Source organism: Coptis chinensis, chromosome 8 (genome assembly GCF_015680905.1).
Source record: "Coptis chinensis isolate HL-2020 chromosome 8, ASM1568090v1, whole genome shotgun sequence".
Taxonomy (NCBI): Eukaryota; Viridiplantae; Streptophyta; class Magnoliopsida; order Ranunculales; family Ranunculaceae; genus Coptis; species Coptis chinensis.
In genome coordinates, this window is record NC_141463.1 from 72,142,385 (window position 1) to 72,214,473 (window position 72,089).

The 72,089-nt window shown below is 39.4% G+C and overlaps 4 protein-coding genes across 8 annotated transcripts; 2 read left to right on the top strand and 2 right to left on the bottom strand.

Moving 5' to 3' along the window:
* Window positions 1–15,257: 15,257 nt before the first annotated feature.
* On the top strand, window positions 15,258–25,321 carry PRORP2 (proteinaceous RNase P 2). Of its 5 annotated transcripts, none has more exons than XM_086575557.1 (7): window positions 15,258–16,362; window positions 16,830–16,931; window positions 17,047–17,222; window positions 17,529–17,649; window positions 18,905–18,973; window positions 20,064–20,334; window positions 24,947–25,321. In XM_086575557.1, exons 1-7 carry the CDS (start codon window positions 15,400–15,402, stop codon window positions 24,961–24,963), a joined length of 1,719 nt encoding a protein of 572 aa, XP_086431683.1. In that variant the 5' UTR covers window positions 15,258–15,399; the 3' UTR covers window positions 24,964–25,321. The 5 variants fall into 5 exon arrangements, with proteins under 5 accessions (XP_086431683.1, XP_086431680.1, XP_086431684.1 ...); XM_086575554.1 differs by lacking the exon at window positions 24,947–25,321 and adding an exon at window positions 21,110–21,328; XM_086575558.1 differs by lacking the exon at window positions 24,947–25,321 and adding an exon at window positions 21,036–21,067.
* On the bottom strand, window positions 22,240–27,045 carry CER4 (Jojoba acyl CoA reductase-related male sterility protein). The gene is made up of 10 exons (XM_086575559.1): window positions 26,891–27,045; window positions 26,693–26,796; window positions 24,968–25,170; window positions 24,768–24,868; window positions 24,484–24,676; window positions 23,801–23,962; window positions 23,590–23,671; window positions 23,213–23,479; window positions 22,959–23,086; window positions 22,240–22,572 (listed from the first exon to the last, which is right to left on the bottom strand). The coding sequence occupies exons 1-10, from the start codon at window positions 26,967–26,969 to the stop codon at window positions 22,419–22,421; spliced, it is 1,473 nt and encodes a 490-aa protein (XP_086431685.1). The 5' UTR covers window positions 26,970–27,045; the 3' UTR covers window positions 22,240–22,418.
* Window positions 27,046–33,367: 6,322 nt separating this feature from the next.
* On the top strand, window positions 33,368–34,610 carry LOC147482834 (putative LRR receptor-like serine/threonine-protein kinase At1g06840). The gene is made up of 2 exons (XM_086581449.1): window positions 33,368–33,785; window positions 34,431–34,610. Exons 1-2 carry the CDS (start codon window positions 33,555–33,557, stop codon window positions 34,548–34,550), a joined length of 351 nt encoding a protein of 116 aa, XP_086437575.1. The 5' UTR covers window positions 33,368–33,554; the 3' UTR covers window positions 34,551–34,610.
* Window positions 34,611–63,969: 29,359 nt separating this feature from the next.
* On the bottom strand, window positions 63,970–66,187 carry LOC147482835 (omega-amidase, chloroplastic-like). Its single transcript, XM_086579436.1, has 6 exons — window positions 65,960–66,187; window positions 65,743–65,836; window positions 65,011–65,132; window positions 64,686–64,773; window positions 64,495–64,592; window positions 63,970–64,280 (listed from the first exon to the last, which is right to left on the bottom strand). Exons 1-6 carry the CDS (start codon window positions 66,185–66,187, stop codon window positions 64,143–64,145), a joined length of 768 nt encoding a protein of 255 aa, XP_086435562.1. The 3' UTR covers window positions 63,970–64,142.
* Between the last annotated feature and the right edge of the window lie 5,902 nt (window positions 66,188–72,089).

The window sequence follows — 72,089 nt, forward strand, 5'->3', positions numbered from 1 at the left end:
TCAAATTCCAAACCCTTCCCGTTCTTCCTTATTGTAATTAGGAGAAAACCAAAACGCTCCTTTACATTGGCGCCGTGTGTGGTTTCGATTTCTGGAGAGCCACTTGAGATCATCTCTAATTCTCCATTACGAAGCATGGTTAGCATAGAAGCTCAAGTTGAACCTTGCTCACCGGTTGGGAGTAACGAATGAGAGCATTTCCTTGCTCGAGGAGGAAAATGCTACCTTACGTTATTTCGGTGGATAGTTATCGGCAACAACAAAACGAGCAATTTGAACCGCGACATCAATGGCGTTAATCGGCGGCTTAACGAGTTGTCCCAAAGGATTGGCGGACCTCTGCGAAGAAGACTTCGACCACAGATTGTACACAAGATGCTTAAGGCGTATCGGCGCATCTCCGTTCACCCGAGAGGTCCTCAGCAAATCCTCTCCACCGCGACTTTATCGATACGCTTTCCATGTATGCGGCGGCGCACGCATGCGGTCGAAGATGTGGCTCGCTATATTCAAAGTCGGCACTTTACAAAATTTCCCGAAGTTCGATTATCTCCAGCGCAGATTATTTCCGGCCAGCCTCAAGGATGGCGCTCGATGGTTCTTTTCATCGAGTCCGATTCTATCAACACCTTCGGCGGCTTCATCGATTTGTTCGCCACCCGATGCATTACCAACAGGCGGAAGAAGGCAGATCTTGATTCTCTGTTTCAATTATCATTCAAGGAGGGCGAAACTATTCGAGAATTCCTAGGACGGTTCAAGGCCGAACTGCTGTGCATGGAAAGTGGCTTGAAAGAATCTTTCGCCACACTGGCCTTTTCTAATGCTTAGAGTGCGAAGCGGTGACCTCGCTAGGTGGTTTGATGAAGGAAGAACGAGAAGAGAGTCCGAGCTCAGAGCTACTTCGTGTCGATAAAGTACATCAAGTTGCGGAAACCTTAAAACTCCATGGTTTAGCGAGAGAGAGCCGCGAGGTCGCCCGAAGTCTCGGATCGTTCCCCCGGGGGCAAAAAAGCCCGAATTAACGCTTATTTCGTGCCGTCGGATAAATGTGAGAGAGTTTCTTTGTCCTCCTTCGCTCCCCGTCCACATCTTGGATAAGATCAAAGCGCGCCTCATTTTTCGGCCAAACATCGAGGCCAGCCATGGATCGACTGGCAAACCTTTTGTGCATTTCATAAAGCAAAGTGCCATGAAGCCCGATGCATCTTTGGGGGCTCAAGCATTATCTCCAGACACGGTGGAAGGCGGTTATATCAAACACTACATTAGCATTCGATGGCGACCTGCGTCACAAGTTGCCGGGCTCGTCGTAATGCGTGATCGATCTCCACCCCACCGTCACCGCCAAAGGGATACGGGGCTCGTCCTCGCGGTCGAGGGCGTTCCGTGGCGTTTCGCCGCGGCGAAAGCGAAAGATTTCGTCCGATCGTGACAATGCCTCGACTATTCATGTGATTACCTTTCCGGACGATTCCGTGACTTCTTCCAGAGAAAAGGCGTCGGGTCGGCTCTTCGCCGGAAGTCTATCATTTTACTTCCAGGCAGCTCCGCCCAGCGTGCTCAGTCTTGGCCATGGCGATATCACTTTCGCGGAGGCCGACTTAAGCAAAGTTTGCCTTCCTCATAATGACGCATTGGTGCGTTCATGTCAAAATCAGCGGCCCGGGCCGATCAAAGCGGCGTCTGATCGACCACTGGCGGTTCTGTGACATCTTATTTTACCACACCATGCAAGAGATGAACCTCCCCAAGTCCATTTCGTTGACCCCTAATCGCCCCTTTACGGGTTCAATGGCTCGAGCCGCCCCATTGGTGACATTATCTTACCGATATCGGTGGGATCTCGAGAGGATAAGATTACTGTAATACTCGGTTCTGCGTTTCGACAGCAAGTGCCATACAATGCCATCCTCGGACGTGATTTGGATTAAATGGATGCTGGTATTGTACCGTCCACTTTACATCAAGTTCTCCGTTTCCACGGACCTCGAGGCATGATGGAGCTTGAAGCAATCAACTTGAAGCGTACCATTGCAGCAGGTCCAATCAGCGAATGCACTGCTTTCGTGAATTGCTTCCCACCATCACGGGAGCCCTCCAATTTACCGATGGCGCGGGACTTAGTCGCGAGAAGTCCAACCCGAACTGCCAAAGCGTAAGCGGCTAGGGGGCTCTTCCGGGCGAAGTTCTCTCCAACTGGCGATACACTTTTCGCCCCGAGTCCTCGATGCGCCCGGTGCAGACCTCCAGCATCGAACCCGCGTCGGTACCTTTGTCGATTACCTTTGTCGGTTAAAGTTTGAGAGATCGTCGACTCATATCAAGCCGCCGCCAATTGTCGGCGCGGCCGCTCCATCAATGTGCTTGCAGCCGGGACCCCCCCCGGTCGTGGATACCCTGGCGGCGTTGCCGCCGAAGGTCGGCTCCACATTCGGCGACGGTCGGTCGTCCCACGGTGTTGGATCTCCTCCGATGGCGAGTTGCTAAGCGGTCTTAGGCCATCGGTTGTAAAGCCTCGGTGGCGAAAAGAAAGAGTGAATCTTGGCACGAAGGCGACCCCAAGTTTGTGTATGTAGGGGCTAACCTCGACCCCACACTCGGATCACAACTTGTAAATTTCTTATCTATGAATAAAGATGTTTTTGCTTGGTGGTATATCGATGTGCGAAGGAATCGATCCTAACCCGCGATGCCACAAATTAAATGTGAACCCCAATGCCGGACCGGTTCGAATAGCGACCTCGTCGACTATCCTGCGTTTTCAAAAAGCCATCAATGGCGGTCGAAAAACTTCAAGCAAGTCGGTTTCATCGGAAAGGTAGACTACCCGAGTGGATTGCCAACATTGTCGCCGTCCCCAAAAGAATGGAATGGCGGATTAAGCTTATCGTCGTCGACTTCACAAATGTCAATCGGCCACGCGCCAAAGAGTTTTCCCTTGCCCTCGCATTGACCCGACTTGTCGACCAAACCTGTGGTCATGAGCTCCTCTCCTTTATGGATGCGTCACGATTGGGTACAACCAAATCCCACTCGCCGAGGAAGATCAAGAGAAGACTTCGTTCATCGCGGAACAAAGGGATCTATTGTTTACTGGCGTCCTCCGTTCGATCACGAAGAACGGCTGGAGCCATGCAGCAACCCTAGTCGCGGACATGTTCAAAGACATGTTAGGCGACACCATGGAGGTCTACATTGGCGACATGGTGGTCAAAAGCAAAAAGCGGTGATCACCTCACCCCGCTTAGAACAAAGCGTTCTCCGGACTACGCCGTCACGGGCATGAAGTTGAACCGAAAAAAATGCCCTCTTTGGGGCGTCCTCGGCAAGTTTTTAGGGTATCGGTGTCGCGGCGTGGGATCGAAGCCAATCGACCAGATCGGCGTTCTTGGATATGCCGATCCCGCACAAAGAAAGGAATCTGAAGTTGTCGAGGGAATGGTGCGGCGGCTTAACCGGTTCATATCAAGGGCCTCAGATAAGTGTAGACCGTTCCTACAGCTCCTCAAAAAAGGCGAGCCGTTCTCATGGAGCGATCAATGTCATCATGCATTCGCTACTCTCAAAGAGTATCTCACCACGCCTCCCGTCTTAGCCAAGCCAGTACATGGAGAGACACTGGGGCTTTATCTGGCCATATCCGATTTCGCCATCAGCTCAGTTCTCTTTAAAGAGGAGAACAATTCAGAGAAGCCGATCTACTTCACGAGTAAGACCTCCGCGCCCGGCCGAAAGAATTACTCCTTCCGGAGCGAGGCGTACTCGCTTTGTTGTATTCCGCCGCGGAAATTCGGACCCGTACTTCGGGCACATCAATCAAAGTTCTCACCGACCTTCCATTGAAGAAAGTCCTTCATAAAGAAAACAAGACTACTCGAATGGCGGTTTGGGCGAAGAACTTCGGAGAACACCACATAGAGTTCGTCCCGTGACTTCTCGAAAGGTCGGTCGTCGCTGATTTCCTCATGATTTCCGGTCGAGGGACCCTTGGGAACAAGAAACTGAGCTCCCAAACCGCCAAATGCGAGTCAAATCCCCTGGTCTCTCTTTGTGGATGGTTCGGTAACCTCGGTGGAAGCGGCATCGAGTCGTCTTAGTTTCCCCGACGGAAATATGATTGAAAAGTCGGTTAAGCATTGACTTTGCCACTTCAACAATGAAGCCGGAGTCTGAAGCACTAATTAGGGGACTAAGGATGGCTGGCAATATTTCTTCGGTGTCGAAGAGCTCAAGTCTTTAGTGACTTCATGGTGGTCATTCGCCCGGTTGCAAAAGTACACTACCCACGGAAGGTAATCTTTCAAAGTATCTTGGTCGTTCATCGGTTATTGCCTTCCTTTAAGCGGTACATATACATCATTTCTTGCGTGAGGAGGAGAACCGCCCTTGAGATAGTTTAGCTTATTTGGCTACCGGACCTTTTTGCGTTCCCGACAAGTTCTCATTGAGGTAGTCGATCGACGCATACCAAGTCGACCACACCTTGATGATAAAGCGACCTATTTCCTCTCTCCCGGTCGGTTGAGCCAAACATGGATGCAGCCCGTCATCGATTATATCCGAAGACGGGCGGCTCCACGAGGGGCGTACCAAGGCGGCAGGTCTCTTATCAAGCTTCGGCGTTATTGTTTAGTCCAAAACAAGTTATTCAGAAATCGTGGTGGCCCACACCTACGATGCATTACCCGGAAGCAGGGTCAATTAATTTTGCAGAAATCCACGAAGGAGAATGTGGAAATCGCGGCCGTGACGCTCGTTAGCTCTCAAGGCCATCTACCAAGGATATTTCGGCCCCCGGATGCGGTCGATGCTAAAGCATCGCCCTCAAATGTCTCAAATGCCAAGCGTTCGCCACAATATCATCCAACCTCGCGAAGCTGATCGGCATAAGCGAGCAGTAGCCATTTCACATGTGGGGCATGGACATTATGGGACCATTCATCCCACGAGAAATCTTGGCTTCGCTTTGTCCTAGCTGCCACCGACTACTTCACCAAGTGGGTCGAGGCCATTCCCTCGCGACACGTCAAAGAGTCCCCGTCCCAACTTCATCGGACTCACATTATCACCAGATTTGGGTTACCACATACACGGTAATGGACAATGGGCCTCAATTCAAAGGCGAGCGATCAAAAGAGTTCTAGCCAAGTGGAAGATCATTCATCGTTCTCTACTCCAGCGATGCGCTTCGAGTAATGGTCAAAAGCGAAGCCGGTAACAAAGCTATCTTGGAAAATTTGAAGAAAAGATTGAGAAGAATAAGAGCCAATGGCCAAATCGGTTGGAAAACATTCTATGGGCTCACCGCACTACGCATTTCGCTCCGATCGGGCGAGTCCCCATTCTCCTTATGTTATGGCGAAGCCGTAATTCCCACCGAAATGACCGATCACTACAACTTCGATCAGAACTTGTTGAGTCGAGGGGTATAACGACTCGTGTTATCGAGGCGTCAACTTTGTTGGAAGAAAAGCGGGCTTAGCTGCCGTCGAGTAAGCCTCTTATCGACAAACTCACGAAGAACTCCTACAACAAAGCGAGTTCATCCTAGGTCTTTTCAACTGGCGACCTAGTGCTCAAAAGGCGCAGGGGCGACTCCAAGTTAGCACCCACATGGGAAGGCCCCTACATCATTGGGCGCGTCGTTGGCAATGGAGCATCTTGGATAAGAACCCAAGAGGGGAAGATGTTGCCTCGACCTTGGAATACTTATCTACTGAAAAAATTTTATCAGTAGCGCCATTCATGTTGTAAATCTTTTGTTTTCATTAATGTAAGACAAGTTTTTGTGCTGACTGATACTATCTACTCCAGTTAGTTGTATTGGTACAGCTCACAGGCTACTTAGCCTCTCCAATTCTTGTAACGTCGAGGACCTATATTTCTAGGATCGACTAAAGCGAAGCTTCTCTCGAAAGCGGGGACATAGGATTCTCGAGGGAGCTCACAGGCTACTTAGCCTCTCCAATTCTTGTAACGTCGAGGACCTATATTTCTAGGATCGACTAAAGCGAGAACGCTCTCAGCGAGCAGACAGCTCTCAGGAGCTCACAGGCTACTTAGCCTCTCCAATTCTTGTAACGTCGAGAACCTATATTTCTAGGATCGACTAAAGCGAAACGCCTCTCGGCAGACAACCTCTTTCTACTCGGGAGCTCACGGGCTACTTAGCCTCTCCAATTCTTGTAACGCCGTCGACCTATATTTCTAGGATCGACTAAAGCGAGAACGCCTCAAATGACGAAAGCGGCTCTCGAGGAGCTCACGGGCTACTTAGCCTCTCCAATTCTTGTAGCGTCGAGGACCTATATTTCTAGGATCGACTAAAGCGAGAACGCTTCGGTGGCCGGACTGACTCTCGGGGAGCTCAGCGGCTACATAGCCTTTGCAAAGTCTTGTTACGCCGCGGCCCTACATTTTTAGGGACCGACCTCTCGCGAGAGCGGCTCTCTCAAGCAAAACGCCTCATAGGTGCTCCGCGGGAACCGTAACCCATCCGGTTCTGTCATCAACGTAAGCGACTATATTTCTAGGGTTGACTACCGTTTCGGGGCGATATTTATAAGATCAAGATGCTAGTTACACACAAATACGGTAGCATGCATACACATCCAAAACAACGTTACATGACGATGCGTCATCACAACTACGATCCACCGATCTGCTTTGGGATTACCGGAAATCGGATCGATGCTCATTACAAAAATTCACCAAGTCTTGAACCGCCACTTTCGTGGAAACCGGTCCTCCGAACAAAAAGCTGCGCTTTCGGGCAAGCACGAAAACCTGCTCTATTGTTTGCTCCCGTGATAAAGAGAGGAATGTAGACTATATATTCACAACTTACGGTACCGAGGAGACGGATGATGATCACCTTATCAATTTTTCGGTAATGACATGCTTGTCTTCGAGGTGCGCTTAATCGGCAGCGATGTCGAAGGTGACCTCGCGTGTCATACTTTTTCGTCGAGGCGGCATAAAGCGTCTGGGGCTTCAAGATATATCGCCTTCTTCGCCTTCAGCGCCACAACGACATTTCTTAGCATAAGCGTCACAACCGCCCGGTTCCCCTTTCCATTTCGGTCACATCCGACACGATGGCGTTCTCGCTAGATTCACGTTACGGTACTTGGTGGACATATCATCCGATTTCTTCTTGTCCACCCCCGCATTTCGCATCAACCCCGACTCCCACGTGCGGGTTACCACTAGTCTCGAGCGGCTGCCGCGGCATCTTCAAACTTATCATACCCCCGCAAGAAGCGCATGAACATCATTAGAACACCGGCCCCACGAAGGTCGGTCAAGCGGTTTTAAGCTCGGGAACTCACCAAACAAGCGGCCATATCCATCGTCCCCAGTAGGGTCCCCATGTCCTCGTCCTCAACTTCTGCTTTATCTCCATCTAGCACAATCCGCCCGAGCGCTTAGTATTTATGGGGCCGAGTGGAAGCTACAGTCCGGCGTTTCACCATCCGCTTCTTCCCCGTCTTTCCCAGGTAGTAGAATTCGCTCCCCACATCCTTACATGGCGGGGCCGAACTCTCACCTGTAACTGGGCGACCTTGCCCCAGCTCGTTGCGCTCAGTCGAGCGACCAGTCATTTCGCCCACTCGCTGTGGCGACCTGAATACAATGCCGCCAGCAGGGCGACTATCCCTCCTCGGTCGCTTATGACCCTTCGTTTCTCCATCAGCAACCTTTCTCTTCCCCCGATCGCCATGAACATGAGGCTCAAACTCCATTTCCTCCATTGTTAGAGGCGACGTTTCTCTCACAAACGCACGACATCTAGCCATACTAGCCTAGCAGCAAAGTTACGACAGCAAAGTTAACACTTACTCTAGGTATTTCTCAAACTGAATAACGCAAGATAGAAGAAGCCACATACGATGAACAAGCGGCGTGCAGTGAAAACGCAAGGTGAGCAGAGAGCAAAGATGAGGAAGGAAAGCTTAGGCAAAACAACAATGAGGAACCTCTTGATGATATGTGAGAAGCGGTTTATATTCCTTAGGAAACGTCTTTTCCTAAGTGCCTCATTATCACCTTGAGACGCCAAACGCCATCTGCCCGCCATCATTATGTCCCATGAACCGCTCGTCTCCCTACACGTGTCATGCACGCAAGGGAACACTGCAGTTGGCGGCACAGAATACAGAGCAATTCGACCTGCATCTCGAGCCAGACTCCAGCGATCTGATGCTCACGTCGCGCGTCACACTTCGCAATCTAAAGCACTCCAACAACACGACGCTCCCTTCATTTTACCAATCGTAAGTAAGGAGGTCGCCACCACAATGGGCCTACCACGTTCCATTCTAAGCCGTGTCATCCTACATAACTATGAGTGAGCAACCGACTCAGACATACACACACAACACAACTATCTATCATCGCATGTAAACAAAGGAAGATCTGGTGTAATAGCGTTATCATACAGCTCAATGTTGAGCCGAGTTGCTGAGATTACTCAGGAAATCCAACCCGGCCCCACACGAGTTCGTCACATTCGGCTACCCCAAATCAGCAGGAGACACCCACTTGTTCAGGATTACAGTACACAAACATAAAAAAGGCGAACTGCCCAGGTTACCCCAGGAAACCAGTTCTATTGTATCACAGCATATAAGCTGATAAAAAGGCAAAGAACAAATTTTACAACTCGTCATCTCCAGCCACATTAACTACTCCTCCACGCTCAAACGCTTCATCGACCTCAGCCTCTCTCCCGTCCACAATGATCGCTATGCCATCCAACTCTAAGCTCATCATCATCGGGTGCAAGAGCGGCTTATTTCTCGAGCCACCCGGCTTGCGCTCCACGGAAGAGACAATCGCCCCACCGCACCACTTCGAACCTCCTCCACCGAGGGGCCGGGCCATACGGCCGGCGTGTTCCTCCTTCAAGCCATTGTAGTCAGCCTCGGTTCAGCGAAGTCTGCGTCCGGCCCGTGTCGTAGGCCGATTAAGCGTCTGAGCAACCTTCTTTGCGGTGCAAAGGCGTGGTCGTTCAAACCTCCCAATCTCCACGGTAGCTGCTCGCACATTATCTTCAGCTCCTTCTAGCTTTTGCCTCAGCTCTTCCGCTTCCGTATCTTTCAGCATCTTGGCCAGATTCAACGCTTCATGAGCTCTCTTCAAATCCTCCAGTTCCTCGCGCTCCATCTGCGAGGCGTCCTGGACATTTTTCAGCTCCTCACCCAGCTTCAGCACCATTTCCCTATCTGATTCAGCGAACTGGGCGATCTCTTTCAACCAACGGAATCCACTCACCAAATTTTAGCGAACATACACATGGTTAGCACAAACAACAATTTGCATAAGCAAGCAAATTACCTCGGATGAAGTTATAGACATACCAAGCATTGCGCAATTTCCATTCGTCTCAAGTTGTCAGCTAACCCCTTCTCATCTAGCTCTCTGCGGTTGCCATCCAGAGCTATTTGTTCTAGCAAACAACCCGCTATCTTATGGATCGGGATCTTAGCCGATTCGCCGTTTCCGCGGTCTTGGCTGCGCCCATTCTCGTCGGATAGACAAAATGTCCTTCCGGATCGTCTTTTGAGACGCCACCGCTTTTCCAGTCGCCTTACGTGGAGCTTTGCCCTTCTTCACCGGACTGGGATCACGTCCCAGTCGAGGCGCACTGGACCCCACTCCAAAAGTGGCCAAGTCCATGACCTGCTCAGGTCGGGCCCCACTACGGCGAGATACCGTCGCCCCAGCCGCACCACCATCAGATCCGCCCCCCGTGCTAGCACCATCTTCACGAGCATGTCGAGCTACTTTTCGCGGCTTCGTCCAAATCCCCGCTTTCGGAGACATCGCGTGGCCTCCTCTCCGACCGCCTTCAGCACGGCGATCAAAACCATCGGCTCCAACTCTACAGAGAGCCTCGATCGAACCCCATTCGGGCCATTTCGCCCGATCCTCCGGCTCTGCGGTTCCCCTAACGGGCCGCTTGCCCCGCACCCGCTGCCTCTCCTCCTCGTGTTATCGGATCACTTGTGCGCTTCTCCATCACCCCTCGCCTGTTCGACTTAGAGCCAGCTCCTTTTGCACCTTCCTCTTCTCTCGGATCGCAGCCCTCCCTTTTCCTCAAAGAAATGAGCAACCTCGGGCAACTTCGCTTGTTTTTCAAAGACGAGTCAACCGAGCGAATCTTTCTATCTCCCCCACGATCGATTCGCGCTTCACGAAAAACTCGCGGCCAAAGCAAAACAAAGACACGTTAGAGCGGCTATCAAACGCGTTCGAAAAATAACAACGAGAAAAGTGTCCTACCCCACGGATATGTTACAAATCCTAGTTCGCAGTATACACCCGCTCACACAAGAATTGCCAACTAGCAACAACGGTCTCTTAGTCCGGGCCTCATTGCTTACTCCATCGATCCGCGTAACGCAGCGTCCGCCATGGTTTGCAAGCTAAAGTTCATGTTCCCCGATCGGCGTATCACATAGTGCTCCACTATATCCGATACACCTATGTCATATTCCCACTCGCTCGTTAGAAGTCGAACACCTTAAATAATCGCCGGTGTTACCCACTTAACCGACGGGGAGACTTCCAACAAAGCGCCAAGAAGTCGATACCGGTTTGAAGCGGTATGTGCATCTGGCTCTCGGTACCCCCTCACAGATTATAACTCCACCCGTCGGGCGGGTTATACTCCCTCACTACTGAACATTTTCACTTTCGGTCGTGGCTCGTATATCTCCGTGTCGGGGACGTTAATCCCATCGCCGCCCCATTTCGGGGAAAAGAGTTAGCGAGACGGCGGTTCACACTTCTAGGGGGCATTATCGCTGATGCCGACCTCTCCTCGACTCGACGATCGGCACGTCATCTCGACCGAGATCGGGCATTACCCCGCCTATCCTATCTTCTTCTTCTAACTCAACCCCCGCGCCCGATACTTACGATTCTTCATCCTCGTGATTTCCACAACTCAAAGATATCTCCGGACCTCCTCCGACCGAAAGTATCATCAGAATCAGACATTATAACAACTCTTTTCTATCAAATATTCAGTTCTAAACCCTACAGCCTTACAATAACCTACTTACTTAAAATAACGAGCCGGATAGAGAGGAAAGCAAATGGAAATGGGAAAGATAACAGCAACAGGAGCACTCACCTGGGAAACCCTAGCTGGCGTTTTTGCGGAAGAAGAAGAAAACACGAAATAACTTTTTCGTATTCCAAATCTGATTTTGAATAAACCGCCCGTTCAGTTACCAAGGAGTAATCATTACAGCCTACGCTATAGCCCGCACACGTGTTCCAAGGCATCGTCTTTTCGCCGATTCATGATAACGCGGCGATATCGTTCGCTTATTTCGCTACGATTCATCGCGTGCACGTAAGATAAAACTACCTTTTCCCGCCAATTCACGAGGCCACAACATTCAAAAGTGGCGCTCTACCAGTCGGTTCATCCACTACTGTTCGCTCATGCTCCACCACGCTCGTCCGACTCTTTCTTCAGCGTTTCCTTACACCAACGCCTCCCATCGGAGGGTGCGGTAGGGAGTGATATCCTCATAGGGCATCGCGACTCGAGAGCATAAGCGAACCGAAGATATCGACCTCCAAGACGGGACGAGAACGGCGCCCTAGCGGCATACACTGCGCGTGTCGCAGCGGCATAGATGAATCCAAGGCGACCTCAAGACCGACTGCGGCATTTCGAGTAGGTGTGTCGCGAGCGAAGATATCTCGATCTGAACACTTTGCGGATCTGAGAACGTAACGCGGATAGAAACACCCCCCGGGTGTAATGATTGCCAAGATCTTAGTGGTAATCTCAACACCGGGAAATAGGGACTACCGTGATCTACCCCTAATCATACCGGATCCAATTCAACACTCATCCGCGATCTCCACCCTACATTTGTACAAAAGAATACACGTGTCGGAAGGATCTCCTCTCTCAAAACTCTATAAATACCACCTTTGGAACTTCGCCGGACCGATTCTTCTCTCCCCAGAAAAAGGAAAAACGAGAGAAGATACGTAGGCAGTTCGCTCACAGCGACCTCGGTCACATCCAAATTCCAAACCCTTCCCGTTCTTCCTTATTGTAATTAGGAGAAAACCAAAACGCTCCTTTACAATACTGTTCAAGTTGGTTGCAACAAATGATATTGGGGTAAAAAAGGTCAAGGGATGCACTGCAACAGAAGGAGCAAAGCGGAAGCTGTTGCAAGTAAATAATGCAGTGATGAATCTATCTACTAGGCTGAAGCTTTGCTATATCTCAGGTGTCTAGTTGTAAATGCGTTGTTGTATTTCGTCAGTTATCCATTGATTTCGGGAGCTAAACATTCTGTAGTGTAGTATAAGAGATTGTAAATGTTTTGTACTTCTATGTCATGTACATTGATTTTTAATAAAAAAAGGTATTGGTTATGGAACTTTGTTTGAGGTGGTTTTGTGGTGTACGAATTGTTTTTATATTATAATCTTTGGTGACTATTAGTATTGGTTTATGCCGTTTTCAACAGCAAAAGCTCGTCATTGTTGAGAATTAATAACACATTCTGCAACAATTTATAAGTGTAGGCCATTCTGAGAATTTACAGCCGTTAGAAAAAAAAATTAGCTATATTGACCATTTTGAGTCGTCGAGATAGTTGTCAATATTTGCGAAAGAAATTAGCTGTTGGCAACTCTGATGACTTTAAACCATTGAAATATCTTGTTTAAGTTTCTAACAATTTTGGGTCATCACGCTTAATCGGGTTGGAATTCTTGACAAGCCTTAGTTGTCGATTCGGGTCATGGTTGCAAAACAATGATAGGTGTCGCGGATGTGGAAGCATTGCCAACGGCTGTAGTGACAATTTTAACCTGTCAATGATGCATTTGTGACACCACCTTCGCCAACGACTTTTCTGACAACCATAATTATCACGAAAGCTTTTTAGTGACAACTTTTAGCCATTGAATTATATCAAATTTTTGGTGGTGTATTTTGTGCGTCCTTTCTTGTCTTCTCGTAGAGGTCTTCTAAAGTCTTCCACAGGCTGAAAGCTGTGGTGTCTTAGGATACAAGGCGGATTACATTGTTGTCAATCCGTTGTCTAATGCACCCAATCGCTTTTTCATCAAGCGTCTTCCACTCAGTTGCGGCAATTGCGTCTGGTTTTATTCCTTCATTCTCAATGGGTTGTGCCAAGTCCTTGTAATAGAGCAAGTCTTCCATATTGGCTTTCCAAATAGTGTAGTTAGCTCTATTTAGACTAGTCATGCGAGTGTTTACAGAACGGTCCATCTCTACAAACTATTTCAACTCAAACCTTCTCTGAGGAATTTTGTCACACACCTTCTGAGCAAAATTTGGATAACAACCTAGGTTAATCTAACCTGACTCTGATACCACTTGTTGGGGACAACAATACCAATCAATTCCCACTACTAAGATAACTTGCACTTGGACCAACTACAATCTCCATACTAATTCTAAACTTTCACTACAACCAACCTAGCATGCCCAATTCTCTAAATAACTATCAATAACAAATAATAATGCAAAAAAGTATAACATACTACAACACAAAGATTTAATGTGGTTCGGCCAATAGTGCTTACTTCCACAAGAGCTAATCCTTTTATAACGTGGGAAGGAAAATTACAATCACTCCTCTCAAGTCTCTCCACCTTACTAGATTACTCCTCTCTCCTTCCAAGTTTTTCTCTTTGCAAGAGTTTTCTCTCAATCTTGATTGCTCTCAAAATTGGGTTTCAATTTCGTGACTTAGGTTTTCCAAAATTTTCTTCTATTTTTATACTGCACTTTAAATTTCTCGGTTACTGTAGAAATAGAAATTGCAAATATAGGCATGGGCGTGGGCGCGCTCTCGGCAAGGCCAATTCGAGTGTGCGCACCCTCAAAGGTCCAGTAATAAGGGCGTGGACGCGCCTTGGGCTAGGCCAATCTAAGCACACATGCGCTCAGACCTCATTACACGAACAATACTGCTTTCTCCAGCTTCTTTCTCATCCTCATGTGAGGGATAACTCCAACACTTTCTTCAAATTTCAGCTTCAAACACGTAGGTGATACTACCACCACCTAGAGATGCTCTTAGAACTTCTAATTTTGTTCGTGGCATTGATTATATAGTAGTACGTAGTACATATGGCAAACACCCCTAAATGAATTATATAGTGTGGGTGGCCTTGCTTGGTCATCTTCGTAACTCATCGTCTATAAATAAAGGATTCTAACATTATTTCTTGGTTCAATATAATCTTCATCTCCTTTTCGAGTGTACAGTTCCAATCATTATAGTTTATACCAAGAAATACAATCCATTAGGTTCCGCATTCTTGTTTGTTTGTACATATTTTCCATGTGAATTTGAGTGAGAACATAGGACGGTTTCGATAGTATTTCTACCTTCGGTCCATTCCTTGTGCACTAAATATAAAGCTTCCAAATAGTACTTGTGCAGTTAGCTATGTGTGCTTGTGCAAATAAATACAGCCTACTAATTACTTTGAAACAAAACAAAAATATTAGTTACTTAATTCTACATGGGATCTCATATTATATTTCAAGTTTTCATCCTTCCTCATTGTGTCCAATATATATACGTTTCTGGTACTAGCTTGGCTCTTCTTCAGGGTGCTTTGAAAGATGCTAGATGTCCCTGCCATGTGAAGAACATATAAGTTTGGATAATTTTGGTGACATGTACCAAAGTGGTGGATCTTTTTTTTTTTTCGATAAACTATTGTGGATCTTTTTTTTAGAATCAGGAGAAAAGGAAATAAAATAATTAAGGATTTGGATAATTGGACATTTGGACCACAACAGTGGACTGCTTTTTTGTATTCTATTGGATTTATCATCAGAAAATAAGGTGGGAAGGAAAAAGCCAAGCCAATATTCGTAGTGTGTAAGTCTCAATTAAAAGTGAATATAAATGATATGATAGATATCGATGGTCGTGGAATTGAAAGATACGTTTCCTTTGCAGCTTATAAATACGTTCTTCCATTCTTGTTTTGCACAACACATCCATTAATCCTCACAGCAAAGACTTCAAATTTTGCATTCCAAGTCGTAGAAACAGTACCACGGCGTGTTATACCATTGGAAAGGAGGCCGAGCTTTATCAGGAGTTTAGAGACCATCCAAGAAGAAAAGATCATCTTGAAGAAGGGGAGCAAAGAATATACTTGTTCGGTGAAGAAAAAAAAAATTAGTGTTCTTTTGCAATAGACGAATACCGCGCGAGGTGATAATTTGAGATTTACGAAATAAAAGTCGATATTCCGAAAATATCTAATAAACCGACTAATTATTTTTGTATTCCTTTTTATTCAACCCTACTATTAAAAAGAGTTTTATTTATTATTAAGGGTTTTCCAATTTTGTCAATGGAGGAGAAACCAGGAAATCAATCAAACGAACCAAACAACAACAAAAAAAGGAATGGGAAGAAGAAAAACCAAAACGAAGAAAGTAAATTCATGTACGAATTAGGCACGTGTTCGAAACACAACAATCTCCAAGGTGCACTATCACTATACCAAACAGCACTTTCGCAAAACCTACGTTTAAATCACAATCACTACAACACACTTATTTACCTCTGCTCAAATTCACTCATTAACACTACTAATCAACATCATCACGACTTATTATTATTAACTATAGAAAAGGGTTTTACTATTTTTAATCGTATGCTATCAAATAACATTAATCCAACTGAAGCAACTATTACTTCCGTCGCAAGGCTCGCTGCGGCGAAAGGTGATGGGGACTTTGCTTTTCAGTTGGTTAAAGGGATGGGCAAATATAAGATTGCTCCTAGGTTACGGACTTTTGATCCGGCATTGTTGTTGTTTTGTGGGAATAAGGATGTTGACAAGGCGTATGAGGTGGAGGAGTATATGAGTACGTTGGGTATTCAACTCGAGGAGTTGGAGATTGGGGCGTTGTTAAAAGTGAGTGGGGAAGTTGGGAGAGTGGAGAAAGTTTATCAGTATTTGCACATGTTGAGGAGTTGTGTTAGGTGTGTTAAGGTTTCTAGTGCCCAGATTATTGAAGGGTGGTTTGGGAGTGAGATTGCGGTGGAGGTTGGGAGAGTTGATTGGGACGAGAAGGAAGTTAGAGATGCGGTTTTGAAAAATGGAGGTGGGTGGCATGGACAAGGATGGTTGGGGAAAGGGGAGTGGAGTGTTGGTAAAAGTAGAATTACTTCGGAGGGGGATTGTCGTTCTTGTGGTGAGCGTTTGGTTTGTGTGGATATTGATCGGGCTGAGACGGAAAAGTTTGCGGAATCAATTGCTGCATTGGCGACGGAAAGGGAATCCAAGTCGGACTTTAGGATCTTTCAGGTGAGCTTTTTTAATTCCATCTAATTTGGTATTTAGGAGTTGTATATGTAATAGATGAATATATGTAGGTAATAGATGAATAAATGTAGCTTAGTATCTAGTACATCTGAGTGCTGATCCAGGCTGGTTTAGCTTACACGATAGGAGGAGGTTTGTCGTAGGTACAAGTGGCATTCAACTTTTCTTTCATGAGCATTTAGTGCATTAAGTTTGATGAGTTCTTAGCTTAGAATCTCCATGCATGTAAGTACAATTGAACCCAGTAACTGCAACAAGACTTGAGTCTGGAGTAGCACGGTAGGAGAAATGTCTAGTATACTATCTGGTTAGAATTAAAAATATTTGCTTGTACTATCATCTTGGTGGCCTTTCTTTTGGTAGCTTCGTTCTTTTCAATGGAGCAGTGAAAGCTCAACAAGCATAGCCTTGTATAATTTTTAACTTATTTTGTGATTTTCTTTTTTCAGAAATGGCTTGATAACAACACAAAGTATGAAGCAATAGTGGATGGAGCGAATGTCGGGCTTTACCAACAAAACTTTGCGGATGGTGGATTCAGCATTTCTCAGGTTCGACATTATGGTTTAATTGTTTGCCTTCTGTATGTCGTCATCTAGTCTATAACCAACTGTGTGATAATCATAACTTTGTCACTTTTATTTTTCCAAAATTGCAATAGAGCAGCTGGATGCTGCTGTGAAAGAATTGTATGCGAGGAATGATAAAAAGTGGCCACTTGTTATTTTACACAATAAACGTGTTCGGTCACTTATGGGTAATCCCTCCAACCGAAAGCTACTAGAGGAATGGCAAACACGAGGCACATTGTACACAACTCCAAATGGATCAAATGATGATTGGTAAGAAACCTATATTCGTGAGATTTTTCATCAGGTGATGGATTAGGTTGTGTTGTTGCTAGTCCCCCATTAGTTGTAGTTTTCCCTTATGTCTCCACTTTGAAAGAAAAACTCCTCCCGCTCTCTTTAATTGTTCACTTTAATTTGAATTCTTACTCGTTTTTTTCTTCATATATATGACATTGTTACACGTGCTGATTACTATTTGCTATAAGTCTTGTCTCATTTTGTGGGTTTGTGTTTCTGCTGTAGAAACATTTTTATGTATTTAAGTTTGGAATCTTACCGTGGTTGTTACTAATGCAGGTATTGGCTATATGCTGCCGTCAAGCTTAAGTGTTTACTAGTGACAAATGATGAAATGAGGGATCACATTTTTGAACTCCTAGGCAGCAACTTCTTTCTTAAGTGGAAGGAGAGACATCGAGTACGTATTGTAGGATAGATCATATTTATTTAATTCCATGAAAGTCTTGGGCATTCAAACCACTAACTGAGTTCTCTGTGCGTGTGTATTTTTTCAATACATGTTTACTCATTTGTTCTTGCTGTATGTAATCTCATTTTGTTTTAGATATTTTCTGTTTAATATTTATTCTTTCAGTATGTCATTTAAAGAAAAAAAAACTTTCATATGTAAGTATGTAACCTTTAGTCACGAAATTTGGGTTCCAAGTAACCAATTTCTAAGGTGTGGAAAATTCACATTATTATTATTATTATTATTAATGAAAGGTTATTGCATAGAATATAATAAGGTTAGCCAATTACATGAAAACTAGTGTTAGTGCAAGAAGATACCAACACTAGACTCCCCACCTATAGCAGTAAAACAGGTAATATGTGTGGTTAAAGCGGATAGTTTGAGCAAATCAATGTTGTTTGACATTTGTTTGAACAGGAACTGGGATAAGTTTTGTTTAAGAAATGTAAACGGTAACCCAAATTCACCCCCTTTATCTTGTTTTTTAAGAAAAAAAATTAATTATCTGTCCTGCTTTCCTAATTATATGTTGTCCTTTGATGTTCTAGAAAGAAATTACATTCATTATATATATAGTTTAATAAAGGGGACAAAACTGAAAAGGACAAAATTCCGAAATAACGAACCAAAAAATTCACCCTCATTTCAAAAACACTCTCAAGAACAATAGTTGACTTTTGTCCGAAAAAGACAATAATACCCTGGTATGCACAGGTGTCAGTGCATAGCACCTTATGTATGCCACCTTAGGTATGCACAGATGCCTATACATACCAAGCATCACAAAGAAAATCAGTGCATACCACCTCTTGGTATGCGAAGTATCTGTGCATACCAAATATAGAAGGGTAAAATTGGAAAGAGTAATAAAAAAGTCAAGTCTGTCCTTATTAATAATTAAAACGTGAAATCTGGTTTTTCTAGTAGTTATAAGCCAAAAATGTCCTTATCAATGGTTTCAAAACCCAGTTGTCCTAGACTATGATTAAAATTGGAAATTGGGCTTTTTGGCTTATTTCTTGTTTAATAAATATATTAATTCCTTTTTTGCTAGTATGATTGAAATACATAATAAATAAATATGAAAAGGATAAAGAAAGAAAGGGGAGAAAAACATCAGCATGACAGAATCATTAGTGTGTCATTTTTGCCATATCTGCCGTTTCTCATGTATTACTTGCATTCTCCAACTTTGCAGGTTCAGTTCAATTTCCTGAAAAGCAATTTGAGACTTGTGATGCCACCTTCATATTCCTTAGTTATTCAGGTAATTTTTGGACTGGTTTTTCTACTTCATTTATTAATTAGATACTGATCGATTAGGAGGCCACCATTTATGTTTAATTCTTTATCTTATACAAGAAGATTTTTCTTTGTTTTATCGCCATATTAATCGGCATTCTGGTCGTGGTCGTTTAGAGCAACGCCATCTGTGGTTTGCAGACTTTTTTTGTGAGTTAAACATGATGATGCTGTATGTGCCTAGAGCTATGAAATGCACATGTGGCATTCTTGCAATTAAGTACTCTACCAACACCATGGCAGATAGAATAACAGGACATGTAAGGAGCATTGTTTAACCTATAAGGGAGTTTTTATTCTTTAAAGAGGGGTTAAGTTGTCAAAAAATTGGAGAAAAGGTGAAAATATGAAATTATGTGAGGCTTAAGTTGCGAGAGATGCTTTAAACGTAACCTATTAGCGAGATTTTAGTATTTGAAAGAAGGGTTAAGCCATCAGTAAAAATTGGAAAAAAAAAGTAAGAATTATAAAAATATGTGAGGCTTAAGCACCTTGAGGCTTAAGCCTCGGTGCTTTTTTGTAAACATTGTTACGGAGAATTGTGCCGATTGAATCGGCCGCTCTGACTCACCAGCTATAACTGACAAAATCAGAGATACAGAAAGGGACCATCCATAAAAGGAACAGCTACGTTTCCATATCTCTGTCTCTTCGGTGGATCCTTCTCCTTTAAGCCAAAAGGTCTAGATCATCTCCCTGCTTGCTTTTTGGCCTCTTAATTATCTGTCAAGACCTAATCCACACTTCTAGTGAAGTAGGACACTGGAACACAGCAAAGTGAAAATATTTTTTTTCCGCAATTGTCTAGTTACACTTGCACAACTATTTCTTGGGCTCAAGACCTTACAATGCGCCTCCTTAGAAAGAAGTTACTATGCAAGTGGACATATCATGTAGTTGTCGCTATGTTAATACTTAATAGATTAGTATCTTAGTCTTTTAGGGTTTAGAAGTTTGAAAACGTTTGCATAACGTAGACATGGATTGTTTGAGAATATGAGGTTCCATGTTACGTAGCTCTCATTCTTTCCATTATTTTCTAACTTTTACCCCAGGAATCAGAAAAAGGATCATGGCATGTACCAGTAGAAGGTGAATCCAGTGATGAGCTGCTGAGGACATGGCTTTGCATAACTAGACCAAGTCATCATGAATGCTCTGATGAAGTTTTGATAAGCTCTCATGCTCATGTAGTTGATAAGCCCTTCAGCTCCAACTCGATGTTGCCCAGTCTCTGCGGAGCAAGGACTGACAGAACAGTGAATAGTTCTCACAGCATGCCGACCTTATCTCAGTGTCCCAACGATGAATCAATGACCATGACAGGTAAAAGAAAAGATAGGTCTCCATGCTCTTCAAATTGACATTCTTTACCTTGACTTGCTTAATTTATAATGCCTTCACATTGTTGGCATTTGCATGTATCATTTGGCTTGTTGCATTGTTTTCAAAAAAAAAAAAAATGTGTTAGTTTTCTTTTAATTTATGAAGGGATGTTAATGAGTTTTTTTTTTTTTTTTTTTGCCTCTGTGCAATTCTATGAGCTGAAGTATTTTGTGAAGCGACATAAGGAGTTTCCTTTTATGATTATATTATGTATTTTGTTTCCGGAATTAGCAAAGAACAGCTGGTAAAATCATCCTACTCCAAGTGATTCTCTTGATAAAAAAAAAAACTGCGCTGGTAGCCTTGGCACATTATGTAATGCATAATAATGATGCAAACTTCTCAGGCTCGATAGGTAGAGGGTAAGATCCTGATATTCCTTTTTTGCTTTAGGAAGGGATAATTACATTTCTATCGATTGGAATCTTCCGAACAATGGAATTGGTTCTGCTTTGGTAATTGGGAAGACATTTTTAATCTTGTACCTACATCATTTTTAACAAAATCGATCCTATTAAAAAATGGTGTGCTCTGCCCGAATTATGTTGATGTGTTATGACTACGGCACCTTATACATGACATATTTTAGCACCTTATACGGTCTTACTGAAATGCTGATAAATCTCATTGCTCTTTGCAAGTTGAATTCCATTTTTAAAGGCACCCGTATATCATAAACTTAAAGGAACAGAGAGTCTAAACAACATTTTGGCAGAGCACCCATGTCAGATGAAGTTGCAGCCCACTTCATCTGATCACGAGCGCCTCTGTTACACAATGTACTTGATGAACTAGAACAATTATAATTTAAAGTGCTAGAGGTTCTGGTGATTGCTTTATCAATGCTCTGTAAGGACTAAAGCTAGGCAGGATTCTTGGTGCGTCAGACTCTTTATGGCATTGATACTGTCTCCTTCAAATGCAAAGATTCCTCCTTCCATTTGCAGAACCAGATTCACTGCCACTTCAGCTGCCAAAAGTTATCTCTCTTCAGCTGTCTTGGTTCTGTATTTCCTTGCTGCAGCAGCTACTAGCCTCCCATCTTCACTCCATGCATAGCAGCTCCAACTCCAGAGAGTTCTCTTTTATTGAAAGCACCTTCAAACGTAACATTAAGACAAGATACTCCATGAGCTTGATGCCTCATAATTAGGTATGCTAGTACTATTAGTGGAAAAGGAACAGTTAGAAACTGTATAAGTATAAGCTATATTGGTATTAGGCATATCTTATTTACAGATATAGAATTCTCCCTTTCAAATGTCTTGATTCTTCTTCCCTGTTGGATCTGAACTCCATCCAAAATGGCTTCCCTTTTAGCAGCTCCTTTATCAAAAAGTACGAAGTTCGTGTTATTCCATAGTGCTTGTAGCAAAGTGCAACTGGGCAAAGCATAAACACCCAAATTTGCTATGTTGGTCTCCCTGCTATTGCACAATTCCAGTATTTCATCTTCATCTAACCATCTTTTGGAACTTCAGTTTTAATGAGCTTCCGTTCTCAGACCAAGTGGTGAGGCAAACCTTATAGCTTTTGCCCTTGTTTCTTGCTTTTTAAAACGCGAGCCACATGTATTCTGTTTTGTATCCTTTCCCCAGTGCGAAGGACATTCATAATTCATAAACATAACTATATCGTATATATGGTATTATGGTAATGAGCATCCCCTAATAAATCGTATATATATAGTAATGAGGGCTTGCACAGAGATAAGTGATTCATTGCAAATGACTTGCGAAGAAGAGACGCAAATGAAGGAAGAACAAATGGGAAACAAACTTAATGTTTGCACTACGCTATTACATGATTTTAGTGAATTTAAACACAGGTGCAAATGACAAATCCTTTTGACGTTTGCCTTAGCAATCGGATGCATCACATTGGTAGAATAGTATAGAATACATATCAAATCAATAAATTTTCAATTAACAGTAGTAGAACATTGATCAATCGGTGATCTTCACCGGAAACACATCTTAGACACCTGGATGGGAATATCCATGAAATATTAGACTTTGTGATCCTCACTTGAAAACATATCGTACAATACCAGGGAGGTGAATATTCATAAAATATTCTTCCCAGTCAATGATTTTGGGGTCAAAATAAAATGTTTTTGCCTCTGTCTCGTGCCTGCTCATTTCCATACGCAACGTCTCCAAGTTCGTGTCGTCAAAGCTGGATCAGAAAAAGAAAATAACAACATGATTAATTCTATATAATTATAATAATGATATTAGTAATTATTCCCATTAAAAAAAATATTAGTAATTAATTGTGAGCGAAGCGAACTCTTTCTTTAGGGGGAGTGAGGGCCAAATGTAGTTTAGGCACTTTTTTTTTTTTTTTTTCTGAGTGCCAAAACCTATCTCGCCCACTCGTTCTACGTCTCACTCATCCTGCTCTCCCTCTGAAGAAACCTATCTCTCCATCTCTCACTTACTCTCTCTCTCGTTCTTCTCTATCTGCCCTGCTCACGACAACTGCTAAGCAGTTTTCCTAGTGATAATAAGATACTCAACTCTCAAAAAAGAATATGTATGGGTAAAAGGAGAATGACATACATTCCTTTAAAGAATATGTATGGTGTATATAGTTCCACCAGGCGGAGTACGAATTTGATCTTCCGACTGGTATCACTGTAAGTGTGGCGAAAATAATTGCACATTGCTGCATTAACCACTTGTAGACCCTGAAAGAAAAGACAAGGCAAGGCAAACTTATATCAATAACAATAACAACATGATAAACCACCACCACCAACAACAACCACCAAGTACAGACCGCAATTATAAGCCTATTAATTACTGTTTTCTACCTTCAATGGTAGCAGGTAACTCAGCGTCATGTGTCTTTGGAAACTCGCTGCGCTGGTGAAGAGTTTAGCTTTGTGAACTCTAACTGCCTTTCCATCTTTGTTGATCCATGGGTTCTTAGAGAAGTAACTAAATGCAATATCTCTGAAGAAGGTACATTTCATTGGGTTTGCCAAGGAAGAGCCTACTTGGTAGATAAACTCCTTCGGTTGATTTGCATTCACAACCATCGCTACTATCATTGCATTCACAACCATGTCTCCTGGAATCTGTAGAGGTGATATCCTTGTTTAGTTATCGAGCTTTGGTAATATGTAGAATGTTGGTAGTCCTGGATATTAGCAGAGGACTATGTTCTGGCTTTAGATAATTAACTTACCAGATCAAGAATTAAGTCATAATCTCCTAAAAAACATGTCACCTTCCCTTTTCCATAACCAACAGCCAAGCTATCAATAGTTCTGCACTCATAAGACAATGGTTACGATTTTCTCAAAGTTACTCTGAAGATATAACCCAGTGTCCGTAGAACCTAATATGGTTAAACTTGTAGGAATATGCCGATCTTAGTTAGCTTGGCAAATGTTTACCTGATACCTTCCACCCAACCAGGAAATGGTTCGCTGTAAGTGCTGGTAATAATGGTTGGCCGTACAATACAAACAGGTACATTTTCTCTAAGGTGTCCAAGTAGCATCTCTCCCATTGCTTTCGTAAAAGCATAGGTGTTTGGCCAGCCATAGAGTCTTGACCTGATGAAGTAAAAATTAGAATCATGTTCCAGAAGATACTTCAAATAGAGTTCAGATAATTGCAAATACAAATCATTAGAAGTTTGAAACTCCAGTCAATAGGGTGAACTTCAGGATAAGTTTACCCAAGTCGGAGCCCAATCCCAAGCAGAGTTCGATCGGTTAATTACCGAAGTCTGTGTGCATCGAGCTCTATTTGGGACTGGCCGAAGTTGTGGTTTTGCCTTTTATAATGACCTAGAAGGCCTAGAACCTATGTAGTTAGGCGCAGGCGCGAGCTAGGAGCTGGGGTGTGCCTGCCTAGAATGTCTAGAACCTAATGTAGTTAGGCACAGGTGCTTGCTAGTTGCTGGGGTGTGCCTAGGAACCCTTAGGCTCAAGACCTAGGCTGGGTTAAAGCTGGATGCTTTTGACTGCAGAGTCTAAAAACTGAAAGGCACAAGAAGAAATGTCCTATATTGTTTTTGTGCATTTCCAGTTATATTAGTTTTGGATGATCCATAGGTCAAGTAGTGTAAAACCTTTGCATGCCCAATTCTTTCATGGCTGCCAGTTCTTCTTCCTTTGTAGCTTCTTGAGCATGGAGTGCATTCCTTTTTTCTTGTGCCAGCTTGAGTTCCTGTTCAATATCTAAACCCGAGTTTCCATTAAGGGTCTCACCCATTTTGAACGGCTTTTCTAATATCAGTCCTGACCTTTCTCCACACACATAAGCTGAAACACCATGTAAATTTTACCTGATTAAGGGGGGAAAAAATTCTTAACTTATAATGCCACAGCTGGAGAACTAGACCAAGTGACTTACCAGTTGAGACATGGAGAAGCATCTCTAGTTTCGCACAGTTCTTTGCAAAATCTAAAACATGTTTAGCTCCCCAAGTATTGATACCCAAGGCTACATCATATCTGCAGATAATAGGACATTGTTTCTAATTAACTTATGCACACCGTTTTTTTTTTTTTTTTTTTTTTTTTGAAAAACAGATGGGGGAAATTCTTGATCACCTCTCATCGAAGTTGGTGGTTGCAGCTATATTCACAATGATGTCGATTTCATTAAACATTTTTTTCTTCAAATCAGAGTTCTGCACTCCCAAATCCTTGCAAGATATATCCCCAACAACAGGTGTTACCTTGTTCGAAATAAAAGAATCAAACTTTGCACCGTGTTTCTCCTTCAGTAGCTTGAACAAATCCTTCCCTATCACCTGAAATTATATTAAGTTACTAAAGTTGGTATTGGTACAAACACATGTTATTGTCCTCAGAAATGTTTCGAGTTCGTCATGTTTTAGTGCTACGTAACATTTGTAAGTTGTAACTACAATTGTTTATCGAAAAAAAAAACATTTGTAACTACAACTGCAGTTTTTGTGTTAACTTATCATGAAAATCACTTGAGAATCTTTTGAAATTGTGAAATCTTTTGTTTTTTTTGGCTTATGGATACTCGAAATCTGATTTAATCCTATATATAAATTTTGTTTTTCTACCTATTGCAATACATCTCTCAAAGGCTGGCAAAAGACATAATCCTATTTTGCACCTTAATTTTCTGTTCTTGCTGCTAACGACATAATAATCTTGGAAGCTCCAAGTGAAAAATCTGGCATTCATACCGATTCTTTTGATTTTCTGTTTTGCATTTGTTTACCTTTTTTTAGGGTATTCGCCTAGTCTAATACTCTGATATTAGTGTAACATTTTTCATTTTTGGCAAACTAGCTAATACTCTAATAATTAAGTATTATATGTATTAAGGGGTTGTTTTTTTTTTTTGGATTCAACATTAAGAGCCTCTTAAACTTAAGTTTTAAGCATTCAAAGGCTCAAAAACTTGTTCGTTTTTTAAGTAGTTTAAGCATTCAGTGGTAGTTTCAGTATTCGCACCAAAGTTCCTCCTGAATACTGAATTCTAATACTTGAAACAAAAAAGTCCCCTTTTGCCCTTTCTTAAAAATCCAATCTCAAGAACCTATCTACTTTCTTACTTTGACCTGTATAACTTCAAAATAGGTTCTTCAAAATTTGATGTTGGCGTCACGGGTTTTTCATTTTTTAGGGTGAATGATATCTATTTTGTTAAAAATAGAATTACATATATATATATATTTTAAAAGTAAACAAAATATAAAAATAAACCGTTAAAATATATTTGTGAAAGCATATTTTAAAATTAGTTTATTTATCATTTCTTTATTCGATAATCCATCTCCCCTCCTCAAATCTAATATATATTTTGTTTTACAAGAAATCAAGTTAGTGTTTAAAATAGATAGCATAGGTAAAATTGGCCAAATAATTTATATTCAGCATTCAGAGCTGGGTTATTCTAACAGAAAACAAACATGTTTTTCAAAGTTCAGCAATCAAAGATGGGCATTTTAGCATCCCACATTCAGCATTCAAAGGCTCGTAAAAACATTAATCCCTCCTCACAATATCATAAAAATCAGTTTGTGAGGGCTGTAAGCCTGTAATAGTTGATAATATTAATACATCGGGTCTGCCTCGCCCCTAGCTTTTACAGTCCAAAAAATAAGTGTTTAGTCTTGACACATCACAAAATGAAACTTACAAAAGCATTTTTCTAATTAAGAGCATACCATGATTGAGTTATTACCTCTTCACATATGGGTCATACGTATGAAGACAATGTGTTTTCGCTCACACGACATAGACGGATAACGGTCTTACTGAACAAAGAACAATTATACATTACTTGCTTACCTCGTCGTGCAGGCGTTGTTTGGCAGACTTGGTGTTCTCTGCTCTTACAACAAGAAAGAGTTTCTTCACATTAGGTTGAGTTCTAAGCACTTTCTCTACAAAAACTGCAATACAATAAACAGTTCAAGCTTCACATCACATATTTTTGACACATTCTATTGCATGAAACTCAAAGAGAAAAAGACTTAGTAGTATTACTCTTTGCTAGAAATCCAGTAGAACCAGTGATAAGTATGTTCTTGTTCACAAGAGACTCCACAATCCCATTAAGCTCCATCGGGAAGAAAATGAAATGGTAAGATGTTCGGACTTTCTAGTGACATACTTCGTGTTTATATATGTAAATTGAGTGGTAGAGTGTACGGCATTGCTTATTGATATTTTAGGCTCAGTATGTGTATGTTGAATTTGGAGTTTGTTTATTGTTTTTTTATATTAATTAATTCTTTCTTGAATTACAATTCTTAAAAATGTAACCAACATTTCTTTTAGATTTTTACATTTGCGTGAGATTGTTCAGTTAAGCGCCTATCACAAGATAAATCTTGACTAGTAAAAACAATAAAGTCTAGTTAAATTATTTTTCTAGGCTCCAAAATGCAATTCGAACTTATCGATATGCTTAACCTTATGAACATTTTGTGAAAAAAGGCAATGGTACGTGGACTGGTGGTGATATCACCTAATTTGAGCCTCTCCATTCTGTCCATGAATTGTTAGATTTGGCTCGTCCTCTTTCGACTTTTTTTGGCTTTGCACATAATTATTATCAATTTTTCTGCAGAAATAGTAAGAACTTGATGATGTTTTGATTATTTTCACCTTTTCAAAAATATTCTTAGACCTCCCCTGCATTTTGATTGGTAAGTTGATCACTCTAGCTTGACCACCTGGCGAATAAACTGAGTGTTGTGGCTGTTGGTTGAGCCTTGATCGGCCATAAGGTCTTGGGATCAGTCACCACAGAAGGACTATTAGTTTTTGTTTGTAGGGAACTTCCTCCTTAAACATGGTGTTTAAACATGGTCTTGACCATTGAAATATTGAATCACAACTCATGTTCTCTCTTAATCCTTGCTAGATATTGTAGTTGCATTATCTCGTCACTGTTATGTCAGAGCAGGTATTAATAAAAAATGTTAATTAACCTTATTAGGTAAGTAGACACTTTCCATTGTGATAGTTCACCAGCGAACATAAAATGTTTTGTAAAATACAGGTTGTTCATGTTCTGTTGTTCACTTGGTTGGGTCTTCGGAAGACTTGGAGCCATTGACTTTGACATGCACATTTCCAAAATCCCAAAAGTAATCTTAGTCCTTTTTTAGGTGAATCCGAAAGTATTCTTGATCACGTACAGCAATTGACCTGAATTATGTGTCTCTGCCAGCAATTGCATGTCTAAAATTTGTACTTTATAGGTGAACAAGAAACCAGTGAAGATTACAGCACACGATTTTATAACTGCATCGCAAATTCTTTTTCTTTTATTTTATTTTATATTCTTTTTTCTCGTTTATTAATTAAAGTATTAAGTTGGAATACCTTTGTTTTGTTTGAAAATTGAGAGTGATTTTAACTCGAAGTCGTCCTGTTTTTTTTACCAATTTCTTGGTATTCTATAGAGTTCTAATGCTCCTTGTATTTTGCATTTTGTATTTTGTGTTTTTATTCCGTTTGCTCCTTGTTCTAAAAATTCATAAGTAAGATTAATTTCATATTACACGAAGATAACAAAACTTAATGCGCAGCTATATATTGGGGAATTATGGTTGTGTAGTTGTTGGTAGAGTTGATGACAGAGGTTTCCGACGAAAGTATAAATTATTATTTAAAGTCCTGGCCTTGGACTAGATTTATATGTCACACACGCCAAATAAGATAAACAATACAAGCTAACAAGGTAACACTCGAAAAATTCACTTAAAATTTTTATGGATTTGGAAAGTTGTCAATGGCATATATATTTGCATGCGGTGTTATGACTTGTAGACTTATTATACTTCTCCCATCTTCTTCGCTTCGAAGCTGAGCTAGCGATGCATATTGTCACACCCCAAATTTCTAGAAAATTAAAAATAGGGAATTATCCACACCCTATTCCATCTTCTGAAAATCCAGGAAGAAACAAAACCCTAATAACTCGTTAACAACCACGATATTAAAATATGAGATCAAATTAAAACCAAACGAACAACTCTTAATGTATAAATTCAAGAATTTATTAAACCACTCTATTACATCTGTTTCAAATCAAAACTTTATACTTCATAAAACTTATACCAGTAAGACTCCAAGGTTTCAAATCAAAACTTTATACTTCATAAAACTTATACCAGTAAGACTCCAAGAGCGAATCCCAATCAAGCGTCTTCATCCGCTGCATTCCACCATCTATATTCCCAAGAACACACCTACGTTGCAAAACAAAGCAAACATGGGTCAGTAAAATTGAATTTGTTGGTATGAGTAAACTAACAACAAAATATATATAATAATCTTTCAAATTAATAAATATAACATTACAAAACCATTTCAACTTGGAAGACAATATAGTTATGTTTTCCAAAACGGCGTGTAGTTTCTTCCCAAGTAAGATTTCAATTCCAATATACATTTCCAAGATTACTCATAACAGAAATACCACTTATTACATACACATATGATAACTTAATTAAATATGAGTTTAGTATACCTTACCTTTAAGCCAACAAGTCGTCTTAGGGTAGGATATTTACGTCCCTGCAGAAAAGATTAATAGATCCTACCCTCCTGCAAAACTGAGTTAGACATCACAATAAAATGATTTATCTCAGCCAGTCAAATTTCCATTCGTAACCAAACCTTATTTAAGACATTTAAGTCTAATTGATATAACCTAGTTCGTCCCGCATATTCGGGGAATACTACTTATCATACCACCTATATCAAGGGTAGTCATTCACATGACATCATTACGTCATAAAGTTTTCAAGTACATAATTATATATCTCAGACTATTACAAGTCATTAATGCTTTCATAATAACATATCATTTTAGAATCATTCCATAATCACAGAAAAGATCACAAGTATTCAATAATATTATTCTCAGTCACACTTCACATCCATAACCTCACACAAACCACCTCTATATTTCTTTGTAAGAAAACATATACATCATAATACATAAATATTCATAGGCAATAACTCACTCATACGTAAAATCAATATTTCACTTTGCTTATTAATTATCTTGTTGACTCATTTATAAACAGACTCAACCCAACCTTTAGTTCCTACTCTACGATTTGCACTCCACACATTTGCCAAATTACACATACACGTGTGCCTCTCTCCCACCGAGTATCACTATATCACAGCCATCTCTGGGCTTTTCCATACACATAATCACAACCTCTTTGGCCATAAAATCTCAGGTCATTCATGACACATTCAATGAATACCTTGGGTCATTCCCGCCACATTCAAGGAATACCCATTATAACACTAACGAGCCATTCATGGCACATTCAATGAATGCCCTGAGTCATTCCCGCCACATTCAAGGAATACTCAAACTTACATTCTCGTACATTCAAGGAATACGACCAACCCGCAAGGCGAATACCTTAATTCCTCTCTAGTACAAACTATTGGGTCATTCACATGACATCACAAGTCATAATATCTCATTACCAAATCCTGAGGCATGGAGAGTTCTAAAGATGTGGACGACACATTAAAACATTATTATCATTTATAATTATACTAGCATTACTCATGTCAAAACAGACCATACATGCAGAGAGTCATTTTCGCACGTCAAGGCAAATCAAACACTTAAATATCATTGAATGTAAACAAACTTATAATCAAACAAATATAATTTATATAACCACACTCATATACACAATATCGTAAACAAATAGTTCATTAGCCCAAATTTAAGTCCACACACACTAATGTCCAAAACAGATCTACATATACTAAAGTCTATATTTATATACAACTTCTATCTCACACATATATATTTATGTAGTCTCAAAACAACATTAATTTTTAACACAATCACATAGTTATCACACAAACTAATATATATATTATAGATATAGTGTATTGTAGTGGCTACACTTTTGCTCAAAGCTGCCTACGTATCCAAATCTTTCAAGATTGGAATCAAGCCTTCGTAGTTCTTACCAGCCATATAGTTAATGCTATAGTTTTTCCTGCATTCATCCAAATGACATGTAACTTAAATATTTAAAAACTAGGGTATGTAGACATACTTTTTCATGTAGAACTCGAAGTCCCAACCTCAGCCCATCTAGAAGAAAACTTAAGTTGAAAACGGTAAAAATCCTACTTTTTCAGCAAACTAGATTTATGACGGACTATCTTCCGAATGACACAACTTATTCCACAGGTATCCAAACGCTACAAGGCTTTTTGATTTGAAAAGAAGACTCAGAAATTACTCTTTCATGTTTTACAAAAATACTAACTCTCACTATAACTATATGAAAACTGGACCCGAACACAGTGCGCAGAAACGGAATTCTGACGCACTGTTTTCTGTCAACCAAACTTCCGACATCATAGTTGTCTCTACATACCTCGGAATGTGTCGAGTCTAATTGGGTTGGAAAGAAGACTCAGAAAACTCACTCTTTCATGTTTTGACGAGAGTTTGAATCAGAACCTAACTATGTGAAAAAGTGGTTCGAAAACAGGCACAGATCCGGATTTCTGCAGTCAGAAAATTCTGACGTACTAACATCCGAACACCGTAACCATATCCACAAACCTCGGAATGTGTCGAGGTCGATTGGGTTGAAAATCAGACTTCCATACCTTACTTTTTCGTGTTTTAAAATAAAACTAGTTCAAACTCTAACTAAACCAAAATTTAGCTCGAAAACAGACCAGCGCTAAGACATCTAAGGCACGCCAAGACTATATCCGGGCAAGGAATAGGTGAAAGGAAATAGATAGAAGGGATATTTCTAAACTGAGATTCATGCCAAACATCTGTGTCCAATCCCCCAGAGGATGATAAACCTAAAATGGAACTAGGTGCTTCAGAAAATGTTGGGAGAGGCATTAAAAGAGAAACTACTTATATCTACTTGTCGACGCCTTGCACTCTTTCACAAACTTGTTTACAATCCAATATAGAAACTCATGTAACAAGTTAATACTGTTATCTAACAACCAAGTTACTAAGCATAGTATATAATCATATCATGAGGCTAATAAAGTTCACTATTAAGTCCATGACTTACTATCACCTAATAAGTTGTCTCTGTTTAATATAAATGTGTGGAGATAACTACAGTCTACAAATATCTTTATACTGACCCACACACACAGAAACCAGGATATGACTAACTGCTTTAACTCAATTAGACATCATAGACCAAACAAACAGCCACACACACGAGACAAATTTACTTGGCTCTAGAAGTTTGAGAGGCAAATATTTAATGCACTAAAGAAAACAATTAATTAATCAATTATATAAAAAAAAAGGTTTAGACTACTCACTCGTGATACGTTCCTGTTGCCAGCAAATCCCCCAGCAAGAAACCTCCATTTCTTCTTTGAGTAAAACTCTCTCTCTGCACTCTAACACTCTCCCCAAGTAAACACTCCTTCCCTTTTTTCTCTTGTACGTTTTCTTTTTTATTTCAAAAAAAAAAAAAAAACCCAACAAAAGGAGAGTTCGGTGTAACCAAATCTCTCTAACTCTCCCACGTTTTTATCTTATCTTATTTTATCTTTATCTTTATCATTTTCTTTTCTTTTTAATATAATTATATTTTTTTAAACCCTAATAAATAGGAAAAACAAAGAAAATAAACAGGGTGTTATACATCTACTCGAGGGACGATATAGTATGATTCTTTTGCAAGGCCATGGGTTAAACTAAATAAAACAACTAGATAGTCTATACTCTATAGGAGAACTAGTATATTTATGGTTACCGTCTCAAAAAAAAACACTAGTATCTAAATCTATTATTGCACAGTGGGCGAAAATGCTCATCTGCGATTTTAGGAGGCCACGTCAGCAGTATTTTTAAGTGGATACACAGTTAATTAAAAATCAGGATAATATTTTGATTAATTGTGAGTCAGTCCCTACTGCAAATTACATCTGACGTTAGATTTGCTTGAGATTCTCTGGATATTCTCAAGATACATATACTAAGAACAAAACAATTACACGCCCAATCTTTAAACCAATACGCCGTAACTATGAATCATTCAAACACAAAATTTGAATCTAAAAAAAAAAAAAAACCCTTCGACTTCAACTAGGAATCCTTAAAACCCAAAATACCTTCCACTACTATTAACTGAAAAAAAATAAAACACCCAAAGCCAAAACCCACGAGTTCTTCGCTAATCTGATATTCACCACTAAGCGAGACACGAACTGGCCTCTGGTTAACGATTCTTATTTCTGCTGCAGTGGTGTTTGATTTTCCTAAATCAAGGATAAGCAAAGGTGCCATTTCTTGCATAGTAGTGGGGTCTGTGGCAGGTGCGATTATATTAACTGCATTTGTTTTCATCCTTATCATGAGAAGAAAAGCTGAAAACAACGCACAATTTCAAGAAAATGTCGATGTAAGTATTACCTACTGTGAGAGTTTTGAAGTTGTCTTGTGAATGTTGTTGATTCTTTTTATTAAATGTACAAATTTGTAATAGAGCAAAAAATAGATATGCTCTTGGAGATGGATTGATAATAGTTTTGTAGTTCATATTTTTCTATATATTGTCTGAAAATAGTATTAGTTATATCTATGTAAACCGTTGCAGTGTCAAGGATCAAAATCAAAGTTGATGGTGTCCAGGACTTCACTTTTGTGCAAATGGCACCGGCCACAAACAATTTCAATAACTCTACTCAGATTGGCCAAGGAGGTTATGGGAAGGTGTATAAAGTTATTTTAGCTGATGGAAGTATTGTGGCCATCAAACGTGCACTTGAAGGTTCATTACAGGGTGAAAAAGAAGTTCTCATAGAAATTGAGTTACTATCAAGAGTGCATCACCGGAACCTAGTTGCTTTGATGGGATATTGCGAGGAAGAAGGTCAACAGGTACTTTCTTAGTTTTTCCTCAATTCCTGGATTAATTTACCCATTGATGTTCTGCTGAGGAGTCTTTGATTTAGCATCCACTAATCCTACATTAAGGACGTTATCTGTCAATTCATATTTTTTAAACAAAATGCCGACCCCATACACCAATTTTATTTTAACATATTATATTTATTTTTACTTACGTTCGTGCGTAGACGCACATACATGCAAACTTATATTATATATTACAAACTACAATACTCAAGGCATTAAAGTTGAGAAACTATACGACTATACACAACAGGATACAGGATCGAGTTGACAACCACGACTAGCTTGACTATAAGCCAGTGTTGGCCTCATGCCTTATGTATGTTTTGGTGTTATGAATTGTATGCTTCTGCAGCATATTATTGGGATGTATTGTATTACGCCATATTTCTTCATGAGTTTTGGCTCGGCGTGGTTATCGGATCATATTTTCCCTCGTTTATCCTGTATGGAATGAGGGTGGGGATTTTTACTTATGCTTCTGGACTAATCAAAAGGAAACTACTGATTGGATTTTATTTGACATTGATTTCTATTAATTCTGAAAACCTTTTGACTTTGAGTTGCAGGATTTCATGATTTTTTACTTTCTATTTTTTATTTATTTTTCAGGAAAACCAGCCAAGAATTAAAACTGTTGTTAACAAAGTTGGATCAATTTCAAACGAGTTTCGAGTACCCAAATTTGAAGTTCTAGCAGGAATTGATGATATGGTTACGGAAGTCAAGTAGTATGGAGCGACATTCAAGCTTGACTATGGCTTGGTCTATTGGAACTCAAGATTGGAACACGAGCACATACGGCTGATTTTCTATTCCGGGATGGAGATATCATCGTGACATGTTCTCGGTATTGGCCCTTTTGTTATTCAGCAAGAAAGACAAAAGAGATGTATAGTTTTATGCAAACGACTTGAACCCGGACAATGTGTTCGCTATTTGAAGATTAATGCAGAGACCAACAAGGTAGATGATGTGGTGTTTGTGCATATAACATGGATGCGAGAGCATTTATTTGTCACTTAATGCAAGTTCCGATTGTGCGGAAACATTCTCTCGAAAGTGAAAGGTCAACAGGTAATAACCAAGACATAAGGCATGTATTTCCACATTGCTTATTGTTTTCTTTCCGAAAGCTGTAAGTGAACCTCCCCATGACTTGCAGTTTACATGAAAGAAATACCAATTAACGGTATCGATCATCGAGAAGCCACAGAAAGCCCGTGCACTACCTTTTCTGCTTCTGCAACTAAAAGACCATCTGAAATTTTTGAGGAAAGTATATTCAAATAAAATTATGAATCCTAGATAGCACAATGATATTTAAGTTTGACTTTCTCATATTATGATTGTGGATAATTTCAGGAATTAACAAGTTAAATGTAACTTAGGCCTATTAATCAAATATTTCCTGCTGCAATTTAAGAGTAAAAGAACTAGATTTTGTGATTTGTGCATTTTTCATTTTTCATTTTTTTTTTGAAAAATAAATCCAATTCAAGATCACTTATAAAAAAATTAAAATGAGTATGTTTGAAAGTCCTTGATGTAATACCCTGTTATTTGCTTAACTTTGCAGCTGTGTTTAAACTTTAAACATCCTCAAGGGACATGATAAGTAACATTCAAATTTTGGGTAATCTGGGGGTCGATGTATCAAATATCATCTCTATGTAGCGGTGTAACACATCTCTGCTACTGTAACTTTAGTTGGGGGATGTTTTATGGGTCATTTTATTAGGTTGTAAACAAATTTTTGTATGCTGGGATTGTTGGGTGCTTAAATTATTGCTATCTCACTCTCTGCGGCTGTCTTACTTTTAACTATGAAACCTTTGATTCTCCCGATTGCCATCACCAACACGGATGCCTTCCCTTCCCGCTTTGCATCTCTTTGAATCTAAATCACATCTTGATTGAGAGTGATTAAAAAGTCTTAGTTGACATTCTGGTGCGTCAAGATAGATCCTCTTGGAGCATTTGGTATTGGTTGAATCGTATTTATGAGAAGATGCAGGGAATTCAAGTCATTTTCCAGCACTCCTTTAGAGAATGTAACTCGGTTGCAGATGGATTGGCAAACCTAGCATGCCAACACAAAACTAATCAATCTTTTTTTTTTTTTTTTAACAATATGAAGAGAAGGCATCAGGTTTGGTCTTGGAATGCCATGCTAACACCATGCTTAGCAAACCATGCTAGGACCGATCTTATCAGGCCATGGTGCGGTCACGGCTTCAAAGTCGGCTACATTCTTTCTCCGAGAAGCCAGTTATGGAGCATAGCCAAACCTTGCGGGGGCAAACTGGATCTAGCTGTGTGTAACATTGGCGTCGCTTACAATTCTCATTGTGGTCCACTGGTTTGATTTCTGATCAAACCTACAAGCTTCGCAACATTTTCTGTAGCCATGCTTCTTTCGTGCAAAGACCCAAAGAATTGTAGTAAGATTTCTGATGTAATTACTCTTTGAGCTTGGAAACATCGATATATATAACATCTATACTCCTGCCTACACTAGCAATGTCAGTGATTCGGATAAACCCCCAAAAAGGTGATATGTAAGTAGTTCTTCCTGAGATCGAGTTCTAATTCATACCGTAATATGTTTAACTCACAGCTAAGTTCACTTATATATTCCCAGAAAAACATAATATACAGGTATGTGGTAGCCAACAAAAACAACAAATGATGCAAGTATGACCAATTTCATTCCAAAGATCTAAACTGATTTTTATGTCGTATATATCTAGCAACATGACATGTGGCGGTGTGCATTTTGTTCTTTCAGTGTGTATGCTTGTGTGTCTCCATGTTTCCATGTTGTCTCTTAATCACCAATGACTGAATATGATATTTCTTTTGTTCTTTTCCACAAAAGGAAAAACCCCTTTAATTTTGGTAACATGTCTTTTCTCCAAGAGTGAAGGTACTATTTAATTTTCTTTTTAAATATTTATTGTCTATTTCCTTTTAAACTTTGGTTATGTTGCAAATTGGCATTTTAAAGTGGATCTTTAGCTCAATGGAAGAGCACTTGAATGTGAAATACATCCCAAGAGATGGTGGTTCAAATCCACCAAGGTCCTGTACTATTGTCCATAATTTGAGTAGTATATTAAGTAAGATTCGTCAGTGGTTTTTAACGGATATTATGTAGTTATTATTCCTTTAGATTGTTGAAATGTGAGGTTCGACTGATTTATTTTTTTTATATTTTTTTCAGAAAATTTCAGATTTATCTTTTTCTTTGCTTTTTAAGCTATAAAGGTTCCCTAATGATCTATCATTCCATCTCACTGTTTTTCTCCCCGTTTTTTACATCCCCATGTCGCCAAAATGGACTAAGCATTTTATAAAAATTAAACCCAAAATACAGGTAAACTCAAACGTTTAAAGCATACAATGAAACAATCCCGGCAAAAAACGTTTAAACCCAAAATGGACTATGCTAGTATTTATAATATCGGTATTAGTATCTCCAATGTTGCCACGTGACACAATCTTTAGCATTTAAAATATAATTGTAGTGTATCAATCGTACATGTATATTTTCCTCAGTATGTCCAAAATTAAATATGCATATCGAAAAATCCCATTAATTGTGCCAAATTGCATGCAACCCTACAAATTAAATATATATATTTCTGCTATTCTATGTGTTGTTGTTTCATCATCATCGTAAAGAACGTAACCCTGTTATATATGTAGTTGTCCAGTCCCACGTACGTGCCATTATAACCACTTTAATTATTGTTCTCAATAGTTTCCATTTTCAGTGTAGAGATTATCTGCAAAAGAAAGTGATTGAAAACTTTAATTAGATGAAAGCTAGCGTTGGGGTTGAGCTGTTTTCTGTAGGGAATGGCCAGCAATCTCAGTTTACTTGAGTATGTTTAAGAGCAAGTTCAATGGGGATGGACATGCTAAAAAGGTGCATATCAGATATTTGATGCTTTTAGCATGCATGCCAAAACCTTCAAAACCATTTATACTTGGAAGTATTAAATCGATATGGACGACACGTACAATTTATGCCGTCCGTCCACACCAAATGGTATTGGTAAGAAGAAGGAATGGGTCGGATTGTTGGATAAGCTGGAATAGTGGAATAACAAGAACAACAAGATGGAGAGATTATATTTCACCGATGAATCGGGGATGGACAATAAAGTTGCGATGGTTGATTTGCTATAGAATCGAATGCCTCTATTTATAAAGCACGTAGAAGCCATATCGTTGTCAATGAGAACTTTGAGTCCTAACTATGAGGTCGACACAATTCCTTCACAACATACAATAACTACGATCAATCTCTCTCCTTCCCAACAAAGAACTACCTAACACTTGTCTAAATCGATATTCACAATTTCAGAAACCGAAAACCGATAGAATTGTAAACGAGTTTTCTGATTCGATGATAGTCAAAAATACTTTCGATAATCATCGTGGAGATTTTAAGTGAAAAGAAACCCGGGTCATATCTCAGTTGGTTTTGTAAAATTTTCCGAGCACAAGCCGGGTGTACTGAGAAAAAGAGTATAGAGGTGTGGATTTTGTGTCTACAACCTGATATTGAGTTTGGTAGGGAATGACTTCACTTTTTCTTTAGACAAGAGTTGACTACTTTCCTGGGATAAACTTGAATCAAGCCTTACCTAGTTCATCTCCAGTGGCGGAGCTAAAGGGGCCAGGGTACACCCTGGCGTACCCTCAACTTTACCAAAAAATAAAATAAAAATCATATATATAGTTATAAGGCGCAAGTAAAAATGGGCATGTGGCGTATCCTCAACTTGAGTTATCATGCGCAAGTAAAAATGGGCATGTGCTGATGTACTATGTACTTGATGAGTGGATGTGTTGTACTTGGTCGATGTGTAGAAAGGAAACAAGTAAAAACAAAAAAACAAAAGGCCCATGTGTTGTGCTGACGTGTGATGTAATTGGTGTACAAACGTGACTCGGGAGATATAAACCCAACAATCACTCCTCCGAAAAAAACACACCCATATATAAACTCAAGTTTCTCTCCTATTTATAAAAAAAAAAAACATAAAGAAAAAAACCCTCACATATTCTACTTCTCCTCTCTTCAATTCTCTATTACTTTATTTATTAAAATTTAAGTTTTCTATTCTTCTAACCAAACAAACACTTTTACTACACCTATCGGTTTTGTGGAAGTAACTAGGTAAGCCTTATATATATTATTTAATTTTTTGTCGTCTTTTTGTACTGATTTCTAAACCATATTATTTAGATTTTTATATGTTTGTGATTATTATTTTATTTTGTGCACATTATTGGTGGTTTATTTTAATTAGTGCAATTTCAATTAAATTGATTGGTGGTTTATTTTAATTGTTTAAATAGCTATGCCAAAGTATTTGATCAAAGAAAAGTCGTTGTAATCGGATGACGGATGACGGATGCCAAAGTATTTGATAGCATTGATACCGAGTTGATCTTGCAACGCTTCCAAAAGATGAAGAAGGATGACTAAAAAGAAAGCCACCGAGGACAACTTATATGAAGAAGTACTTGTTTAGATTGAATTATTTTTTTTTTCTTTTTTTATATTACATTTATTGCAATCATTTTATATGATTTTTTTATGTTCGAAATATACTTGTTTTGTGATCGGGTTTGAGTTTTTAGTTAAAAAAAAAGTAGTGTATTTTTTCTTAATGCTTGGTTTATTTTTTTTTATGTTTGGTTTCTGACTGGCTCACCCTCACTTAAATTCCTAGCTCTGCCATTGTTAATCTCTATCTACTTATAGATATTTGAGCTGATTTTCCTTATTTGCTCTAGGCTGTTGTCAAGTGTAGATCCCTATTTTGTGCTATCTTGATAATTCTTCATTACTCCTGATGTTACAAAGTAAATGTTTCCTTGATTGGTGCGTTGACTGAGCTCCAGAATCATAGTAGATCATTTGCTTCCATATATGGCTGTATCTAATATTTGGGGCGACCTGAGTCTGGGTCGTTGTTACGTCATGATGGCTTGGTACGAGCTGGTGATGTACGAGCTGTGAAGATATGACCTGGAGTGTGGACACGTGTACGTGCTGTAGTGATATGAATGTAGAATGGAGGGTACTTACACAGCCCCCTTTATTTTATTTATTCTTTGGACAGCTATGGTGTGAAAAGAAAAGATAAAATAAAGCTTTCAAACATGTGTCATATAGCTGGTTCGTTTGAATGGGTTTGGAAAGTGTGCAGGAACTGTTAGATTTGATCCATGGGCCCAAATCGCGGCGGTTTGTGGGCGAGGTTATGATTGCTTTTTGGGAGAAGGCAAAACGTTTTGTCAGTTTTCGAGATTTGTGCAGCTGAAGGGTTTTTTGCGTGTGAAGGTTTTTCATTTCTTCATTCTATCAACAAAGGAAGAAAAAGCAGAGTGAAAGAAAAATAAAAAACCTTTCCAACCTTTCGTCTTCAGGTGCGTCTCTTTTGAACTTCAAAAAATTAATCTTTTATTTCTTTTGCTTTTGTAATGTCGATTACTAGTGATAGTTTGAGTGGGGAAATGGAGTTGGATCAGTAGATAGAGTGAACTGTAAGTGATGGAGATGTTGGCGTTAGGGCACGTAGTGGAGGTGAGGCGTCATCATCTTTCTCATTGGAGACAATGGTTGAGGAGGCGGTACCTAGGTCGATAGATTGTACTGCTGCTTTGAGGGAGGAGTTTGGCTGGGTGGACTTTGACCTGGCTGTATACGACTTGGGTGGAGAGAGGAATGTGCTTGGCTTGGATTACGTTCCTCGGGATGGGGGTGTTGTGGTTTGTTATGGTCAATTGAAGGCTATGATGAGGTTTCCATTCTCACGGCTTACTGTGGAAGTTTTGAACTTTTATGGAAAGGCCCCTTGTCAGTTCGTAGGGAATAGTTGGAGGGTTTTCCATGTGTTGGATTTGTTGAATGAGAGGGGTTATAACATCTGTTTATCAGATGTGTTAGAGCATTTCTCTGTGAAGAGGTCATCTACAATGAACTTTAGTTTGCAGGTAGTGAAGGGGAAATCTGCTGTGATTGTGGGGGTGAGTAAGGAAGATTGGGGGCGTAGGCCGTTATTGGTTGTGGGAAATTATAGTCCTCCTGATTAGGAGTTGGCGAATCGAACTATAAAATGGGATGGTAGGTCACTATTTTATAGGTCGTAGTTGATATTTTGAACGTTCTGATCAGTTTATTTTATTTTTGCAGAGGTTGATATTCGTGGGCGTACAAGCACCGGGGTGGGTTATCGAAGATTTTGCTTGTTTGAGTTAGGAGGAGAAACGAGCTGTCTTGGGGGAGGTTGCGCATTACTTCAAGAAACGAGGTGGAGCGAAGATCAACAAGAAGAAAGCTGAGCAGAAGAAGAGGGCTCGAAAGCTAGTATTTGATATCTCTGATTCTAGCTCGGATACTGAGATGGAAAAAGAGGACCAAAGGAGAGCACCTATTTATGGAGTGAGAACTGCTGGAGGAGGCTCTAGTAGCCGTCCTGTGTCCAGACGAGCTGAGGTGGGTGAAGGTGATAGGGCTAGTCATGGAGATGGGAGTGCTGGGGGAGGTGGTGATACTCCTACTCCCTTTCGCAGGCTTCAGTTGAAGAGGCAATCTGAGGTGGTTGAGCCTGAGGGGGCTAAGAGGACTTGAACTGAGTATGAGGAACGAACTATTTCAGTGGAAGGTCGTACCTCATCATATCGGGCTCCTTTGAAGAGGAAGAACCTGAAGGAGCTGGCGGTAGATGTTGGGGTGGCTGATGCCCGGGGCAAGAAGAAAGCTAGTTAGACTGAGCTAGCTGCCCAAAAGTGCAAGGGGTTGGGGAGTGCATCCCCAGGTGACAAGGCTGGAGATTCTAACGTTCTGGATATAACGGTTACCTACTACGACCCCGTGAGTGGGTTGTCGCGACTGGTGAAGAAAAGGGACTGTAGCTTCAAGTCTTCACTAGTTGCAAATGGGTTACTGGAAATTATTGCCCTGGATGGAGATAGACATCAGCTGGAGACGGGGAACGATCTGGAGGCGAATCTGAAAGATATGGATCGCTCGATCTGCTTTAACTCCGACCTATGATTTGTTTTGTGCTTTGTGATATTGATTTCTGACTTACTTTGTTATCTTGTCAGGTTTTGGAGATGTACAGGAAGCTGAGGGAGATGGCAGCTATCTCCGACCTGTACAAGAAGGAGCTAGAGGTTGCCAAGGAGGCCTATGACAAGCTGTTAGCTGTGCAAGGGTGGAATGGGTTGAAGTGGTGAGGCTGAGGGCTCTGGTTGGGGATTTGGCTGGGAAGGTAGTCTTGTTGCAACCATCTCTTGACGCTTCATGGGTGGAGGTAGGGCATTGGGTTGCAGAGTGCAAAAATGTGCAGGCCATTGCTGAGTTAGCTCAGAATGAATATAATGACTTGGTTGACCTGGTAGAGAGTGGTGATGTCTACGTCTGGTGGATGATTATATGGAGCTAGAACGTAAGTACAAAACCTTCAAGAGATCTGTTGAAAGTGGGGCTGTAACAGTAACTATAGAAAGTACTGTTGCAGATGCTAGTAGACGATCTGATCTACCAACCGACCTGGGTGCTGCTCCTGCTTCTCAGCCCACTGAAGATGTTGCCACAGAAGTGCTAAATGCAAGTGGTGATCCGGCTAGCAGCTCTGTTGGTGAAGAGGGCTGCCAACTAGACCCCTTGAATGTGGAGAATCTTCTTTGTGTCAATTGATCTTGTTCTTCTTGTCAGTTGTTTTGATGATGGACGAAGTGTTTGAACAATATTCTCTTTTGTTGTTGATATTGATACTTCTATTTTTGATGGGGATGCTGAGGTCGTTTTCCCAAGATAACCTGGGGGCCTCTAGTGTCTAACCGAGATTGTATTAAGTGAAAATATTTAAATTACTTACTTGCTTTTGAATGAGATTGTCTTTGAATTTTGCATGAATATGATTGCTTCCATTGCTTTTTGATTTGTTATTTGATGACCTGTGCTGCATAGTAGTAGACTCGATGACCTGTTGAACTTTGTTAGATCGTCTGATGCTTGTAGGTCGTAAGTGTTTGTGTATGATCTGATAGATGTGCGTAGTTAGCACCTAGGTTTCCTTGTGTCCTTAGGTGTACTGTGTATTGATTGAGTTGTTCATTTTGGGGGAACTTCTTACTGATTCTTGACTGATAATTAGCTTTTGAGTGGTAATTATAGTTGAGTCAAACTTAAACCTTTCAAAGGCCTTAAGTTGACTTGTAATCCATTTGGGGGTACTTTGGATTGTATTTGACTAATAATTAGCTTTTGCATGGCAATAACAGTTGAATTGTTCTTAACTCTGGCGTTGGTGTTAAGTTGATTTGCGGTCCTTTTGGGGGACTGTGGATTGAATTTGACTAATAATTAACCACTGCGTGGTAATTATAGTTGAGTCGTGCTCAACCCTGGCGTTGGTGCTAGGTCGGCTATTTTGATACCCCGAATCGGGCAGCGAGTGCAAGATGTGTGGTACTCATGTAATGTGATAATTAGTCATTTAGGGTTTTGTCCTTTTGAGTTCGCAGTCCAAAGTCCAAAGTCCGTAAACGTCCGATTAGTCAAGTTACCTTACTCACGTGGGTTGGTAGCATAGGTCGAGTAAGGGATCGTCCATACCTTAGGGCTAGGCAAGGTTCACAACTGGATTTACAGCCTTTAGTGAGTAGGATTTTAGTTTGTTACTTAATTAAAACTTGGAATGCAAGTAACGTAAAATTATGACGATTGATTTCTAAATAAACTAATAGAGAGAAAGATATAGGAAAAAGTTAATCATACTCATGCAAGGTCAGTTTGAACAGTTAGAGTACCATATCACTACAGCTCCAATCTGTCTCGAGTTCATAGACAAACCCGAGACGGAGTCGAGTATCGATCCCTAGTGAGATGCACTCATATCTGAGTTCATCTCACTTGCATAAGGAGTTGAACTAACATTCCATCTCTAGAATATCATTTCAGCTCTTGGTTTGATTCTACATCAGCTGGACAAACCAGAGGGCTAATGGCCACCATTGGGTCTCGTACGAGACTGGACCTAGTGTAAACTGGGCCTCTCGTGAGACTGTTCTAGAGTATCAACACTCTAAACTTGGCCAGACTTAATCATTTTGGGACCGGATGTATAATCTAAACCTAGTTTCTAAGTAGTGATTCTGGAACATTAAAATGTAACCTGATCCTCACATGAGCATCATTAGGATTTTAGCTCATGGTCCTTGGATGGATTGATTGTTCTTGATGTATGCAATTCATAAGTAAAAAGAAGTGAATGAAGAACAGGAATTTAACTTGAAGAAAAATAGATTTTATTGAAGTGAAATACTTACTATACCTAATACAAGCTTTAAAAGAAAGGACCTACTACTGTATGAAAGTGCAAAACAAAGGAATTAAAATGCAAGAATGAAAAAATCTCTTTCTCTAGCCACCAACATCAAACTATATACTCCTTCTTTGAATCTCACGTGAAACCTTTCATTTATAAGTTTTGTCCTTTCTTATTTATAAACATCCAAACTTTGTATTAACAAAGTTTGTCTTTTCATGTATTAATTTGTTTTGTCTTTTCTTCATTTGCAAACATCAAATCATGTATTAATTGCTTGTTTTGTCTTTTCTTTATTTGCAAGTTGGCACACAAGTGTCTTGCTACTTGTCTATGCATGATGACTCATCATTTCTTGTGAGCCCGCAAAGTGGGTACACGTGCTGTGTCTAGTGGCGGCCCGGATTTTGACATTTTTACAACCTTCTGTCTTTGTGTAGAGCTCGTTGCCCTGGTTGTTTTGGCAGTTCACTTGCCGAAATCGGCATCCAGGTTTGAAAGATGTGAGCTTCAGAAGTTTGCTGCTTCTTTACACGTGGACCCGTTCTGCACTGGTTTTGTCCCTTTGGAATCTTCGGCTCTAGTCATGCTCTGTTAGGCTTCACTGGGGCTGAGTGGGAAGACTTCGAGTATGCACAGTATTCCCGTACTTTGATGCAAGTTTTATCATCGTATTCACGTTAACTACGAAAACCTGCAAAAGTACGAAAATATAATTATTTCATGATTATTAAACACATAATTAACCAAAATGCTATGTCTCTACGGGGTTTAGTATTACAGTTTTGGGTGCTTATCACACCACCCTCAAACAGCACTTTACTTGTCCTCAAGCAAAGAGGAGACATTAAAACAATAAGTGGCCAAAAATGTGTTACCTAAACTAAGTCTCATTTCGCAGAGTGCGGCTGCGTTGACCGTATACAACAAGGCCTTAAACCACTAGAAATTCCCTAGTGGACGAAGTTATAGCCTCGTGAGAGTTTTCGAGAAGATACTCACAAACTTCATCTATACTACAACGAACTCAGTAACAAAGGCTTGTTCCCTTAATTAATCTCAGATATCTATACATCTCACTAGCGGGGGAAACAAGGATTAATTCTTTCGAAATTTAAGTTAATATACATACAATAATCAAAACATCTACATATGAACATGGATGCAGTGATCTTTACAATGAAATGTATGAGTAGGGCTGTTTCTGAATCCTTTGGATAGCGTCCTTAAGTAGGTTCTCACAGGTATGTGTCGAAACACAAATTCTTTCATATATTTTTTTTTCACTCAAGTTTTGTTAACTCCAATGTACAGTGGGCACACGTTTCCTCACATACTCAATGACAGTTAGAGGAGCCGAGGTCGAGAATTCACGTCTACTACTTATTATCACACCATCCTACTCCTAGTTGAGCTAGAGGTATTTATTAGGTGTTATGGGGCTTAGGTGGTAGTGTAAAAGAAAATGGAATGGAAAATTCAAAAAATGATAAGTACAAGAGAATAAGGTCTTCGAGATATTTACACTAGAGAAATCCTTATTTTCTTTCATGCTTTTAACATGAGTTTTCATACTTAGCTTTTTTAAGCTTTTGTATCCCCTTTTGATTTGATTTTTGGGGAAATTCTAACTTTGATTTTTCTTTTGATTTTTCGAAACATATTTCTATTTCTAATTTTCTTTTCTTTTGAAGCAGGTAACTAATTTTGATTTATGACAAGTTTTTCTCTTCATTTTTCCACACTTCATCCTATTTCACATACTCATTATCTAGGTGGGCTTATTTATTTGTGGTTAATAGATGGGTAATGAATTTTTGGTGAAATAGAAAGGGTTAATGAAAGGTTTAGTGGGGCGACTAGCGGTAATTGTTTTTTACAGGTGTGAATTTTTAGCTATATCGATCTAAAGAAGGCCTAAATTCTCGCCTAGGATTCGGGTAGTAATCAAGTAAGTAGACGTGTGAACTTCTCTATTCGGAAAAACTACTCCTCTGTGTCATTACTCATACATCACACATTTTGAGGTTTTTTTGTTAGATTCTCACATGATATGGAAATTAAGTTGTCTAACCGTGGGTCCCATAAACTTACTGCTATGTACATTCAATGACAGTCAGCTCATGAAAATATGTAAAAACTATTGCATATGTATTAACTTAAGTTTCTAAAACAAATCCTAATTCTAATGCTAGGGTGAGATTTCTAGATATTTTTCATCACAGAAAAGGAAACGAGACTTTGTCACTAAATACACTTATTTAGACAGAAAATAAAGGTATATACAATCTATAAATGCTTAATTTTTGCGAAAGATTCTAGCCACCCCAAACAGTAGAACACTGTGTCCTCAAAGTGTCAAGAGGAAGAAAAAATATACCTGAGAGGCTTGAGAAAAAAATAGAGTTGATATCTTCAATAGAAAATTATGCTAACACCACATATAGGATACAAAACAAAAGGGAAAGGACACCGTTAGGTTATTTATTTTTCACATCAAAAAGTAAAACAACATATATGTACATCAACTTACACTACCCTAATTACAAATTAGGGGTATGTCCATTCTAGCTTCATCTCTATCGAAGTGTCATTCCTTGGCGTCATGCCAGTTTATCATGGTCTGCCAAACTTCGCTCCACTTTCTCTTTTTAGAAGTGTCCAAATGAGCAATCATGTCTTTGTCTTTAGAGAATTGAAGCAATGAACGTACCTCAGGTACCTTGAAGAGTATTGACGCCAGACCCAAAATCTCAAAGAATGAATTATCCTGTTCGCCGGACACATAGAATCTACTCGTACCCAGTCATGAAAAGTGGCCGAAAACTGTGGGAAGAATCCCCTCATTATCCAGCATGCAGTAACTAGGGGTGCCAATGGGTGCCCGATTACCCGAAACCAAACCGAAACCGAAACCGAATGTTTCGGTTCTAGGTCTTAAAAAGTTAGACCCATTTAAAATGGGTCATTAAAAACCGAACTGATAAAGAACTGAAACTGTTGAACCGAATAGTAAAAAACCCGTGGGTACCCGAACCAAAACCGAAACCGATTATTATGATTTCGATATATAAAATTTAATATTATATTACATTTAAGATAATCAAACTTATACATCATAATATAAAATATATTTTTTACGTGTAAAAGTCTATTAAATATATATAGCATAATAGTGAATGTGTGTTGTTAAATGTATATTTTATAATTATACGTTAAACAAGTGTATCATAGATTGTTAATAATAATGTCAACGTGTATATTATAAATTAACTAATACATTTTATATTTATTAATTTATGCACGTGTATATTTAAATAGGATACACATGCTTGATATATTGTGGTACACACACTTATTATAAACCAATATATAGTGTTTATGTTAAAAATTAGTGATGAGATGTAATTGTAAGATGCATGTACTCGCATGTTCAATTTAAAATGTGAGTTAATACACAAATATATGTGTATGCACGTAAAATATATCAATGTAACAAATATATGTGATTGCACGTGTACACGATCGAGCTAATACAAGGAAACAAATATGTGTATGTACGTAAAAACAAAAACAAAATTATAAAGTTAGATATTTGATTATTTTAATTTTTATATCAAAGGTTTAAATTATCACATGAATAGTAAATGTTTTAACGTGTATGATTGATACATATTCATAAATTGATGTAATTATGATTGTTGATACATCATTAATTATATATAAAATATTATTGTGTAGGAAAATAAAAAAAATAAAAATAAAAACAATGCAAGTTTTAGTATTTAAATGATTGAAATTGTGTAATAATTATAATAAATAATAAAGACCCGAATTAGAACCGAAACCGATAAAAATCTATGGGTTTTTATGGTTTTGGGTTGGGTTCTATAATTCTCATATTAAAACCATTGAGAACCGAAACCAATAAAACCGTAAATAGTAAAACCCAAACCAAAACCGCTAAGACCCGACCCAAAACCGACCCGTTGGCACCCCTAGCAGTAACAGGCAAGGTGATAATACTGGTGTCGAAAAAGACGAGCCCTCTTCAGGTTCTCAATTACGAGGTTCGTGATGTCGAAGAATGTATGTTGCTGAGCGAGAGCATGAAAAGTCTTGCAAGCTGATGCGAAAGTAGTGGAAAAATGCCAATCTCCCATGATGTTCAGAAGGATAAATAACATGGCAATCTCGACATTCATTGTCATGTTTGCTAGGGGAATTGTTTTGTCCGGCCATCATCCAGGTTCCTCACGTTCGATGACTTGGGTGAGGCCATCGCCATAGAGTCCGGCGAAATCTTCCCAAAAGTAGTAATTAAAGGAATTTTGTATGATATATTGAATGGTGGGGGTTGGCTGGTGATAGGGAAGGTCCAAAGTCATAGCAACTGTTGGCTCGTAAAAAAGATGTCTGTTATTACCCATACGGATTGCAAATCCGTTAAAAAAGAAACCACGGGCATTATTAAATGTTGTTATATCCTCCATATTATCATAAAATAAGCCGCTAAACCTGGAGAGTATGTCTGCTCAGGGTGCAGAATGAAGGAGGTCCAACCGACTTGGGTGATGAGGTCTCTGAAATAAAGTCCATATGCAGGAAAATTCAACAAAGCCTGGAAGGATTGTTCAAGGATGATCTTTGGCAGTGCCATTATTGGAGATACAGAAGATGTGTGATGAAAGATACCACTGGGAATCCTCAAAGGTGCTGCTGAAGAAAAACCAGGAGTCCTGCGACGGCGTGTAGTACGAGCTCCCATGGAGGCTAACTACTCTTGGATATCTCCTATAGTATGCATCACCTGATCTTGAAACTGGTGTTAGTTCGCCATGAGCATTCGCTAGAACTGATTCTAGCGAGTAGTCATATGATCCTAAAATGCATTCATGGAAGTGTGCATTTCTTGCTGAAATTCACCCATGCTTTCCGTCAGTGAATCGTGGTGAGTGGTCATATCCTCCCTAAATTCGCCCATGTAACGTTCCATCGATACTTAGCGAGTATACATGTCTCGACATGCCACTGTTCATAGTGCGGAGGGTATCTATAGGATGGCTCATCTGGCTTATAACAACCTTATCAAAGAAAGGTGGAGGTGGTAGGGGAGATGGAGCCACGTTATCGTGTTCAGCTGCCATGCGTGCTGTGGGTTCCCATGGGGACAATATGCACTTCTTGAAAACATTCATATTCTCATATGGTAGCATAGGAACTAATGGTGTGGCAGACAGGAAACCCAAATTTATAATAACTTGCGTGACAAGAACGACAAAACGAGCTGACCTGAGTGTGGCATGCGTAATAATGTCGAAAATAAAGGTGACTATGCAGAAGTTTCCCTTTCGCTCCTAGAGGACCCAGAGTAGGTGGAGAAATGTCTTCTTAATGTCAGATGGCTTAGAGGTACCAATGACATTTTGACCTAGCCATTGAGTCACGGCAAGCTGGTTCCGACGCACAGAACGTTGATACGCACATTTCCCATCCAGATTATACTCGCCCTCGATTAGTGTGTCGAGCATGAGGTCGTAAGTCCATAAATACATGGACTGTTGCTGAGTCAGCAAATGGTCGACCAGAGGTATGCCCGTGATCTCGAAAATCAAGGCGGGTGTGACTTGGCAGGGCACGTCGTCTATGGTGACCCAAAAATGGTCGCCATTAAAACCGCCATTGTTGTAGAACTTCAACACAAAATCCGTCGAATAAAGACCTCCATTGGCATACAATAGATACTTCCATCCTCTAGATTGAATTTTCATATCAAAAAATGGGGCAAACATCCCATTTTCAAATAGGGATCCAAAATTTTGTTCCACTGAAATTCGTCTGTTTTTGGCCATGTGGTGATTGAAGGAAGAGGATGGGTATTGTTTTGAGATGAGGGGACGAATTTGAAGTTGCTGACAGAACAGAATTTGAATTGGTGCTGTGGTGGTCGCACGCGAGACTGGATTTGGAGGGGACGAGATCCGGTTTTTATGGGAGAAGAAATGATGTAATGGTGACGCGTGGTGTGGTGTATCTGTTTATAAATGGGCCGAGAATCATGAGATTTGGTCAGGCCCAAATATTTTTCCAAGTTCAAATCAAACCTAAAAAAATGTAAACGCGCACACATGACTCGTTCTGACTCCAAATTGGATAAATGAGCTACCAAAATGATCGTCACGAAAAATGTCATCCAATTATATGTGGCATGCCCAAAGGACAAAAAAGTTTTTTTAAAAGAAGGAGGGATGTTTTATTTATAAACAATGGGTTTTTTTTTAAACTTTTATTTCTATACAAGGGAAATTAATGTGAACATTACTGGATGTCCAGAAAATTCACCATCTAAACTCTTAGGCAACTGTCATGTCGGCTCTGGAGCAAATCTAATCCAGCCAGACTATGGCTTCACCTTTATGTATTATGGGTCTAGGGGCAGGACGGTACCATCCTGGACCATGCGCGCTACGGTCTAATAATATTACCCTTATTACATACGGCTATCCTCAAACCGCCCCAAAGGGAACTCAAAGTAACCAATTCTAGGGGTTGGCCTGGTGGAATCCATTGCCCGTATATGTCTAAAGTAGGCAACATCCGAGGTTGAACACGAATCTCTTTCTGCACAGCTTAATGAAAGGGGAATTTTAAAAGACAACAATATATACATATATACAAGGTGAGTCTTTTAACGTCAGATCCTCAAGATGAATCCCAACCTGTGGGAGGAACGACCTGGCGAAGTTTATCTTGAGTTGCTGGTGTCAAACAAGTGTATACGTTATAATAAACACCTTCACCAAGCGGCTGAAGACTAGGGTAGTTAGGGGTTTGACAATGCATACACCACCCCATTCTGCGCGCACGTCATCGACGAGCAAAATTCCTGCGACCTTGTCCAATTCGAGAGAGGTGAGACTTTGTCCAAATGATGATTTGAACGTGGGCAGGAAGAGAGTAGAAAATAAGGAGAAAGAAGGAGGAGAAATTTTTGGAACCCATCGTTTACCAGCAGGAAAGGTTGCTCGCGTTTCAGAAGACATTTATACTCAATTCTGAAGTAGAGTTTTTTTTTGTGGACTACGGCTCCGGCGCTTGCAACCACACACTTCAAAGTACATTTGAGATCATAAAGTAGAAGATGGCCTGACTACCAAAATGATATACCCTTTTTAGAAAAATAAGATTGAGTGCGTCAAATGAAACATCTAGTCTATGTAGACCGGATCCTGAAGAAGAGTTTGTTCAACAGTTGGGGAGCGTAACTCATGGTAATGTTTGAGGCGTTGGCTATTTACTTGAAATTCATTGTTATCTTGTGGATTAAGCAAAGAGATTGCCCCATAATGGGTCATAGCTGACACATTAATGAAAGGACCAGACCATCGTATTTTCAATTTACCAGGAAAAATGTGTAATATGGAGTTGTAAAGTAAAACTTTTTGGCTAATTTTAAAATCTTTACACAAAATGTGCTTATCGTGAACTCTTTTCATATTAGCTTTGTAGGATTTCGAGAGATCATATGCATCACTCTGAATATCCTCAAGCTCATTTAATTGCAATTTTCGCTTCTCGCCTGCTGTGTTGATATTGTAATTGAGGCTTTTGAAGTCCCATAGGGCACGATGCTCAAGTTCAAACGACAAATGACAAGGTTTTCCAAAAATGATATGGTAAGGAGACATCCCAATAGGTGTCTTAAATACCGTTTGGTATGCCCACAAGGCATCCAATAAGTGGAGAGACCAGTCTTTCTTTGAGAGATTGACAGTTTTTTCCAGAATGGACTTTATCTCTTTGTTGGAGACTTCCACTTGGCCACTCGTCTGTGGGTGATATGGAGTAGCAACTTTGTGAGTAACTCCATATTTTTTCATGAAAAACACAAAAAATTTATTACAAAAATGTGTACCCCCATCACAGATTATAGCTTTGGGAACACCAAAACGAGAGAAATTGTTTTCTTTTACAAATTTCATGGCAGTCTTATGGTCATTTGAGCGACATGAGAGTGTCTCAATCCATTTGGACACATAGTCCACAACGACTAGAATGTAGAGAAAACCTTTAGAAATATAGAAGGGTCCCAAAAAATCAATGCCCCAAACATAAAAAATTTCCATAATTAAAATGGGATTTAGAGGCATCATATTGCGTTGGGTAATGCGACCTAGGTGCTGACAACGAATGCAAGCTTTGCAATGTTTGTGTGCTTCACGAAAAAGGGTAGGCCAATAAAACCCACATTGTAAAACCTTGGCCACAGTTTTCTTCCCACTGAAATGACCACCGCAAGATTGTTCATGGCAAAAAGATAACACGTCAGTGTGTTTCTAGTCGAGAATGCAGCGACGAATGAGTTGGTCGGAATAATACTTAAAGAGGTAGGGATCATCCCAGAAATAATATTTTACAGTGGATAAGAACTTTTTATGATCAGGACGTGACCAAGAGGAAGGAACATCATCAGTAACTAGGTAATTAATGATATCTGCATACCATGGAGAGGAAAAAATGGAGTACAAATGCTGGGAAGGAATCACAGATGGCGTCAGAATCACTATCAATGTCACCAACCAGCCTTTGATAAATGGTCGGCCACCACCTTTTCAGTTCCTTTCTTGTGTTTGATTTCCAGGGTGAATTCTTACAAGAGAAGGATCCAGCAGAACAATCTCTATTTTGCAACCTTTTTCGCGAGTAGGTACTGAAGTACGACATGGTCCGTATATACGATAGTTGAAGATCTGACCAAGTAAGGGCGATACTTATCCATAGCATAGACAACATCTAGGAACTCTTTCTCAGTTGTCGTGTTATTACGTTGATCGTCATTAAGAGTTTTACTAGCGTAGTAAATGACAATGGGTTTGTCATCACGTCGTTGGCCTAGTACAACGCCTATAGCAAAATCGCTAGCGTCACACATCCGTTCGAATGGTTGAGACCAATCGGGGTTGAATGATAGGAGCGGTAGTCAGGGCAATTTTTAGAGTTTCAAAAGCTTGTTTGCAATTGAAATTGAAGTCGAAGACCGCATCCTTAAGCAGAAGATTAGTTAAGGGTCGAGCAACTTTAGAAATATCCTGAATGAATCGCCTATAAAACCCAGCGTAGCCTAAAAAGGCACGGATATCGCGAACTGTTCGAGGGATAGGTAGAGAAGCAATTTTAACAATTTTAGCTTTATCAACCTCTATCCCATCTTTCGAAACAACATGACTTAGAACAATTCCTTTGGTAACCATGAAATACTTATCCCAATTAAGTACCATATTTTTCTCTTCACAGCGTTAACATTTTAGAAAGGTTGGATAGGCAGTCGTCAAAGGAGTTTCCATAAATGGAAAAGTCGTCCATGAAGACTTTCATATAACGTTCCGCCATATCACTGAAAATGTGAAGCATGCAGCGTTGAAAAGTACCAAGGGCATTGCAAAGACCAAAAGGCATTCGTTTGTATGCAAAGGTTCCAAAAGGACATGTGAAAGTTGTCTTCTCTTGATCAGCTAGATCGATGACAATTTGAAAGTAGCCGTCAAGAAAATAGTAGTAAGCATGACCGGCTAAACATTCTAGCATCTAGTCAACGAATGGAAGAGGGAAGTGATCTTTACATGTTACGGCAATAAGTTGGCGATAGTCAATGCAAATTCTCCATTTCACCGGACACGATTAGATATACATTCATCATTTTCATTTTGCACAACTGTAATGCCGGACTTCTTTGGAACAACATGGACAGGACTAATCCAAACACTACCAGAGATAGGGTATATGATACCCGCATCAAGTAAGCGTAAAACTTCCTCCCTGATAAGCATCCAAAACTGTAATACTAAACCTCGAGAGACATAGCATTTTGGTTAATTATGTGTTTAATAATCAGGAAATAATTATATTTTTGTACTTTTGCAGGTTTTCGCAGTTAATGTGAATATGATAATAAAACATGCATCAAAGTACGAGAATACTATGCATACTTGAAGTTTTCCCACTCAACCCAGTGAAGCCCAACAGAGCCTGACTAGAGCCGAATTTTCCAAAAGGACAAAACCAGTGCAGAACGGGTCCATGTATAAAGAAGCAGCAAACTTTAGAATCTCACATCTTCCAAACCTGCATACCGCTTTTGGCAAGTGAACTACCAGAACGATCAGGGCGACGAGCTCTATACAAAAACAGAAAGTTGTAAAATGCCAAAATCCGGGCTACCACTGGACACAGCATGTGGACCCACTCTACGGGCCCACAAGACATGATGAGTCACCAAGAATAGGTGGCAAGTTAGGGGCACACCTTGGTGACACCATGGCATGAGAAACAAACAAACATTAAATGTGATTTTTGTTTTGTATGAAAACAAAAGCTTGGATTTTTATGGAAGAAAAGGACAAACCTTATGAAACAAGGTTTGGATGTTGTGGGGAAACAAAATGCCAAAAGGGGAAATAAATGAGGGGCTTTACAGAGACCAGGAAATATATATATGAGAGGGAGACCTTAGTTTTAGTTTTAGCTTTATATTCTGGCATTAGTTTCCTTCCGTTGTATTGCATTCTCCTTCCAGTAGTTTTATTCCAGCATCAAGTACTGTAAGTCTTTTACTTTAATAGAATTCATTTCTTTTCAAGTTAAATTCATGTTCTTTATTTACTTATTTATTATATACATCAAGATCAATTAATCATCCAATGATCATGAGCTAAAATCCTCACAAGGGGGAGGGTTAATGATGCTCATGTGAGGATCCGGATTGACACTTTAATGTTCAAGGATTACTACTAAGGAATTAGGTGTAAATTATGCATCCGGTCCCAAAATGATTGAGACTGTCCAAGTTTGGAGTGCTGATGCTCCAGAACAGTCTTGCGAGAGACCCAAAATGTCTCGCGTGAGACCCTATGGTGGCCGTTAGCTCTCTGATTTGTCCAGCTGATGTAGAATCGAACCAGGAGTTGAAATGATATTCCAGAGATGGAATATTAGTTAAACTCCTTATGCTAGTGAGATGAGCTCAGAGATGCGTGCATCTCACTAGGGATCGATACTCGATGCCGTCTCGGGTTTGTCTATGAACTCGAGATGGATTAAAGTTGTAGTGATATGGTACTCTAACTGTTGAAACTGATTTTTTTCATGAGTACGGTTAACCCTTATCATGTATCTTTATCCCTATTTATTTTACGTAGAAATCAATCGTTATTATTTTACGTTACTTGTATTATCGTTAATTTAATTAAACTTGAGAAATAACCTAAAATCCTACTCACTAAAAGCTGTAAATCCAGTTGTGAACCTTGCCGAGCCCTAAGGTGTGGACGATCCCTTACTCGACCTATCCTACAAACCCATGTGAGTAAGGTAACTTGACTAATCGGACATTTACGGACTTTGGACTTTGGACTTCGAACTTAAAGGACAAAACCTGAAATTACCGTTTATCAAATGGCGCCAATGCACGCCTAAGGACTCTGGACATTTAATGGAACAACTGGAATACATCACGGACAACACCCCCCCCCCTCTCCTACCCCCTCATCTTTTTGATTTTCATTTATTTTGCGAGACTAATGTGTTACGTACCTGCTTGTACCAATTTTTCTTTTTCTACTAACATATATCTGTGTACCAGATCTTGATTATTATCATTAGCATAGTCTAAGAATTCCGTAGGAAGTTGATTGAAGTACTGCATTGATCTTATAGTCTCGGACGAGACTATCATAGTAGTGCGCAAGACTGACCTGGAGTATCAACACTCTAGTTTCCAGGTCCAAGCCACTTTCCTTCTCAGTACTTTTTTGGACTCTCTAGACCTGTTTATCTAACTTCTAGTAAGTTCACGAGCCCAGTTAATTCGATCATTATACGAGGAAAAGCGGGACGCCAGGTTTTGAATTCTTAAACTCCTCAAACTTTGTCGAGGATATTATTTGGTTGATTGCTATAACCTATTTTACATCGCATATTTGTATGTTGGCATGAGAACTCATTTCATATATAGAATTTTTTTTGGGTATGTGTGGTTTGTCATTGCATAATAACACGGTTAATATGATTCGAATATATTTGGATGTCTGCGTAATTTCAAACCACCTGCTTAGATTATTTTTGTATGTGTATATTACATCCATTCACGTACGCGGTATTACTTTGCATGAGTTTGTTTTTGACATTCCCCTAGCTTGCATCTAGTTGCACGTATTTTTAGCTATATATTATTGCATGCATAGGACGTGTTTCTATTAACGTATAAGTAATATAGAGTTGCATGTGTAGACTTTCTGTGTAAAATTAGCATGTGCTAATTGCATGTTTAATCTTCTATTTTGGCATCTCTCGTATTTAATTGCATGTTTCGTAATCACGTCTCCATAGTACATTAATTACGTAAACTAAAAAAAAATTAAAAAATAAAAAAAAATAATAATAATAAAAAAAATCTAATAATTAAATTTCATCACAATCCTACTAATAATAATTGCATAATATACCATAATAAATCATCATCCTATTCCATCAGTGTCTAGGAAACTTGAAAGATTGAGGTTACCTAATTAAGGAACGTGCTAGCACGGACAACCTCCCTCTGTCCCTCAATTCTCTCATGTGACCTGGCTGCTGGAATATTCACACGTTATCCTAGCTTACCTGCTCACTTTAGCAACAGCTCAGGAAGACGTGGTTCACCTCACTCCTTCCATAATTACTAATTCTCATGACATAATTCATTCCTTATGAGCCTAGAATTAAAATTTGTGTTTGCATGAGACTACGATCTGGTACTAATAAGGAATCAGAACTTACATATCGTCGTAGGAAACACAATAAACAACTGTATAAGTTATCCCCTAGACATAGTTCTTCCTCCGTAAACCAACCTCATCAAGTATCTTCGTTGTCCTTATCTCCCATAGTTATGGCCTAGGACAATCCCACAGTCGAGAAACCCCTTCCAGACTTCTATACTGCCTTACAGGAAGGACCTGCTTCCTGCATTAAACTAGATGAGATTGCAGGTGATTTTCGCATTCTGCTAAACGTTTTCAGTTTGTTACCTGTTTACCATGGTCTAGACCATGAAAAACGGTACAATCACCTTCGTTGGATGCAGCAAGTAGCCACCATTTTCCACCATCCAACCGTTACTAACGAACAAGTCTTGCTTAGGTTGTTTCCCTTTACCTTAGATGATAAAGCTTCGGTTTGGCTTGCGGGAGAAGTGTCGCAATCCCTTGACACATGGGCCAAACTCGTACAAGCATTCATGATAAAGTTCCATACTCAGAAGAAAACTACAGAGATGCTTCAAAAGATTCAATTATTTAGCCAGCATCCCTAGGAATCCTTTACGGAAGCATGGAGCATATTTACTGATATACTTCTCGAATGTCCCCATCATCAACTCGACACCACTGTCTTAGTCCGTTTATTTTTTAATGGTCTCTCTGACCATCAAAAGGAAACATTAGATATCATGAACGGCGGCTGTTTCATGGACAAAGGCGCTATTGAAGCATACACTTTTCTCAAGAAACAGGCTTCACTAAATACCCATTGGGGTAACACTGATTCTTCCAGATCTTCCAACGACACTCCTACCAAAGTTGCGTCTATGTTCGAGGTCAAACCCGATCCAGAATTAAAAACTTTGATCAAGTCCCTAACCAAAAAGGTTGATGCTATTTCGGTCAAGTAAATGATCAAAAACCCAAACAAGTCATGGCTGCCAACGCTTGCCCATGTTTTCTTTGCTTAAGTTCTGAGCACTCTGATTTTTATTGTCCTTTGGCATACGAGTGCCCTCCCCAACCATCTGAAGAGGCTTGTGCTTTCAAGATCCCTAGTGCACCTTGGCGACAACATCCGAATTTGGCTTGGCGTCCCCCTGCCCAACAACTAGCTCCTCCGGGATTCAACAACCCTCCTGTACGACCACCCACGAACTACAATTCCTACCGTCAAGGAAATCCTCCGCAATTCTAGCAAGGGAAAAGTTAGTTTCCTAACACTGCCAATATAGGGTACCAAAACAACCGCAACCTTGTTCCCGCTAATCAAGGTTATGGCTACCAAAATCAACTCGTAAACAATAACCGTGAACTTGTTCCTGCTACTCCCTCCAGGACAATCCACTGCCGATAAAACAGCTGAAACTTTTCTGACTTACATGAATCAACAATCTCAAATCCTGGCATCTATCCAACAGTCTATTCAATGTTAGCACAAGATAAAAGTCAAAAGGGTGTGTTTCCTGGCCAAGCAGTTCCAAACCCTAAGCCCACAAACACTGCCTTTGAACTCAACAATGCACCAGGATCTAGTAATCAAAGCCAGGGTAAGGTAAATTCCATCACCACTCTTCGTTCTGGCCGAACCATTGACAATCACATACGTATGCCAGACATTGAACCGACGAAAGCCGTGGCTGAGGTCCGTCCAACTCCTACCTCGCAACCTATAGTGGACGAAGTTGTTCCTTCCAAATCTACATCCACGTCCCTAGGGAAAGGCACCACTGATCCATATGCATGATTCCACCCAAAAGCTCCGTTCCCTACCCTTTTGGTAAAGAACAAACCTGATGAACATTTCAATGAGATTTGAGAAACCTTCAAAAATTTGACCATAAACCTACCTTTTCTAGATGCACTTCAACAAGCATTCCTCACTGACCAGTTTCCCTCCATTACTACTACCAATGGTGTGGTTAAATACAAAGACCCAGGTCGACCAACTGTACCATGCGTTGGCGACAAATATATACCTACCGACTTTTAGACCTAGGCACCAGTGTTAACCTACTTCCCTACTACTTATTTAAGCAGTTAGATCTTCATGAATTAAAACCAACCAACATGACCCTGCAACTCGCGGATCGCTCTATCAAGTACCCAAAGGGCATCGTAGAAAACGTCCTAGTAAAGGTCCAAGATTTCTACTACCCCGTTGATTTTGTTATTCTAGATACCAAAGTTGCCTGTGACTCAATTCCTATTATTTTAGGATGTCCATTTCTTGCAACTGCTAACGCTCTCATCAATTGTTCGGATGGTTCAATGACAATGTCTTTCGGGAACCTTTCTATAGAAGTTAATGTATTCAACTTAATGAAACAACTTCCCGATCCTGATATTGAGGGTGAGATTAGCCTGGTTGATAGTTTGGCACAGGAATATTTTGCAAACTCTTTTCCCCCAGACGAGGTACACCAATTTCTTTCTTTTGATAATCCTGAGTTTGATGATGACTCGTACATTAAGGATGTCCACGCATTATTAGACTCAGTACCACTATTTGACCCTACTGTTGCATTGCCAACTGATTCAGAAGAACATGACTTGGTCTTTTCCATTCAAGAGACGACCCCTCACGAATCCTTGATCCCCAATCCTCCAACTCCGGATTTAAAACCTCTACCCTCTGATTTGAAGTACATGCATCTCGATCCCGATGGTAGTCACCCTATAATGATTTCTTCTCACTTGACTACTGACGAAGAAGCATGTTTGATTCATGTCATTTGTTAACACCCCTCCGCTATTGGATGGTCCTTAGATGATATCAAAGGAATAGACCATAGTGTATGCACGCATCGCATACATCTGGATGTCGACACAAAGGCATCGTAGGAACCACAAAATTGCCTTAACCCCACCATGAAAGAGGTGGTGAGGGAGGAAGTTTTACATTTACTTGATGCGGGTATCATATACCCTATCTCTGATAGTGACTAGGTTAGTCCGGTCCACATTGTTCCTAAAAAGTATGGCATTACAGTTGTGCAAAATGAAAATGATGAATGCATCACCACTCATATTCCAGTGAAATAGAGAATTTGCATTGACTATCGCAAACTTAATGCCAGAACACATAAAGATCACTTCCCTCTTCCATTCGTTGACCAGATGCTAGAACGTTTAGCCGGTCACGCTTACTTCTATTTTCTTGACGGCTATTCCAGCTACTTCCAAATTGTCATCGATCCAGCCTATCAAGAAAAGACAACTTTCACATATCCCATTGGAACCTTTGAATACAAATGAATGCCTTTTGGTATTTGCAATGCCCCAGGCACTTTCCAACGCTGCATGCTTCACATTTTTAGTGATATGGTAGAAAGTTATATGGAAGTCTTCATGGACGACTTTTCCATTTATGGAAACTCCTTTGATGACTGCCTATCCAACCTTTCTAAAGTGTTAACGCATTGCGAGGAGAAAAATTTGTTACTTAATTGGGAGAAGTGTCATTTCATGGTTACCAAAGGAATTGTTCTAGGTCATGTTGTTTCGAAAGCCAGGATAGAGGTTGATAAAGCTAAAATTGTTAAAATTACTTCTCTACCTATCCCCCGAACAGTTCGCGATATTCCGTGCCTTTTTAAGCCATGTTGGGTTTTACAAGCGATTCATTCAGGATTTTTCTAAAGTTGTTCGACCCTTAACCAATCTCCTACTTAAGGATGCGGTCTTCGACTTCAATTTCAATTGCAAACAAGCTTTTGAAACTCTAAAAACCGCCCTGACTACCGCTCCTATCATTCAACCCCCTGATTGGTCTCAACCATTCGAACTGATGTGTGATGCTAACGACTTTGCTATTGGCACCGTACTAGGTCAACGGCGTGATGACAAACCCGTTGTCATTTACTACACTAGTAAAACTCTTAATGATGCACAATGTAATTACACGACAATTGAGAAAGAGTTCCTAGATGTTGTCTATGATTTGGATAAGTTTTGCCTTTACCTGGTCGGATCATCCACCATCATATATACTGACCACCATGCCGCACTTCTGTACCTACTCGAGAAAAAAGATGCGAAACAGAGATTATTCTGCTGGATCCTTCTCTTTCAAGAATTCACCTGAAAATCAAAGACAAGAAAGGAACCAAAAATATCATGGCCGACCATTTATCACTACTACAAAAATGTAATAAGATAGCATTTATTTAATAGCACTTATAAAAAAAACGCTATGCTTTTATTAGGATAGCGTTTGCTTATCCAGTGCTATCAAAATTTTACACTGGGCCAACTTACAATTGCGTTTGGATGAATAGCGCTACATAATTGATTGCGTTTTGGGCCAACTGCTATCTTCTATTGCCAGAGGGGCCCAATTTAAGCTCGCTAAAAATGAAAATCCCAATTTTTAGCTCGCGCCCTTCTTTTTTTACTCAATTTTCCTCTTTCCGAATTAAGAACTAAAAAGAAAAACAGCCACCATTGTTTTCTCTCTAATCCAAACCCTCCGATCACCAACCACCACCTAATCAAAATTGTTTTCTTTCTAATCCAAAACCGTATGTAACCAACTCCAATCACCCCACCACCACATTTATCTCCACCGACCCATCAATTCATTCCTTCTCTTCATCTCAAAACAAAGCCAAAAAGTTTTATCGGATAAACCCAATCGTCAAAAGTCGGAGAAAAGGTTGCGAAGAAAAGCTAAAAACAGATTATAATGTACGTACTCATCTTCTCCTTCATTTTTCATTTCCATCTTTATTTTTAACAAATAAAAATTCTGTCTTTTGAAATTTTTGTTAAAAATTCTGTCTTTTGTTAAAGTTTTTGAATTTTAGTTCCATTTCAGTCTTAGTTATTTTGTCTTTATTTCAATTTTACTTCAATTGTTTTTTTTTTCTTTCTTGTTTGTGTACTGGGTGTTCAGGTGAATTGAGTTTGAAGAAATTAAGCCAAACAACGTGAACATCTCAAGCCTAAATATTTTGGTAAGTTCATCAAATTCATTCCTCTTCTCATATTTGATTCTAAAATTATATGTTATTGTACAAAGTCAAACTCCAACTTAGTCTTAGTCGTCTGATGATTATTTGTGAATTTGGGTTTTGTGTTGTATGAAGTGTTAAATTGCTTTAGTGAATTATGAAGTGTGGTGTTTGTTATTGGTTTGTATATTTGATATTTTTAATTAATTATGAATTGGCACTACCAAAGAAACGACTTTACCCGACTGACTATAACAGTCGCCATAGGTATTACCCGACTGACGAAATCTGACGCAAGACCGCTGGAAAATGCTCGATCGGCATAGGCTTCTAGTGGTTCAAATTAGTCAGAATAGGTCGTCGGCGTTGATAACCTTTGCCGACGAACATTCCAACAGTTTTAGACACTACACCAGAACAGTTGAAAAAAGACATCAAAGAGCGTTGTTTTTTCAAAAAAACGACACTTTAAAGTGTCAGATGGTGACCCGTTTTTTTAGCAGTCGTTTTTTTTATTTCACACTAAAGGTGCATCGTTTATCAAATTTTCAATTTTTTTTTAAAAGCGTTGAATGAGCTAAAAGAAGCCCAATCTACAGAGAGGAAACCAAACAAAATGGACATTTTTTCCTAAACAGACCCATCTTCATACAACAATAACAACAGAAGCCAAATATAAGTAAATTCAAATTCTTTTCCATTTCCACACCTACTAAATATCTGATCATACCACTCAACAAAATTCTAAACTTAAAATTTCAATTCATACACTATTATAATGATCTAAATTGTACAAAAATCTAAATACTCCAAAAATCTCATGTAGAGAACTTTCAGTTTAACTTCTGATGAGTAAATATTCGAAAAGAAAAGTATGTAGTACCAAAGCCACCATGGCACCATATCAAGCTCCAGAGGGATGTGGTCCTGATCCTAATGGTATAGCTTAGTAAAGTAGAACAGAAAAAAGAATTAATTCATTTTCGGAAGGCAATCGAGGGACAAACTTCTAGGATCTCACATAGGAGTCATATACAGATGTAGTGGATTCGTGATGGATGCATAGGAGTCTCACTTCCCATACCATAATGTGGTGTCTCACTGTTGAAACGGAAAAGGCCAGGAAGCTCAACAAACAAACCAGCTTTTAAGAAACAGATAACTGACAACCAATTACATATTATTACTGATATGGAGTTGAAACAACAATATTATCCCTAATATTTTTGAAAATGTTGTCACGTGAAACTTTGTAGAGGTTTTCAAGGAAAAGAGGGGACTAAGCAGCTCCAAAAATTGAAAGCAACAAATTATTGTGGAATTCTAAATGAAAAAAAGAAGAATGAACAATAGTAAATGGCCCTATTATCTCAGCAGTGATAAAAAATAACCATACAATAGCCACAAATTATCGAAGTTTGAAGGTATAGAACTGTTCAGCTGCCACAATGACTAATAAACTACTGTCATACGCTTTGGGGATGACAAATGTTGCAGCTAAAGTATGAAATCAAGTTAGAGAACCATCACAAAAAATGTAACTTAAAATGAACAGATAGTGAAACCTGTATACAATGCACTTGAAAGCATATATGTAACAGAGTTTCAAAGGAAAGTAAGAGGGTTATGATTATCTAAATAGGCCATCCGAATTGCGTTTGTATTATTGTCTTTATGCGTGTAATATGCAGGAAATGCATGACAAACACATTAACAAAGACATATCAGATTTGTCATTTTTAACATATCAAAATGAGGTGGCAGATCTCTATACTACATTACTACTACTAAAACTACCCACTAGATGTGCAGCTTCAAATGGGTATTGTTTATTTCCACTAGCCACAAGGATTGCGAAATCCATCTATGGGAAATTAGATAAAGATTAATTAGCTCTTTGTTAGAGCCAAACACAACAGCTGGATAAAGTTCCTGGGTACCAAAACAGTTAAGGAAATCAAGACTAGAGAGTAAAAAGGCCAACTATGTGCAAAATCCACTACACGAGGCTAGGGGGATAACTACAATTGTTTATAGCCCGATATGAAAATGAAAAAATAGATTAAATTTAGATACTGCATTCGGGATTTATGCTACTTCTACAAGAATTTATAATGGACATTTCACTGTAAACATTAAGGAAACAAAAAAAAGTATATGTCAAAAGCTCTATAAACCTGATTGTGGTGAACTTAAGAGAAGTGGACAACATTATGAAACCGCCCCATTGTTCATTTCTTGGATGTCAACAAATTTGTATATGTCACTCCGTTTCTGTTTCTCAAGGGGAAGGTTCTCCCGGTGCACATTCAATACAGTTAATAGGAGATGGAGAGAGTGTTTAAATATCTAAACATTCTTCAGACTTTTGTATTAAGCAAGGTGAAGGGAGAAAAGAAATTACAGCTGTTATACAATTCGAAAGTGTAGGACTTCGTCATTTAACACATTTGAAAGTTGAATCACATTAAAAAAGGGAGATCAAGATGTTGGGAAGTGTTTTTACGATGACTTGGCAATAAAATTGGTCAATGGGATTGAATCTGGCATAAGCAAAACCAACCTCACCTAATATCCTTCTGCTTTTAAGTATGAAGAAGTACCTTCGCAATGGAATCATGGAATAATTGACCTCAGCAATAACAGTTGTCTTCTCATGACCTGCAATTTCAATTATCTCACGAAATAGCAAAGTAGAAGAAAAGCTCATGTTGGTGACTATCATTAAAACACTGAACACTTTAGATTAAAGACGTCTTATTGGTCCAACAAGTGTTGAATGACCCCAAATCATGTAAGAGCCACTAGAGTCTCGAGCTGGTGAGCAAGTTGCCACAAACAACTGCCAACAAAATAAAAAAGAATAGATACAAAATTCACAAACCCATTTTCAATCTCAGAAATATATAATGGAGAATTAGATTTGAAAAACACCTGATTATCAGCTGCCTTGGAAACATAATGGGAAAGAAAAGATCAGTAAATGAACACGAAGGTATGTTGTATCATGAAGGAACTATAATCATGGTATTGCATAAGGGACAAGCTTAATCTGGGCAGATAAAATCAATCATATAACAGGATCGATGATGACAAGAATATGACTCATGATATACTCTTGCCTTGCTCTCTGTACTAGCTCCCATAGTGCTTCACCAGTACTCATGTTGAATGGTCTTGGATAGCAAATAAGATGAGCACCTGGTATCCAGTCATAGTAACTTTAGTATTAGCAAGCAAGCATAACATTTAACAGAGAAAATGTCTACGTTTATAATGTGAGAGTTTTAAGACGAGAATAAAATATGATGATAATAATAATGACGATGATGATAATAATAAAAACGAAAACATACAATTAGAAGACCACTAGCACCAGAGAGCCAAGTTTGCACTAAATTAAGAATACTTCTCTCAACCAAAAGTTTGAATTACTACAAAAGTTCAAAACCCCCCATTCATCTTGCGAAAAGAGAAACTATCCAACACAAAATATAACCAGTTGAAGCCTGACCACATTAAGCATCACTAACTAGATGGCTGCAAAAATAGTTATGACATTGTTGTAAACGATTTTGGTGAATGACATATACGAAAGCACACACCAGTAAAACAAAGGTTAGAAGATGTCTAATTCATCAGCTTGGCCTAATTGTCCTGAGATCATGGTATTATGCATCTTCCAGAGGTCGACTAAACATCAGATATATATTGGTCACAGACTAGGCGGTCCAGGCCAGTATCACCATAAGTGGATGCAAAGTATCAGAATGAAGTTTCTTCTGTTAATTCCTACATATATAATAAGTACCTGTATCCACAACAGTAGGTCTATCACCAGAAGTGAAGTTGTCAGATTCCTTGAAGGAAATATCTCCAGGTGCGTTCATGTCAAACAGATGCACCTGCCGATCATCAAAAATGAAAGTGTCTAAAATTCATCAAACTACATGCTCTAGGTATCAAATGGCCTAAATGACACCATGGTAGCATAATTTAAGCTGACTTATTGAAATTAATTCAAATACCTTCCTGTGCTCAGCCAGTAGTTCTCCATCTATTCCAAATATACAGCTGGTATTATACAACCTCCCACCATATTGTTCAGGTATAGATCCACCAACTATAGCGATCCCTTTATTATGTGCAACTTCCGATAGCATCTTGAATGATGGTGATGCATTTTTGTCCCTAAAATCCTCAGTAAAACTTAAGAAATTATCACTTGCATAAGGACAGTTCCACATTTCCTGCATTTTAAACTCCCACATGAAGCAATGTAGAAAACTACCATGCATATGTAAATACTAAATACTCTTGTGAATAATACATTAGTTTGTTGCTTGGTATTTGGAAGAGATATGCCTACCGTTAACAACTCTCGCAGAATCGTCGGGTACCTATTGAGATTGCTCGATAGATGGTCAGATTATACCCGACAGACATAATGTGTTGGGAACTTCCTACAGACGAAATCCGTCGGGTATTCTTTATGGCCTCGGTCGGGTAAACTCGTTTTTTGGGTAGTGTGGGGTGTTTGTACGTTATGTTGAATCATTTGTAATTAGTGAATTATGAGTTGGGGTTATGTAATTTTATACCAAACTTGTTAGTAATTAGAGAACACGCTGAAATATGCATAATTAAGCTAGTTTATATATTTTTTTCTTGAGAAAAGGAATAGAAAATTTCATCATTTGGTCGTGTCTACATGTTTATTGCTCGTCTCTATTGCCAATAATTTATAGCCTATATGAATGATTACTGAATTTCAATTTTTTCAGTTTTTGATTGTAGCTTTCTTTTATTTTGGTTGTACTAATAACTAGTACTATTGGTGGTTCATGTTTACTTAACCTATGGTTCAATTGTTGTCGGTTCAAGTTTTGATCGTTGATTTATGTGATAATGTGTTCTAGTTTCAGCAATAATGTAGTTTAGCGTGCTGATGTAGGTGTAGGTTAAATAACTATGGAAGTGGTTTAGCGACTTAACTCTTTTGCTTATGTCAGATCAGATTTGAAGTTAGGAAGTGGTAGCATAATGATGGATAAAGCTTGGGTCCATTGGCAGAGGTTCTGAAAAGAAGTTCTTATATTGCCTTTCATAAAATTTGACATATATTTACCACATTTAGTAATTTCTTTTTTGTTTTTCTTCTATTTTGTTTGGTTTTGTTTTTCTTTTTATTTTTATTTTTATTTTTATTTTTATTTTTATTTTTTTTTAGAGAAATAAAGTAGAGTATAGAAAAGCGGCTAAGAACTTCGTGGAACTTGCTAAAACTAGAACTGGAGAAAAGAAATTGAGATGTCCTTGCAAAGTATGTCAAAATTTTCGTCGTGGAGATGATAATAAGGTTGTTGAACACTTGGTGATAAATGGTATGGATATGACGTATACTACTTGGTTTTGGCACGGGGAGCCACTAGATGCAGTGCAATCTGGTATAGAAACCACAGAGACACATGAATTATGTGAAACTGCATTTGAGCATGACGATGGTTCGAACCGGGGATTACTGAAGAGAGAATGGGTGCTGAGTTGAAGAGTTCTTTGAAAATGCTGAACTCCCTCTATATCCAGGTTGCACGAAATACACAAAGTTGGCAGCAACAGTTGTCTTGTACAAGCTTAAAGTTACGCATGGTGTTTCAGATAGTTTTTTTGATGGGCTTCTAAGGGTATTACAAGATATGTTACCGGTGGGGAACACCATTCGACTCCTCATACTTTCGGCGGACTTCGTTAATCAAAGAGTTTCAACTTTCGAAGAGAAAAAGATACACGCTTGTGTTAACAATTGTTATCTTTTTAGGGATGAGAAAATTGACGAGTGTCCAAAATGCAATTCTTCGTGATGGTTTGTGGATGAGAAGACCAACGAGATTAAGAAAGGTGTTCCCGCAAAGGTGTTAAGGTATTTTCCTATAATACCAAGGTTTAAAAGAATGTTTCAATTGCCAAAGTTGGCTGAACATTTAAGGTGGCATCACAACAACAAGAGTACATATGGTAACATGCGACACCCAGTAGATTCTAAGGCATGGCAAGAAGTTGACAAGAAATGGCCATTGTTCTCAGCAGAGCCACACAACCTTAGACTTGGTCTTGCTGCTGATGGAGTTAACCCATTTAGTAATCTTAGTTCATCGCATAGTTGCTGGCCAGTCATGTTGTGTACATACAATCTCCCGCCATGGCTATACATGAGAAATGAACATTTGATGCTAGCATTATTGATTCCTGGAAAAAAGCAACCTGGAAATGAAATCGACATATATCTACAACCACTTATCGATGATTTAATGGAGTTGTGGAATAAAGGAGTGGAGGTTTATGATGCATTTACTAAGACCATCTTCAACCTAAAGGCAGTACTAATGTGGACTGTGAATGATTTTCCCGCCCTTGGGAACTTAGCTGGTTGCACAACAAAGGGTAAAACTGCATGCCCTACTTGTGGTGTTAATACAAATTCAATGTGGTTGCCTTTTAGCGGTAAAACAGTTTATATGGATCATAGATGTTTTCTCCTGCCAAATCACTCATTTCGAAAGAAAAGAAGATGGTTCAATGGAAATCATGAATATCGGGAGAAACCTAAAGTTATGTCTGGTTCAGAAATTAAGGTTGTGGTGGACAAAATAGAAAATGACTTTGGAAAAGATGAAAACAAAACGAAGAAGAGGAAGAGGGAAGAACATGTTCTAATGTGGAAGAAGAGGTCAATATTTTTTGATTTGCCTTATTGGGAGGTAATGTTTTACACTTTCCATATATATATATATATATATATATATATATATAATTATCTAGAAGCCTAGGTTGACCACTCTGAACTCTATGCCCTAAGATATCTATAACAACTCTATCACTACATACCATCCATGCTTGTGTTGAAAATCTAGAATGTACCATTGTAGAATTGTACTTGTCAATTAAATGAAGTGTTCAAACCTCTACTCCATACTACCTGAGGTTGGACCAAACCTAAGTATGCTCTAGTTATGTGCCTGGGGCAGTATATTTTTAACAAGACCCCTGCTGAATTACTAAAGGCCTTAGGAGTTTTAAATAATTTTAAGATACATTGCAACACTGTTTGATACTATTTAGGTGGAATCTGACTTGACTAGTGTGGAAATGGTCTAAGGGGAGTAAAGGCCACAGGCTACGATGATGGGCAGATTCAGTTCACTGAAATGAACTGATATTTTGGCCTAACTAGAAATGTATGACCTTATGACACTTGCATTATCATGAACACTGATTAAATGTCGCCCACCTTTGTACCCTCTAGAATGTACTACTTGCCCCCCATTGCACCCTCTAGAGTGTACTGCATGCCCCCCATACTCAGTGGTCCTCCACCCTCTTAGATACCCTAGGGAAGCCATTTTTTTTTTTTAGCAATATTAATTTTTTTCAAATTTTTCAGTATAATCCTTTGCGTCACAATGTGGACGTAATGCACCAAGAGAAAAATGTGTGCGAAAGCATTATTGCCACATTATTTAATGTGAAGAACAAATCAAAGGACCATCTTAAGTCTCGCCAAGATTTGCAACAATTGGGAATTAGGCATGAATTGCATCCAGAAGTTTGTGGCAACAGAACTTATCTTCCACCGGCACCACACACACTATTGAAAGTTGAAAAAAGAATTTTTTGCAAGAGATTACAAGATTTAAAGCTACCTTATGGCTATAGCTCAAATATCGGGAGGGTTATATCAGGGGATGAGTTCAAGATTTCAGGTCTCAAGTCCCATGATTTTCATGTTTTAATGCAACAATTGTTGTCTGTTGCGTTAAGGGGACTTCTTCTGAAAGGACCGAGGACTGCAATTTTTCACTTATGTGCCTTTTATAATGAATTATGCAAAAAAGTTGTTAATACGGAGAGACTAAAAAAGCTCGAGAGAGACGTTGCAGAGACTTTGTGCATGTTAGAAAGGTTCTTCCCTCCATCCTTCTTTGATATTATGATCCATTTAACAATTCATTTAGCACGAGAAGCACGGCTTGGTGGACCAGTTCATTTGCGTTGGATGTATGCTTTTGAAAGGTGAATTTATACTCATTCATAAAACGTTAATGATTATATTCCACTACTTGTTTCTTATTTACTATTGATGTTATTTCTTGTCTTTAGATACATGAAAGAGTTGAAAGGATATGTCAGAAACTTTGCAAGACCTGAGGGTTCCATTGCAAAGTGCTATCTTGCGGAAGAGGGCATGAGATTTTGTAGTGAATTTATGAAATAGACCGTTAAGATAAGTAATCGCCGAAGTAAAAATGATAGTTTTGCAAGTGATGCAATACTTGATGGTAGGCCGAATTCTAGAGGAGTCTCGATTAGATTAAGTAAAGAAAGGTTACATCTTTGCCCATCTCTATATGTGTTTGTTCAATCACTAGCGTAGTCGAGCCATATTTTGAGTGAGTATGGTAATAATTATTGAAATTTAGAGTTTTGAAAAGACGTACCTTAATTATCTTTTACCATTTTTCTTTGGTTAGGAAGCATATGGATGAGCTAAGGAAGCAAAACAAACAACTCTCAAGAAATAGAAATTTGCTGTGGAAGAGACATGTAGAAAAGTTTTCTGAATGGCTACGTGAGAAGGTTTAGTTGTGACTTTTGTGTATTTGTGTTACCCTTTTTACATATATGTAGATAATAATCGTGATACTTATGCATGAATTTGGACAGATTGTAGAGGACACTAGTGAGAATATCTCTGAGACATTAAAGTGGATTGCCAATGGACCGAGGAAGCTAGCAATGTCGTATTCTTCATTTATTGTCAAAGGTCAACGTTACCACAAGAAAAGTGCTGAGAAGTCCAACCAAAATAGTGGTGTTTCACTTGAGTCAACAACTATGTGTAGATCTAGTTCAAAGGACAGAAACCAAGTCATGAACAATGTTTCTTACTATGGGGTCATCAAAGATATAATTTTGCTTGACTACATTGGCTTCCAAGTGCCTGTTTTTTTTTGTGATTGGGCAAATGTAGGAAATGGTGTCAAGGTGGAAGATGGATTTACTTTGGTTAAACTCCATCAAGGACAACGCCAGTTCGAAAAAGAACCATTCATTTTAGCATCACAAGCAAAATAGGTCTTTTATTCAAGGGACAACAGTGATTCCAATTGGTATGTTGTATTACAATCCCCACCAAGAGGGCGCCATGACTTGGATATGTATGAGGAGAATGTCGATCTATTCTCAGGACCACTAGATGTTTTGAGAATTGACAAGAACATTGATGATGAAGATGGTAGCTATGTTAGAAAGGACTGTGAGGGAGACTATGTGTAGTGCATATACTTTTGGCAATTTAGTAAAATGTTTTTTGTATTAATATTTTCGGCTATGAGTTATGGTTGTTTAGTTCTGGTAGTTTTTCCTATTAATATTACTATCTGATTTATTTGGCACTTCAGTTGTTTGTTCATCTTAGTATGAGTATTGGTTGTTTGTTTTTATTAATATGTGTTGTGATTTGTTTTTGGTACTCTCTCTTGTCTTGTTCATATCAGTTTTGTGTCTTGATGTTTTTTGCCACATTATGCATCATTGACATTTCAGGATTTTGACAAGGACGTAAAGACACTTCACTTCAAACAAAATGTCGAAAGCGGAGGTAAGATTTTTTGTTGATAATGTTTGTGTTTACACATGTTTCTCATTTAACAGAATTTTTGTTGGCATGTTGACAGAATTCAAAACAAGCTAAGAAAAGGAAACTTAATGAAAGACTAGCTATTGTAGCTGCTCTTAAGAATACATCAAATGTTGGGATACGCATATCAAATAGAAGTGATGGTAGTTTACCACACTCAGCCTCTCAAGCCAATGAGCCCCACTTGTCAAAGAAAAAATTGTGTACCTTAGAGAAGTCTAACTCTAAGAAGAATAAGGTAAACACACCTATCTTCCTCTCCTTTTCTTCCTTATGCAACTGGGCACTGAAGCTATACTAGTCCTAGTTAGTTTGGTACATGTCTGAGTCTCCACGAATAGCCGGTAACTAGTAGTTAGTGCTTCCCCAGATGCTGTTATATTCGCCGGCTTTCATAAGTATGTATGAGACTCCTAGTATAGGTCTAACTTACCCTACCGGCTGGTGCCTTTAGGTAACTC

Bases quoted from the DNA above. Each gene is read 5' to 3' on its own strand.
- LOC147482834 (XM_086581449.1), top strand. From the start codon at position 33,555: ATGGCACCGGCCACAAACAATTTCAATAACTCTACTCAGATTGGCCAA. The intron at 33,786-34,430 runs GTACTTTCTTAG...TTTATTTTTCAG, and splicing joins GCGAGGAAGAAGGTCAACAG to GAAAACCAGCCAAGAATTAA.
- CER4 (XM_086575559.1), bottom strand. From the start codon at position 26,969: ATGGAGCTTAATGGGATTGTGGAGTCTCTTGTGAACAAGAACATACTT. The intron at 23,480-23,589 runs GTAAGTTAATTA...TCACCTCTACAG, and splicing joins ATGACTTAATTCTTGATCTG to ATTCCAGGAGACATGGTTGT. The intron at 23,087-23,212 runs GTAGAAAACAGT...CTTTTCTTTCAG, and splicing joins GTTACCTGCTACCATTGAAG to GGTCTACAAGTGGTTAATGC.
- PRORP2 (XM_086575554.1), top strand. From the start codon at position 15,400: ATGGAGGAGAAACCAGGAAATCAATCAAACGAACCAAACAACAACAAA. The intron at 17,223-17,528 runs GTAAGAAACCTA...TTACTAATGCAG, and splicing joins AATGGATCAAATGATGATTG to GTATTGGCTATATGCTGCCG. The intron at 18,974-20,063 runs GTAATTTTTGGA...CTTTTACCCCAG, and splicing joins CATATTCCTTAGTTATTCAG to GAATCAGAAAAAGGATCATG.
- LOC147482835 (XM_086579436.1), bottom strand. From the start codon at position 66,187: ATGCAGGAAATGTGGAACTGTCCTTATGCAAGTGATAATTTCTTAAGT. The intron at 65,837-65,959 runs GTATTTGAATTA...GATGATCGGCAG, and splicing joins TACTGGCTGAGCACAGGAAG to GTGCATCTGTTTGACATGAA. The intron at 65,133-65,742 runs GTACTTATTATA...ACTGGATACCAG, and splicing joins ACCTACTGTTGTGGATACAG to GTGCTCATCTTATTTGCTAT.